Source organism: Ochlerotatus camptorhynchus, unplaced genomic scaffold (genome assembly GCF_037179485.1).
Source record: "Ochlerotatus camptorhynchus isolate MF236.1 unplaced genomic scaffold, CSIRO-AGI_Acam_v1.1 ptg000022l, whole genome shotgun sequence".
NCBI classification, from domain to species: domain Eukaryota; kingdom Metazoa; phylum Arthropoda; class Insecta; order Diptera; family Culicidae; genus Ochlerotatus; species Ochlerotatus camptorhynchus.
This window is the reverse complement of record NW_027040514.1, coordinates 5,152,233-5,224,321: the sequence shown is the minus strand read 5'-3', so window position 1 is coordinate 5,224,321 and position 72,089 is coordinate 5,152,233. Positions and strand designations below refer to the sequence as shown.

The following is a 72,089-nucleotide window of genomic DNA, read 5'->3' as shown; positions in this document are numbered from 1 at the left end:
TCGTGCTTGCGCCTGTGCTCGAACATTGGGGTTGCACTCGGAGGTTTTACGTGATGGTTGGTGTTGGCGAGATGATAATTGCCACTGGGAAGTGATATGCAAATCTCAAGTGAAAACCACGACGATTGTTTGTACCGTTTGTCAAATGGGGAAGCACACCCGTCTTGCATTCAGTAAGAGCGGATCAAGAGCGGAAGAACAAGACGATTGCAGAACGAGCACGCTGCATGCTGTTTGAAGCAAACCTTCCGAAGTTTTTCAGGCCGGAGGCAACGGCAGCGGGCAGGTAACCTGATATTTCCTATGTCAAGGTCTTTGGAACGAAGGCAATGGTGCAAGTACCAAAGCAGAAACGACAAAAGTGGGATTCGAAATCAAAAACCGTGCGTGTTAACTGCATTCGAGGAGGAGACAAAAGGATATAGTCAATCCTGTTTCGAAGAGCTTCTTGAAAAGCAGAGATGTTTGTTTCATCGAAGAGGGTGCTGGTGCATGCGTTCTTCCGGCAAAGCAGCAACAAACGATGGTTCTGGTGGATTTCGAGAATGTTCCAGCTCCAGAGGATCCCACAATTCCAGGAAACGATAGGTGACGAGACCGTGCTCCCTCCGCGACAATCTTCAAATCTACCTCGGTTACAGTTATTGAGGCGCAGCGGAAGGGAGTACGTACTTCCTGCTGAAGATGGTTCCGAGCAGTGTTTGGCAACGGAATCGAGCAACACAATCGCGGCTAGAGACACGATCGATGATGAACCAAAATCCTTCAAGGAGGCGATGAACTCATCGTACGCAGCGAACTCGAAGAAGGAAATAGAGTCAAATTCACGCAAACGAGACGTGAACGTTGGCTGATCTCCCTCCAGGACGGAAAGCTGTGGGCTGCAAGTGGGTATACAAAATCAAGCAAAGCCCCAACGAAGAAGATATCCGGTTCAAGGCTCGTCTAGTCGCACAAGGTTTCAGTCAACAGCACGGATCCGACTACGATGAGGTGTTTGCTCCAGTTGTACAGCAAACATCTTTCCGGACGTTGATGGCAGTTGCGGCAAAGAAAGGCATGACTATCCAGCAATACGATGTCAAGACCGCATTCTTGAATGGCGATCTCGAGGAGCATGAAAGCAGAGGAATGAAGAGATCGTACCGATCAGCGTACTTGGTGATATCCATTATTACCTGGGCATGGAAGGGGAAAAGGACGACAACGGTGACTATTTCTCGAGCCGGAGAAAGTACATCCGGAAGGTAATCGCAACAGACAGATGCCAAAGTTTCCAAAACACCACTAGACACTGGATACATCAAGAGCGATAACGAGGGAACCCCACTTCCAACCAATTGTGAGTACCAGAAGCTTATCGGAAAAGTATTGTACATAGCTATCAATACTCGTCCTGATATCTCGACTGCGGTTTCAATCTTGAGCAGGAAGACGAAACAACCCACCCAAGAGGATTGAAACGAGCCGAAACGTGTTGTGCGGTACCACAAGGGGACTACCGACTACAGGCTACGATCATAGAGGTAAGTAACTCTAAGACTAGAAGGTCCCGAAATAACGTGCTCAACATTTTGGCTCAGCTCTGGTACTCTCTTCGGTCCCAAGGTAATCGATTCACCCCTCGAAACATAAGAAAAACCAATAACCCCTCATTTTATCTGTCAAACTTTCATAGCGAATCAAAACAAACATTGCGTAGTACTAGAATTTTGACTAGAATGGGGTACGTTAATCATTTGCTTGGGACCAATAGGCTAGTCAAGTAATGAGCCAATTTAAAATAGTTAGTTTCGTATTGATTGTTGCTACGATTGAGCAATAAAGCTGGGCTTAGACTAGGCAAGTCAAATGATCATCTCAGTTGAATTCAATTGGCTTGAAAAGTTGAGCCTGATTCAACTTTTTTTTTCAATTCAAGTGAGTTTATCAAGTCAGTTGAATGGCATGGTTTACACGTTCAATTCGCGTTCAAGTCAGTTGAATTTAACTGACTTGATCAGTTGACTTGCCCTGTCTAGACTCAGGTTAAAGATGAGACTGGAACTATCACCGGTTACTCGGACACAGACTGGGCAGAAAATCGAAATGATAGAAAATCGAAAGGATAGAAAATCGAAATGATAGAAAATCGAAATGATAGAAAATCGAAATGATAGAAAATCGAATTGCAGCTTCGTATTCAAGGAGGCACAGTGAGCTGGGCTTGTCGTAAGCAAACCTGTGCATCACTTTCGACAGCAGAAGCACGCGGCGTCGTTGCGAATCGTTTATTGACATTAATAAAGTTCAAAAAGTATCGAAAACAAGGTAGCATTTAGTAGTGCGCGATCTCGCTCTAGAAACGGTGAATGATAGCCACCAACCAAGTCACGAATAAGGCACTGTTTAGTCTCGATGTGTTTAGACCTCTTACTAATTCTCTCTGACTGCATAAAGCTCAAACACCCTTCATTGTCTTCGTGCACCAAGGTACCCACATACAGCGGGCTAGTCGCCCACGGCTCGCCCCCGGACCGCTCGGCGGACGGGGCGGACTTGGGCGACTCGAACCTCGCGGCGCCGCTTGGTCCAATTTTGGTCGCCGGCGCGCCGGGGGCGACCATATTTGCAACATTTGGGCGCCTGAGGCGAAAACGATACCTGTCAAAAAACTGATCGTTTCGGCCATTTTGTCCGCCCCCAGGCGCCCCGGCGCGCTCCCGAATGTTCACCACCATTTTCTTTTTCAATGGGTTTTAAATTAATAAAAATGAAAACAGTTGAAGCATAAACATGACTTCATCAATAAATTTTATTTTTCATTTTCTTATAACTAACATATGTTTTTTTTATTAAATAGATCTTAACCTAACAATAATATCTTACAAGCTAAGTCAACCGCATCATGCGACACATCAAATTACATGAGAATTCAATTTATGGTTCAATGGCACTCAAATTTAGTTCCTAGAACCACTTTGGCCACATCTGGACATATTCCGGGTGTCCCGGGGGAAGAGGCCAACATCTGATTAGGGCCAAACCCATCATGCGACACATCAAATTACATGAGAATTCAACGACTGGTTCAATGGAACTCATATCTAGTTCCAAGAACCACTTTGGCCACATCCGGACACATTCCGGGTGTCCCGGAGGAAGAGGTAAACATCTGATTAGGGTCAAACATATCATGCGACACATCAAAATACATGAGAATTCAATTTCTGGTTTAATGGAACTCAAATCTAGTTCTAAGAACCACTTTGGCCACATCCGGACATATTCCGGGTGTCCCGGGGGATGAGGCCAACATCTGATTAGGGTCAAACAAATCATGCGACACATCAAAATACATGAGAATTCAATTTCTGGTTCAAAGGAACTCATATCTAGTTCCAAGAACCACTTTGGCCACATCCGGACACATTCCAGGTGTCCCGGGGGAAGAGGCCAACATCTGATTAGGGTGAAACCCATCATGCGACACATCAAAATACATGAGAATTCAATTTCTGGTTCAATGGAACTCAAATCTAGTTCCAAGAACCACTTTGGCCACATCCGGACACATTCCGGGTGTCCCGGAGGAAGAGGTAAACATCTGATTAGGGTCAAACATATCATGCGACACATCAAAATACATGAGAATTCAATTTCTGGTTTAATGGAACTCAAATCTAGTTCTAAGAACCACTTTGGCCACATCCGGACATATTCCGGGTGTCCCGGGGGATGAGGCCAACATCTGATTAGGGTCAAACAAATCATGCGACACATCAAAATACATGAGAATTCAATTTCTGGTTCAAAGGAACTCATATCTAGTTCCAAGAACCACTTTGGCCACATCCGGACACATTCCAGGTGTCCCGGGGGAAGAGGCCAACATCTGATTAGGGTGAAACCCATCATGCGACACATCAAAATACATGAGAATTCAATTTCTGGTTCAATGGAACTCAAATCTAGTTCCAAGAACCACTTTGGCCACATCCGGACATATTCCGGGTGTCCCGGGGGAAGAGGCCAACATCTGATTAGGGTGAAACCCATCATGCGACACATCAAAATACATGAGAATTCAATTTCTGGTTCAATGGAACTCAAATTTAGTTCCTAGAACCACTTTGGCCACATCTGGACATATTCCGGGTGTCCCGGGGGAAGAGGCCAACATCTGATTAGGGCCAAACCCATCATGCGACACATCAAATTACATGAGAATTCAACGACTGGTTTAATGGAACTCAAATCTAGTTCCTAGAACCACTTTGGCCACATCCGGACACATTCCGGGTGTCCCGGGGGAAGAGGCCAACATCTGATTATGGTCAAACCCATCATGCGACTCATCAAAATACATCAGAATTCAATTTCTGGTTCAATGGAACTCAAACCACTACAAGAACCAGAACAAGAACCACTTTGGCCACATCCGGACATATTCCGGGTGTCCCGGGGGAACCCGAATAAAAATTTACGTTTGCCTAACGTTTGATGTCTACATCAGCATCGAAATAAAATATATTCCTGGCGTCAAACATTAGAAAACATTGCTATTTAGATGTAACGTGAAATAAAATTTTGCTATTCAAATGTTGTTCTGACGTCGAGAATTTTAATCGAATTTTTATTTTTTAGATGATTTTAGACGTACAAAACGTTAAAATTTAACGTTCTTCGGGTGTTTTCAAATGTAGATGCTCCCTGATGTTGTCAAATGTACAAGACATTAAAACAAAATGATTTTCGGGTGTTTTCAATTGTACTAAGAACTTATTGTTTTCGGATGTTTTCAAATGTGCAAAACATTAAAATCTAACTTTTTCAAATGCTTTCAACCATACAACGCATTAGAATTACAAACATGATTTTGTAAACAGTACACACCATTGTTGTTAGATAACGTTATAGAAATGCATACATAATAGTCATAGCTAAAGCTCCCGTTCCCCACCAGTCAGTTAACTGACCTTAGCTAACCTAATATCATTGTAGCAACTCTCTATGCGGCATTGGAACCATGCCATCAGCGCGCTAAGAGTTATTAGACTACTGACATAGGCGCCAATTCGTGGATGACGAGGCACTAGGTGACGTTACAGCGAACTTGACGATTGTTGTATCATTTTTTAACGTACTACCAGACAATGATGCGTAGTGTTTACATGATCAAGTTTCCAACTCTACTACAATCTACAATCAACTGGAAATCGATATCCGACGCCATTTTTAAATCAAATATGGGATATATTGTCATATACCGTTGATACCATTGACATCGATATGGGTATTTTTGGAATCGGGGTGACGTGTAGATATAGGAAATCGATATCCGACGCTACTTTGAAATCCAAGGTGGAGGATTCCTGTTGCAGAAAAAGTGTCAAATATCCATAAATATGGGTATTTTTAGAATCGGGCTAATGACTAAAGGCCGCTAATCAATATCCGATAAGTTTTTGAAATTAAAGATGGCGGCTTCTGGTTTAAGAAAAATTGGGAATGCTGTCAATTATCTATAAAATGGGTATTTTGGGATCGGGTGACGTCTAGAGATTGGAAATAGGCATACGACGCCATTTTGAATTCCGAGATCCAAGAAGAGATTGGGAATTATGTACTATCAAATATCAATCAATATGGGATTTTTTTGAAGGTTTTTGGAGGTTGTCGTCTAGAGAAAATCGATATCCGATGCCATTTTGAAATCAAATGTGGCGGCTTCCAGTTTCATAAAAAGTGAAAAATAATTTCAAAAGTTCATAAATATGGGTATTTTTGGAATTTGGGTCACGAATAGAGGCCAAAAATCAATTTTAACATAACTTAACCTAACATTTACTTCCCAACAAACAATTGCCTATTGAAGAAACGACTTCTTGACTATTTTATATCACTTCATGCTTAATAATACTTGTACTATTTTAAATATTAACTTCTGTTCAGGCTTTGTTCACAAAAATCTGGAGGATTTATTCAACTACAACATCGAAGTATTTGGCGTTGAATAAGGTATGTCGAGAAGCTTCTCTTCGACTTACAAAAATTGTAACAGAGCTTATTCGATCAAATTTTTGATTATTCAGCGTTAATTAGACATCATTACTTCCTTAAACAGCGATGATATAAAGGTGTATATAGACGCTTGATTATTATGTGAAATAATGTTTCATTAGACACTATTCTACATTTATTAAACGATTATTAAATTACGAGATAATTTAACTTAAACATAACTTAAACTTAAGTTAAACTTAACTTAACTTCAACTAAATTTTAACTTAACATAACCTTTACTTAACTTTGACTTAATTTTAACATAACTTAAATTTTAACATAACTTTAACCTAACTTTATCTTAACTTTTAACGTTACTTTAAATTTTAACTTAAATTAAACATCACTTTAACATTAACATAACTTTAACTTAAACCGAACATTAACTTAACATATCTTTAACTTAACTTTAACTTAACGTAATTTTAACTTAAATTTAACATAACTTTATCCTAAAATTAACTGAACTTTAACTTACCTTAAGCATTAACTTTAACTTTAACATAACTTTAACTTTAACATAACGTTAACTTAACTTAACTTAAATTTAACTTAACTTTAACTTAACTTAACTTAAATTTAACTTAACTTTAACTTAACTTTAACTTAACTTTAACTTAACTTTAACTTAACTTAACTCAACTTTAACTCAACTTTAACTCAACTTTAACTTAACTTTAACTCAATTTTAACTTAACTTTAACTTAACTTCAACTTAACTTTAACTGAAATTTAACTTAACTTTAACTTAATTTTAACTTAACTTAACCTTAACTTTAACTTAACTTTAACTTAAATTTTAACATTACTTAATTTTTAACATAACTTTAAACTAAAATTAACTTTAAATATTAACTTAAATTTAACATAACTTTAACATTAACATAACTTTATCTTTAACCGAACATTAACTTAACATATCTTTAACTTAAACAAAACCTTAACGTAATTTTAACTTACATTTAACATAACTTTATCCTAACATTAACTTAAGCATTAACTTTAACTTTAACATAACGTTAAGATAACCTAAACTTAACTTAAACTTAACTTAAACTTAACTTAAACTTAACATAAACTTAACGTAAACTTAACTTAAATTTAACTTAAACTTAACTTAAACTTAACTTAACTTTAACTAAACTTTAACTTAACTTTAAATAAACTTTAACATAACCTTAACTTTATTTTGACTTAAATTTAACATAACTTAAATTTTAACATAACTTTAACCTAACATTAACTTAACCTTAAATTTTAACTTGAATTTAACATAACTTTAACATTAACATAACTTTAACTCAAACCGAACATTAACTTAACATAACTTTAACTTAACTTTAACTAAACGTAATTTTAACTTAAATTTAACATAAATTTATCCTTAAATTAACTGAACTTTAACTTAACTTAAGCATTAACTTTAACTTTAACATAACGTTAACTTAACTTAACTTAAATTTAACTTAACTTTAACTTAACTTTAACTTAACTTTAACTTAACTTAACTTAACTCAACTTTAACTCAACTTTAACTTAAATTTTAACTTAACTTTAACTTAACTTTAACTTAATTTAAACTAAACTTTAACTTAACTTTAACTTAACTTTAACTTAAATTTAAATTAACTTTAACTCAACTTAAACTTAACTTTAACTTAACTTTAACTTAACTTTATCTTAACTTTAACTTAACATTAACTGAACTTTAACTTAACTTTAACTTAACTTTAACTTAACTTTAACTTAACTTTAACTTAACTTTAACTTAACTTTAACTTAACTTTAACTTAACTTTAACTTAATTTTAACTTAATTTAATTCAACTTTAACTCAACTTTAACTTAAGTTTAACTTAACTTTAACTTAACTTTAACTTAACTTTAACTTAACTTTAACTTAACTTTAACTTAACTTTAACTTAACTTTAACTGAACTTTAACTTAACTTTAACTTAATTTTAACTTAATTTAATTCAACATTAACTCAACTTTAACTTAAGTTTAACTTAACTTTAACTTAACTTTACCTTCATTTTAACTTAACTTTAACGTAACTTTAACTTAATTTTAACTTAATTTAACTCAACTTTAACTCAACTTTAACTTAACTTAACTTAACTTTAACTTAACTTTAACTTAACTTTAACTTAACTTTAACTGAACTTTAACTTAACTTTAACTTAACTTTAACTTAACTTTAACTGAACTTTAGCTTAACTTTAACTGAACTTTAACTTAACTTTAACTTAACTTTAACTTAACTTTAACTGAACTTTAACTTAACTTTAACTTAATTTTAACTTAATTTAATTCAACTTTAACTCAACTTTAACTTAACTTTAACTTAACTTTAACTTAACTTTACCTTCATTTTAACTTAACTTTAACTTAACTTTAACTTAATTTTAACTTAATTTAACTCAACTTTAACTCAACTTTAACTTAACTTAAGTTTAACTTAACTTTAACTTAACTTTAACTTAACTTTAACTTAACTTTAACTCAATTTTAACTTAACTTTAACTTAACTTCAACTTAACTTTAACTGAAATTTAACTTAACTTTAACTTAATTTTAACTTAACTTAACCTTAACTTTAACTTAACTTTAACTTAAATTTTAACATTACTTAATTTTTAACATAACTTTAAACTAAAATTAACTTTAAATATTAACTTAAATTTAACATAACTTTAACATTAACATAACTTTATCTTTAACCGAACATTAACTTAACATATCTTTAACTTAAACAAAACCTTAACGTAATTTTAACTTACATTTAACATAACTTTATCCTAACATTAACTTAAGCATTAACTTTAACTTTAACATAACGTTAAGATAACCTAAACTTAACTTAAACTTAACTTAAACTTAACTTAAACTTAACATAAACTTAACGTAAACTTAACTTAAATTTAACTTAAACTTAACTTAAACTTAACTTAACTTTAACTAAACTTTAACTTAACTTTAAATAAACTTTAACATAACCTTAACTTTATTTTGACTTAAATTTAACATAACTTAAATTTTAACATAACTTTAACCTAACATTAACTTAACCTTAAATTTTAACTTGAATTTAACATAACTTTAACATTAACATAACTTTAACTCAAACCGAACATTAACTTAACATAACTTTAACTTAACTTTAACTAAACGTAATTTTAACTTAAATTTAACATAAATTTATCCTTAAATTAACTGAACTTTAACTTAACTTAAGCATTAACTTTAACTTTAACATAACGTTAACTTAACTTAACTTAAATTTAACTTAACTTTAACTTAACTTTAACTTAACTTTAACTTAACTTAACTTAACTCAACTTTAACTCAACTTTAACTTAAATTTTAACTTAACTTTAACTTAACTTTAACTTAATTTAAACTAAACTTTAACTTAACTTTAACTTAACTTTAACTTAAATTTAAATTAACTTTAACTCAACTTAAACTTAACTTTAACTTAACTTTAACTTAACTTTATCTTAACTTTAACTTAACATTAACTGAACTTTAACTTAACTTTAACTTAACTTTAACTTAACTTTAACTTAACTTTAACTTAACTTTAACTTAACTTTAACTTAACTTTAACTTAACTTTAACTTAATTTTAACTTAATTTAATTCAACTTTAACTCAACTTTAACTTAAGTTTAACTTAACTTTAACTTAACTTTAACTTAACTTTAACTTAACTTTAACTTAACTTTAACTTAACTTTAACTGAACTTTAACTTAACTTTAACTTAATTTTAACTTAATTTAATTCAACATTAACTCAACTTTAACTTAAGTTTAACTTAACTTTAACTTAACTTTACCTTCATTTTAACTTAACTTTAACGTAACTTTAACTTAATTTTAACTTAATTTAACTCAACTTTAACTCAACTTTAACTTAACTTAACTTAACTTTAACTTAACTTTAACTTAACTTTAACTTAACTTTAACTGAACTTTAACTTAACTTTAACTTAACTTTAACTTAACTTTAACTGAACTTTAGCTTAACTTTAACTGAACTTTAACTTAACTTTAACTTAACTTTAACTTAACTTTAACTGAACTTTAACTTAACTTTAACTTAATTTTAACTTAATTTAATTCAACTTTAACTCAACTTTAACTTAACTTTAACTTAACTTTAACTTAACTTTACCTTCATTTTAACTTAACTTTAACTTAACTTTAACTTAATTTTAACTTAATTTAACTCAACTTTAACTCAACTTTAACTTAACTTAAGTTTAACTTAACTTTAACTTAACTTTAACTTAACTTTAACTCAATTTTAACTTAACTTTAACTTAACTTCAACTTAACTTTATCTTAAACATAAATTAACTTAACTTTATCTTAACATAAACATAACTGTAACTTACCTTTAACTTAACTTTAACATAACCTTAACTTAACTCTAGCTTTATTTTAACGTAACATTAACTAAATTTTAACTTTTGTTTTAACAAATGTTTATCTTACCATTAACATAACTTTAACTTTAACATAACATGAACATAACTTTAACTTTACTTTAACATAATTGTAGCATAAAATTAACATAACTCTAACTTAATTAGCCGAACTTTAACTTAACTTCAACATAATTTTAACTTAAATTTAGTTGTAACTTACTTAATTTAACTGAACATTGAAATACCTTTAACTTTTACTTAATTTTAATAAAAATTTAACTTAAGTTTACCTTAAACATAAACATCGGGATCCGGCATCGGCATGCGTTGCATCGGTAAGGATTCCTCCAGCGGATCAGTGGAAGCAGCCGGCTGAAAAAAAGTTTTTTAAAAAATCATCAATTTTTTTCATCTGTCAATTTGTAATTAATTTCAATTTGTAATTAATTTCCAAAATTGATCCGCTGGAGGAATCCGGCTGAGTTATGCATCCTAACTGATGCAACGCATCAATAAGGATGCTCAACTCAGCCGGATTCCTCCAGCGGATCAATTTTGGAAAACAATAAATTACATCAAAATTGATCCGCCGGACGAATCCGGATGAATTAAACATCCTTATTGATGCGTTGCATCAGTAAGAATGTTTAACTCAGCCGGATTCCTCCAGCGAATCAATTTTTAATAATACCTAATTACACTTAATATCAAACTGTTCAGTACTTACCATCAACTTTGCCATCGGAGGCAAATTTCACGACGCGGATAAACGCGTCTATACACGCACGATATGAAAAAACGACTGACCACGTAATCAGTCGCCGCGAAAAAAATCACAAAAAAATTGCTAAGTTCCATCCGCCATTTGGTCGCCCGGCGGATGAAATTACTCTAGCGGGGCGAGTCGCCCTTCGTCCGCATCCCGGAGCGCCATTTGGTCGCCCGGCGGATGAAATTACTCTAGCGGGGCGAGTCGCCCTTCGTCCGCATCCCGGACAAAGGGCGAACGATCAGTCTTCAAGTCGCTCAATGTCAAATGACGTCACTTTTTCGCCGGCAATTCGTGTGGGTAGGGTCTGTCTGCTTTTCGCCTAAATCCTGGAGTAGCCGCCTTGTCTACACCACCTCTTGGCACGCCTCACCAAGGGCGACGTACTCAGCCTCCATCAATGATAGGCTAACACAGTCTTGTCGTCGGCTTGTCCATGGCACAGCTCCTCCTCCAAAGAACAACACGTATCCAGTCATGGACTTCCTGTTCCTAGGATCACCGGCGCAGTCTGAGTCGGAAAACACTTCAACTTGCAAGCCGTCTCTCCCCCAAGTCGTAAACGCCAGTCCGCTGTCCCTTTTAAGTAGCGGACAACGCGCTTGGCCGCAGTCCAGTCGCCATCCTTCGGGGTTTCGAAGCTTCGTCCCAAGATGGAAGTACTTGTCGCGATATCAGGTGTACATGAGAGCTCCTACAACGCTACGACGTTTCGTATTGTTGGTGAATTCTTCGCCTTTCTCCTCCAGCTTAAGGTAACCGGTATCCATTGGAGTCCGCGAAGATTTTGCATTTTTAAGTCCTAGAGTCCGAATCAACTTCTGAATGTACTGCTGTACTCCCAAGCTGAACACTCCATCTGCATCTCTGCGAATCTCCAATTCCAAAAAGAAGTTTGGATCACCTAGCCAGTTCACCTTGAAGTGATGCTTCAGCTCTTCGTACACCCGTGTAATCTCCTCCTCAACTTCGAACAAGTGGGCTTCCATGTTTCCGCCATCGAGAAGATTCAAATTACACAGCTTCCGGAGAAGACTCACTCGAGAGGTGACTGCCACCTTCTCATGATAATCACGAAGCGCTTTCTAAAAATCTTTCGCGTTATCCGCACCATTCACGAGGCTTTACTGACTGTCCTCTATACATAGCCCTTAAACCAGGCGTGTTTATCCCTGCTTTCAACAAGATAAATGTGTGAACGTTCTACAACGTGCTATGATGAAACTGTTTCCTTAGTCTTCCTCAACACTTCAGGTGTGATATCTCATCCGTAGAAGAAAATCCATCGATTTGGTTTCATACTTCCCATATATTTATTTGTAACGAATTGTATAGCAATAGCCTAGGACATGATTTGAAAAATTAGGATTTTCATTTTTGGCAGAATACTTTTCGACTCCAAAGAAGCTATTTCGATCAGTGTATTTGTTTTACATTTCTTCCTGTAACCTAAACGAAATGGACGTAAATTCATTGGAAATTATTATCACACACAGCACTGAAAATCATAGCTAAAATAACAATACTTAAAAGAAATCGATGGAAGAACCTGTTGTTTCGATTAAAATACAGAGAAATTTTCCAGCACGTAAATTTTACTTAACAATCACCATGCACCAGACGAAATCGATCTAGTAGACTGAGACTTACATTCTAAAATGTGTAGGTTGGAAACGAAAACAAATGACTACTTTGATTGGCTTCACATTACACCCTTATTCGTATGGACAATCTAATCTTGTTCTTGTATGCAATTTCTTAGAATTTGTAGCATCAAGGTACGGCGACTTGTTTTGGCATCCCGCAACGATTTAGATCACAGTCTAATCCTAAAAAAAATGTCTGTATTTTTGAATGGCTAAATACCCTTAATACCCCAGCTTGAGTGATCCCCGTGGTTGTAGTTTGGTTTCGTGACTTGTTTGTTTTCTACCTAGCAACAAAATGGCTGAGATTACGTAATATCTTGCTACTCTCAATACGGTTTGTGCTTTTAGTTGTTTTTTTTTTATCCGCTTTAATGGCACGAATGGATTTCGACCGAAGTCGATGGTGCCGTCCCGTCAACGTTGAGCTCGTTCGTTCGCAGAAGTTGGTGATGGTGATGTTCCAGACTGGACGAGGACGACGGGTTCACTGAATCTATAGGTGCGTTTTCGGAAGAAACGGAAAGTCGATAAACAAAAATTGCACGAGAAATCAAACGATACAAAAGGGTAACTGAAAGAAATCAAATAAACACTACACTACGAAGGGGGACGAATCTACACGATTCAGGAGCAGAGAGTTTGGTAATTGGTGCGATTCAGGTGGGGACGCTAGAAAATTATGGTGAACAAAATCATTAGTAAATGAATAGAAATGAAAATTAAAGAAACTCAAAAGCGATCATCACATACAGAGGAAGGACAGGATGCCAAGTGACTCATGGCACAGGTCTCGGCTAGAATGTACAGAGAAAAGGACGATCGAATGACAAATTTGGAACACATTAGTTGAAATGTTCACAAAACGGTTAATGATCTAGTGGGACAAACCGAAGACAACATATCAAGCAGACTGGCAACTCTTCCATACTCTCATACGAACGCTATGAGACAGGTACAATCGCGTCATCTGCCGCTCAAAGGTAAATGCTTCGAACGAATTTGATAGCAAAGATTACATCCTCAGAAGAAAGGTTTGTGTATTTGCTCATTTTTCTATACGTTGCTTCCACCTTCGCTCAAGCGCAGCGCTACTGTATCTGTCGCTTGTATTCTGGCAAAGTTGCCAGTCTTCTTGATATGATGTCTTTGGAAAAATTCAAGCTTACCTGTCTGCATGCAGCGGGCCGTGCAAATTACGTTCGTTTGCCGGGCCTGGAAGTTCTCCATGTTGACCTTCATCGAGAGGTGCCCGAAGAAGAAGTAGCCCAGTGCCATTCCGCCGACCACGGCCACGAACAGGTACCCGTTGTAGATCATCACCGTGAGCATCAGCGCGTAGCCGAGCATGTTGTGAAACAGGAAGATGGTGGCCTCGGCGAAGAAGGCACAGAAACGGCGCGACAGAGGACGGATAATGCCGGGGGCGGTTTCCAGCGAGAGGAGTGTGGCGCTTTCGCTCGGTGGACAGGATGCGGACCGCTGGCGCTCCCGAGCAGCTCGGGCACGTGCCTTGGCACCGTGGACCTGTTGAAATGTTGAGAACGATATGAATCATTATAATTTGTGATTTTCAGGAGCAGATTCTTCGTTCTATCAAGGGGAATTTACGTATTCTCGGCAACCTAAGCAACGACCATCTTTCTATAGCCTTTTTTTTTCTAAGAAACGCACGCATATGCAGTATTGGTTTGTTTCGAATCTTTTGCTGCCAGCTGCTCTAACAATTTCATGTTAGTTAGTTTGGAGTCTAAGATAATTTCTAAATCGCTAACGCAGTCTCATTTTTCTCGGTCTCTTTTTTACACCATATGTAGAATATGTTATTTCATTCCGGAATATATTGATGCCTTCTTCATTTCTTATTTCCAAAAAGAGCTTCATGTCATCGGCATAGATTAGCAATTTTAGGTTTTTGAGTGTGAAAAATGTCGTTTACGTATAGAATCAAAATAAGAGGTCCGAAATGAGAGCATTGGAAGATGCCTGAAATGACTTGAATTGGGCTCAGTTTCTGTCCGTTGAATTTAATTATTTGTTGGCGGTTAGTTAAATATGATTCAAGTCATTTCAGGAGCCCTCGATTCATTTTTTTTTAATTTAAAGAGTAGCATTGGAATGTCAATGCGGTTAAATGCCTTGCTTAAGTCTGTACAGAGGGCTTCTACGTGGTTTCCATTATCTGTGGCATTCAATGAATAGTCTATAAATTCAAGTGAATTTGTCGAGGCCGAAAGACCCTTGAAAAAGCCATGTCAGTTATTGTATTTTTGATTTGGAGAAATAATTTTTCGTTGATAATTGCCTCAAAAAGATTAGGAATGCAAGAGATGGATATCCCACGATAATGACTTACGTCAAATTTTCGGTCAGATTTAAAGATAGAACTAGGAATGAGATTTTCCTAATTTTCGGGAAGGTTGCGGATTCCAGTGACATATTAAATAGCCAAAACAATTCCATTGCTAGACTTTTCATAAATACTGGAGGAATCAGGGCCCCACAAAGTCACTTTCAATCGAAAATCGTCAAGTGACGATGAAGCTGTCAACCATCACTTTCAATTGAAAGTCATTCTGTCTTCTCTTATGCTGGGTTTAGACTAGGCAAGTCAAATGATCAACTCAGTTGAATTCAATTGGCTTGCAAAGTTGAGCCTGGTTCAACTTTTTTCAATTCAAGTGAGTTGATCAAGTCAGTTGAATGGCATGGTTTACACGTTCAATTCGCGTTCAAGTCAGTTGAATTCAACTGACTTGATCAATTGACTTTCCCTGTTTAAACCCAGCTTTAGAGCAGATCCCCGTCAACATCAACATAACCACTTTCAATCGGTTTTCATGCTGTTTGTTTTGGCTTGACTCGTGATCATTTCTTCTTTCATTGTCAAATGAACTTACTTTTGCATTGAAGCGAAGCTGTTCGAACCAAATTCGCTCAGTTTTTATGACTTTTGTTGATTGTTCACTCGGTTCTTTCAAGCGTGTGCGCATAGATCTGTGCACGTGACGTAAAATTTATCATTGTTGGGTGGTTTTTTCACCCATCAATATGAGTATGTTTTTAATCGGGGTGACGCCTAGCGATCGAAAATTTATATGCGACGTCATTTTAAAATCCAAGATGACGGCTTCCTGTTTAAGAAAAAGTGGGAAATGCTGTCAAATACGTATCAATAAAGGTATTGTTCGAATCGGGATGATGTCTAGAGGGTGAAAATCGTCCAACGCCATTTTGAAATCGAAGATGGCAGCTTCCGATTTACGAAAAAGTGGAAATACAGTCAAAACACATCAATATTGGTATTTTTGCAATCGGTATGAAGTCTACAGATTGAAAATTGATATTCGGCGCCAATTCTATATCCAAGATGGCGGCTTCCGATTTCAGAACAAGCGGGAAATATTGTCAAATACCCATCAATAAACGTAATTTTGGAATACGTTCCGACGCCATTTTGAAAATCATGATGGCGGCTTCCGGTTTGAGAAAAGTTGTAAATTCTATTAAATACCAATACAACCGGATTTTTTTAGAATCAGGGTAACATCTAGAAGCCGGAAATCGATATCCGACGCCGAAATTTGATGTTACGCCGTCTTTAAATGGCGGCTTTGGTTCAGAAAAACTGTGTAATACTGTCCAATATCGATCAATGTGGGTTTTCTCGAATCGAGCTGACATCTAGAAGCCAGAAATAGATGTGCGACGCCATCTTGAAATTCAAGATGGTAGCTTCCAATTTCAAAAGAAGTGTCAAATAGCCTACAAATGGGATCATATATCGATTTTTAGCATCTACGCGTGGTCTCCGTTCCGAAAATACCCAGATCTTAGGGTATTTGACACTTTTTGTGAAACCCGATGGCCGATTGGATTTAAAGCAGCGTAAAAGAAAGTTGTAAACCTTTGGTTAGGGATCCAGTGTGTGGAATAAGGTTGATTCCAAATACTTGGAGTTTTAAGATCATGGTATATTTCTTAGCATAATTTTAAAACATCAAATTTGTCAATCCCAAAACGCAATGTGGGCGGAAGCGGAACGGAAACGGAAAGTTTGACAGTTGTCACAAATGACATCAAGATACCTAACCGAAGTCGATTTGGTTATAACTAGTTTTCAATCCGACAAGTAGGCTTACTCAGATCGGGCTTTTCCGCTGCCGCTGCCGTTTCGCTTCCGCTGTCATTGCGCTTGGGCTTTAACTCTTGACCGAGAATCCATAACGGTGGATTCAAATGTGCAGCGATCCCATCTGTCAAAACCATAGAAATATGCTATCTAGATAAAAATAATTTGCCCGGAATAGATTAGACACGAACCAACTCATACATTTTGTATGCGTGTTCGTGGCTAGGATAAACAATTTTCGCGAACGCGGCAGCAGATGTCAGTTTTGTGCTTTGATCATAAATTTGATGATACTTTGTATGGTCATTCATTTCGGTTTGTCGGTGATCTAGCAGCATGTGCATCATTTTTGCTCAACACAATAAAAACAACCATTAACAAACAACAATATCCATCGCTTAAAACACGCAGTGCACTCAATTTATCAACTTTCATTTCGCAAATATAAACAATTAACAACGCCATTTACGTCAACATTGATTCCGGCATCACTACCACCCAGATTGATGCGATCCCTTTTTCCTTTTTATTCCACGATTGCTACTGTCAAATCGACCAATCAGAAACTAGCTCGGATTTGACAGAAAATTGGTTCGAAATCGCTACCCGATAGTCAAGTCCCGTCCCAGATTTGTTAAAAAATTATTATTATTGATGCGTGTATCGAAGAATTAACCACTTCATTCGAGCAGATAAAATGACGTTTACTACCACTCGAACTTTGAAATGTAGAAAAGTAGCCAACATTTGTGCGTTTCAAAAAAAATAGAAATAAGTTGGTCCAGTTTTGTGAAATCGCTGGTAGAAAGTCACGCCAAAACTGCTTGACAAAGTGGTCAATTGGCCGGACATTCTACACGCTAACATGAAAGTACATATTAATGAGTAAAGGCCCAAGCGCAATGACAGCGGAAGCGGAACGGCAGCGGCAGCGGAAAGCCCGATCTGAGTAAGCCTACTTGTCGGATTGAAAACTAGTTAGAATCAAATCGACTTCGGTTAGGCATCTTGATGTCATTTGTGACAACTTTCAAACTTTCCGTTTCCGTTCCGCTTCCGCCCACATTGCGTTTGGGCCTTAAAAATTCATCAATTCTGAAGAAAAGTGGCTTAACTAATTTATAGGTAATAAATTTACCCATTTCATGTGTAACTGTTACCCTTTGTTGATGCTTAATGGCGAGCTTAATGGGTAACTGATACTTAGTAAATGGGTAAGCCACTTTTCTTAAAAATGGGTGAAATTTTTCTAAAAATTGGGGACTTTCAGTTAGCGTGTACGATACAATGTTGTTACTTAAACGCTGTCCAGACTGTAGAGTTATAACATGTTATAACAGTTGTCAAAAAATTGCAACACAGAAACCACCATCAAGATAGCGCTATAACATGTTATAACTCTGTAGTCTGTACGTACTATTGAGTGCCAATATTATTTCAAAGGGGCATAATTGCATTTGTAAACAATGACTTTAGCCGTCGTTTCTAGTATTGTTAATTTGGAGGGGTGAGCTTTTATTTGCGATATATCGACGGCTAAAGCCATTGTTTACAAAAGGAATTACGCCCCTTCGAAATGTTGGCTCTGAGTCTTTATCATCGCCGCACTTCAACGAGATGTTAGCAGAGATGATGATTGGATTCAGTTGTTTACACTGGCATGCAGCATTTCATTGACCCTACTATCTTATCTCACAAAAATGTACTGTCAGAAATCGTCTGCTAAAATTTGAATGATTTGTCATATGTACAGGTTTTGAAACTGCAGCTTCCATTGACTAGGTTGAAATGAGCGTATGCCACATCTCTTTCGCCATCTCCATACATTCTAAAGATAATCATCCAATCAGCAGATGGTTTTCTTATGACATTTGAATTTTGTTTTAAGATTGTTAGACAATAACATATCATCATCTGAAAATTGGATGATTTGTATCTAAACTCATATCATTCGATTTTCTATCGCTGAATAATGGACTGGGCAATACCATATGCCTTGTTGCTTGTTGTTCATATATTTAAACAACAACTCACAACGCCAAAAACTCATTCCAGCCAGGGGGTAAGTCACTCTGCCAGCTTGTGCTAACACCCACAAAAACACACTTCAAACACCCTTCCACCATAGAGGTAACTAAGACCAGAAGGTCCCGAAGAAACGTGCTAACTTTTTTGCTCAGCTCTGGTACTATCTTCGATCCCAAGCTAATCGATGCACCCCTCGAAACATAGGAAAATCCATAAAATTTTCATAGCGAGTCAAAACAAACATAGTGTAGTACTAGAATTTCGACTACAATGGGGTACGTTCATTGATGTACTTGGGCCCGATAGGCTAGTCCAGTGTGAGCCAATTTAAAATCGTTAGTTTCCACCGGTTGCCTCCACCACATGAAAAGCTATTTTTATCATAAATTCTGGCACCACTGGTAATAATGTTTACGTTTGTTTTTCAATTTAGTTGTTTTTGTTTTCTTCCACGGCAGTCAGTTTGTTGGATTACACCAGACCTCGATGGAGAAAATCGCTCGGGATACGGAAGTGACACGTACACCGTATCCCACGATCTGGAATATCCATGACTGGATACGATCGGGCCTACGAGAGCGCATTCATCATGGCGAGGATGGATGATCCTTGGAAATGTCCGTAGTGAAAATGTGAACGCCTCCACCAGGATTACGTTTGACTAAATAAATTACAGTTTCAAAAAGTGGAAAAGCCCGGCTGGATCCTTCATGATGCTCCGGTGAATTCGACAATGAGCATTCAATAGGGCCTAACTGCGATGATCGATTTTCTCTTTAAAATGCTACAGGTAAGGGAAACAATTTTCTGAAATGTGTCCAATACAGTACTGTGACAGGTTGTAATGGCTATCAAAAACAACATGCGTTTACATAATTGTTACAAAATGTTAATCCAAACGAGTTATTAACGAAAAGAGAAAATTGTCGAAGAGAATTGATATTTGCAAATAGAGTTGTTGTTATTCACATTGTCGTGATTTTGCACTGCTAAATTCAAGAACCACATGTGAAAAGGGCATACAAGCTTTTTGTAAACAATCATTTGTAGGCCCTTTTCTCGCACACCGAGGGTCGCCCACGCAAACCAACAATATCATCGGGAAGGGGAATGCTTCTCCTACCCGCTAATGTTGATGGTTTGCGTTGGTGTCATATGGGTGGCGAGAAAAGGGCATAAGAAGGTTTGTTTACAAAAAGCTTGTATGCCCTTTTCACATGTTGTTCTTGAATTTGTCATTTTTTTTTATCACACGGGCTATTGTTGTTCGTTTTTTTCCGTTCGGTATACTTGTAATATTGCACTGGTTGTTAGTGGAAAGTGTAGTTCGTTACGATAATCGGCTAATTAGAGCATATTTTGTGTTGTGAAAACAGTGAAAAAATTATTCAATCGGACACAGAAAAACAAAACTACCCACCGCTTGGGTTTTTTAAACTCAAATTTGAGTTATTTGACCTCTGCCCGTTTCATTTCCTCTCGCTATTGTTGTCAAAAATAGAACGAAAGATTCGACTAAACCGTCTAGTTCCGTACGAGAAGCCAAAATTGAGTAATATGCGATATACCCAAATTTGAGTTAATTGAACTTAATTTTGGGTAGAAAAAATTGAAAATAACTTAGCGATGGGTAATTTTTTTTGCCGTCCTTAAATGCAAACTACTTTGAGCCGGTTTACCCAAATTTGGCTTATCGTACGGAACATGGGAGATGAGTGAAAAGAACTTAATTTTGGGTTGCTTTGAATTTCTGTGGACATATTGTACACGACTAGCATTGGGCGATCTCGAGAATCCAATTCCTCTTTGCGTATTAGAGCATCTCCACCGCTGTTTCTAAATCACTTTTGGAAACTGAGTCAGCATGACTTCCGCCTGTAACCAATGCGCTAAGCCAGTTAAAGGCGATGAAGAATCCGTCTCCTGCATGGCTTTTTGCGACAGGATGATTCACCTATAGTGTGGCGGCTCAAAGCTGAATAAGGCTTTTCTGAACATTGTCCACACTAGCCCGAACCTGTTTTGGATGTGTAACGAGTGCGCGAAGCTGATGAAATGTGCTCGATTCAAAACTGCCGTCTCGTCGTTTGGCAGTGTGCTTAATTCTGTCACCGAGAGACAGGAAATCGCACACGCTGAGCTTAGGAAGGAAATGGCTAAGCAAGAACAGCAGATCGCTCAGCAATCGAAAAGAATCGCATTGACAACTCCGACAAACTGTGATTTCATGCGTCAACCGCCATTAAAACGACGCCGCGATGCAAACCACTTGTTGGTGGTTCTAAAGCAGTAACAGGCGACAATGCCTTTACCGAGGTCCTTACTGTCCCTGAACCCACCGAGCTGTTTTGGCTGTACCTTTCTCGTATTCATCCTAGCGTGAAATCGGAATCAATCGAGAAGCTGGTGAAAGGTTGTGTACAGTGCGAAGATCCGATTAAGGTTGTGCCGCTAGTCAAAAAAAGGGTCCGACATCAGCCGTATGAGCTTCATCTCGTACAAAGTCGGAATGGATCCCAAACTACGCGAAACTGCTCTTAGATCGGATACATGGCCGAAAGGAATTTTGTTCCGTGAATTTGAAGACGGTTCAAAAAACATGTGGTTGCCTCGTTTGAACACGTCTACCATCACGATCTCTCCTATTACGGGACCTTCCGAGTTCTCAACTCCCATTTCCGGACTAGACCCAATCTGCTGATTCAGAATTGGATTTTGCGTTGTAAATTATGGGAGACCTCGAACCACTCGATCCAGTCGCGCTAGCTGTTTCCCGCCATCAAAGTCGTTCTATTTCCTGCCATCAGAGTCGTTCTGGCCCTGCGGTCGAGTTCGGTGGTGGGGTCTCCCAAGCATCGTCTTCAGGCAAGTATGCATACATTAGTTACAGTCATTTGCCTGATCAGTTTCCGTGTTCCAGTGCAACGCTTCAAGCACCTGCCGGCTGTTTCCAGTTGAGAAGCACTTCTGGTACTGCTCATTCACAACATCTGCTTTACTGTTCGAACAATCCTAATTCATCTCCGGGACGCACAATAGACCGCTCTTTGGAAGCTCCTGGTTACTCCAGCCCAGTCGTGCCGATTCCCGCCAGCGTTCAGCATAGTGGTCCTGGACCTGTGGCTGGATATGAATCAGGAGTCTTCCACCTTGCCTCTACAAGCAAGTACAATCAATATATCAACTATTCACTGTCTGATGCCGATCAAATTTTCAGCAATTCTAACTATGTTAGTCATTGTGATGGTGCCTCTGTAACTCCTAATCCTGGAAACCCGGAACGCGCCGTAGAAAGCTTCATGGAAGCCCCCAATCCCTCCGTCTCAGTAGCCTTCGTTCATCATAGTCGTTCCGGACCTGCTGTCGGATGCGGAGAGGGGGTCTTCCAACCCACTCACTATGGCGAGTATCCAATGAGACTTGATGATGGTCAGTTATTGCCTGATGTATCTGTGATTTCCAGAGAGAGCAGTCGTTCGATTCCTTGCCGCAAGCAGGACGTCGTGATCTTCTACCAAAACGCCGGTGGAATTAATTCTGATGTTGAAGAGTACCGCCCAGCTGTATCGGATCGTTGCTACGATATTATTGTCCTGTGCGAAACGTGGCTCGATTATCGAACGCTTTCCAGTCAAGTCTTCGGTCCTGACTACGAGCAAGGTTGCAAAGACTCATTTCAGCTAAAACAATGTTTTTCTAAATTATGAAATAATTAGATGCCATGATCAAATTTTGAATTGGTAGGATACAAGAAGAGGTTGCAAAGAATGTGTTTGACATATTAAACCTGTTTATTTCACTTCATGAGAGTCACAATCAGCGATTTTTCACAAACTCACTCACTCACTCACTCACTCACTCAGCGATCAGCAAATCGCTGATTGTGACTCATAGAAAGCAAAATTTACAGGTTTTATGTTTCCAACGCATACTTTGTAACCTCTTCTTATAAGTTACAAGTAAAACATGCCATCATACCATCTTTTAATTTTATTATTCCGAAAAACATTATTTTAGCTGAAATGAGTCTTTGCAACCTTGACTACGAGGTCTTTTGTTGCGATCGGAATCCTAACAACAGCCGTAAATCTACTGGTGCAGGTGTCCTTGTAGCTGTCCGTAGCGGGTTGGAGGCAAAGGCCATCGAGAACGATTCATGGAACAATGTGGAGCAGGTTTGGACAGCCATCAATCTGGGTGATCGCACACTATTTCTATGCGCATTCCACCTGATCGAGTCCGCGACAATGAACTCATCGATACTCACTGTCGGTCAGTTTTCACAGTTGTCGAAAGTTCCACTCCAGTTGATGAGGTATTCATTTTTGGTGACTTCAATCTGCCAGGCGTTTCGTGGAGTCCATCTCATAGCGGATTCCTGTATCCAGATCATGATAGCTCTACATTTCACGCAGGAGCTATTAGCCTTCTCGACAACTACAGCGCAGCGACGCTTTCTCAAATTAACCATGTAGTTAACGAAAATGGTCGTAGTTTGGACCTCTGCTTCGTGAGCACACAGGACAGGGCTCCATCAATTTCCTCGGCTCATTGTGCACTAACTAAGCTAGTTCCACATAAGCCTCCTCTAATTGTCACTGTTGAGGACAAACTCGTGCGTGATTTCGGCGACTATACTGCTACCGTTTCTTACGACTTCCGTAAAGCTGACCACCGTAGCATTATAGATGTATTGTCTAGCATGGTATGGGAGAACATACTTGATCCAGATGACGTTGAAGCAGCAGCGCAAGCCTTTTCACATGTCTTGGCATATGTCATTGACAGACATGTCCCGAAAGAACTCACCACAAAGTGTCTCACTCTCCCTGGCAGACGAGAGAGCTACGTAGGTTGAAGTCAATCAAGAGAACAGCATTGAGAAGATTTACGCACGCTTCCTTTGAAAATACATTATGGGAGCCTGAATCACATGTACCAGCGAGTCAGTAGTGAATGCTTTTCAAGTTTCCAACGAGGCGTCCAGCGCAAACTTAAGCTACACCCGAAATCCTTTTGGAACTACGTGAACGAGCAACGCAGGGAATCCGGCCTCCCATCGTCTATGGAATTCAACGGAGAAGTTGCTGCCACTGTTTTTCCGAAAAGTTTGCCAGTGTATTCACTAATTAGACACTAACTGACGACTATATTAACCTGGCTGCCAGGAACGTTCCAGTAAACGATCAAACGTTGGGTGCAATTGATGTTAATGCAGAAATGATTTCTAAGGCCGCGACTCTGCTCAAGCCATCCTTCAATCCTGGACCTGATGGAGTTCCATCTGTATTTTTGAAGAGACATATTGCTAGCTTGTTAATGCCGCTTCTTCGCCTGTACCGAATATCTCTCTCAGGTGGCATATTTCCATCTTGCTGGAAATTTGCGCACATGTTTCCCGTCCACAAAAAAGGAAGGAAGCGAGCTGTGGATAACTATCGAGGAATTACATCGTTAAGTGCCGTTTCGAAGCTATTCGAGCTAGTGATTATGGAACCGTTGCTGTCCCATTGCAAGCAGTATTTGAGTGCTGAACAACATGGGTTTACTGTCGGCTGCTCTATAACTACCAGTCTGCTGTGTCTCACATCGTATATAACCGAAAGCATGTCGGATCGGGTTCAAACGGACGTTATTTATTCAGACCTATCCGCAGCATTCGACAAGTTGAACCATGCTATTGCGATTGCTAAACTTGGCAGGCTCGGTGTATGCGGTAATCTTCTGAGTTGGTTTCGATCATATCTTACCGGCCGCCAACTAAAGGTTGCCATAGGCGATTGCAGATCAGCTAGCTTCTTCGCCACATCAGGTATACCTCAGGGAAGCCACATGGGACCGTTAATTTTTATACTGTACTTCAACGACGTGCATCTGGTCATCGAAGCTCCTCGGTTATCATATGCAGATGACCTCAAAATCTTCCTACGAATCTGCTCCATTGCTGACTGTCACTTTCTTCAACGTCAACTGAATGTATTCGCTAGTTGGTGCAGGTTAAACAGAATGGTAGTGAACCCAGCCAAATGCTCCGCTATTTCGTTCTCACGAAAACAACAACCGATAATATTTAGCTATGACCTGCTTGGCTCGACAATCGAACGCGTGAATCAGGTGAAAGACTTGGGTGTGATATACTGTCTAAAATCTCTCTATTGTTCGCTTGTTCGATCGACGCTTGAGTATTGTTCAGCGGTTTGGAACCCAAACTATAACAACGGTGCCGAGAGAATGGAATCTGTTCAACGTCGCTTTCTTAGTTTTGCGTTGCGTAGATTGCCATGGAATGATCCGTTTCGATTACCAAGATACGAAAGCCGTTGTCAACTTATCGACCTAGAACTTCTCCGGACTAGAAGAGACACAAACAGAGCCCTAACCGTGGACGATATCCTACAAGGAAGAACAGATTGTGAGGCTATCCTGAGGCAAATTGACCTGAATTTTCAACCCCGACCGGTTCGTAATAACCTTATGCTAAGACTGCCTCTACGTCGCACTAATTATGGAGCGTACGGTGCGATTTGCGGACTGCAGAGAACATTCAACAGAGTTGCATCTGTTTTCGACTTTCATCTCTCCCGTGATGCGCTTCGTCGAAAGTTTTCTTCTATTTTTCGCCGGCAGAAGTTGAGATATTGACTATAAGATATACGTTTTTTAATGTTTGTTTATGTTATGACCATGCTTGAATGTATTTTTTTTACCATAGTTGATAAGGTTAAAATCATTGGGGCCTGTTGATGTAAAACAACAATAAACAATAAAACAACAATTGCAGTTAGGCCCTTATGTATGTTCACCGTCGAATTCATTTTGGTAGCTAGTTGCATTTGGGGATGTCACAACAACAGAATGTGTTAGAATTCTAGATCACTAACGACTTCAGTTCACCTCGTCTCTGTAGCTGTTAATGGTAGTGTCCTGTTTATGCTATGTTGCCTTTTAGAGCTGAATTTTGCACATCTTGATGAATTTAACTAGTTGTTTTAGTTCGCTTCCCACATTTTCCTCGACCATCTTCGGTAAAGAATCAGATGTACTTTTTTGTATTATGCAAACAACAGGGAATGCGTTGCTGGTGTCGTTTCAGTGTTTTGTCATGGTCGAGGATATGGTTGCCAGTTAGCATATTTTTTTCGGTTGAAGTTTGATAGCTCGGTCGACACGAAGAAACACCTTCCAACACCCAAAAACACACATGAACCACAATAAGCACCAGGCACAAGGTGGAAGAGACTTACCCCCTGGTCCGAACACTGTCATACAAATCATACAACAACGAAATTGCAGCTCCACATTTGTTGCAGTGCAGCACACATGGAGTAGCAATTTCATGTGCGATATCGCAACGGTATTCGAGATTTGTGTTCTATTAGGAATTTGATGATTGTGCAAGTCAGCCATCATGTCGGTCATTTTTGCAAGGATTTACCTTAAAACAGTCCCATTTTAAAACGTGATCGATTCATTGGCATATTCCGCATTACCATATTATAACTTCACTGTTAAAAATTCGGCACTAATTTCGAGGTGTAACTTGTAAAGCCATTACATACCTTCAGTCCTTCGTACACGATCGACAGCACCGTGAGGGTTAGGCAGAGGGCCACCATCGTTTCGGTCGTGCTCACCGTGAGCCCCTTGAAGAACACATCTCCCACATCGGCGCCCCACCAGAATGACATGTGCATGTGCATCTTCCTGTGGATTTCAGTTAATCTGAGCACCTGTGCAGAAACGATGACCAGCCTACTACTACGGTGATAAGAGCCGCCGTCTCAGTACAGAAGCCCCGTAGCGTGCTGAATTGATCAGCTGGAACTGGAACTGAAAGAAAGAGAGAATCAACAGTAAGCGACGATAAAAGGCACAACAACAACAAATACAGTTAACAATAACAATTAGGAAATCAAGTGTGACAAGTTTTGCTAAGGAAGCGGGTCGAAGTCGAACCAACTGGATCTGGAGCATTGCACTCGCCTCGCTCGAAGAGGAAAATTGATAAGTGTTCTCGGTCGTTCATGTCACATAATGTATGCCATTGTAGCCCTCGATGCTTCTAAGTGGCCAATCATCAGTCAACCGAGCGGTCTATTGTTGATCGGGAAGCGATGTGTTTGAGTTTCCTCTGTGCGTATCAAATTTTGATAACGACGGCACACTGAATCTTATCGTCGGAAAACACAGAGGAATTAATGCGGTATGATAAAGAGACAGTACCCTGGGAAGCATTTCGGTTGCTTATTTAGACAGATTATTTTTTGGAAAAGTAGGCGTATGATATCGATTGCCATTTCTGCGCGGAAGTCACTGAACCACGGTATCGGGCGACCTTCACACACTGCGCTTTCCTCTTCGCGGCAATTGCAAGTGGCGATCAAAATTGCTCAACTAAATGAGCGAGCAAAAGAAGTAACCCAATGACACAGATATCGCGTCGGTATGCACACCTTTCTGCACGATGAGAGGCGCGCGAGGCGAGTAAACATTCAAGTTCCAGCTCGGCAGCTAACTAATCGGCGCTAAGCGCCACGATTTATGTAATATCTGCAACGGGTTTACCAACAAAAGTGAAAACATTGCTTATTCTCTGCTTGGCCAACTGCGATGCAGAGAATAATAACAAAAATCGATTAAACAAAAAAAAAAAGCGAAGGAATGCTCACCTGATTTCAGTTTTCTTTGGCAAATCTAGCAAACTCCTGAAACTTCGTCGCCAATTATTATCATTTACAGATGCGCACACGTAGTGGCCCGTTCGTGACTGGATTGTCGAGAGAAAAAACACTATTAAACCGCACAAAACACACTCGGGATATACAAACAGCTTCTCAGGCGGGCACTTTTCAGATCAATTCTGTAGCAGCTGTGCCATTGCCATTGTTGTGTACGTTGTAGAGCTATGTGCGATGGAATGGATTATCGCAACCCGTCCCACTGACTGCTGAGACTGTCGACCGTACTGCGACGTCGACAGGCAAGTTCTATACTGAACCATTCACTTGACTCAGTACTCGTTCCACCCATCGAAGGGGGGTTTCTTTTCTATACATATTTAAAGCGTCTTGATCTGACGGGTGAAGGGTATCCGCTGAGACGAAGAACAAGTTTACCTTGAGAGTTTGACAGGTTTTAGTTGGATAGTAGTATTTGTGTTCATACTTCTTCTGGAAGTCATACAGGCGATTGATGAGAAATATTTCATGGCGGCTTGAGAAAATTACGACGGCTTTCCAGTTCAAACGCACCGTTATTTATAGTTCAATTGAACGCAACTGTAAGACATCAACTGAAAGCTGAAAGTCTGTTATATTATTGGTTACATTCCATTTTGATTTGCACAGAATCCAATCACGTGCACATATCACTCAATCGACGGCGTTTGAAAGTTCACATATGGCGGCGGTTGATGTGTTGTAGTTCTACTTGCATGCACACTTCACAGTGGCGGCGCTGCTGGTACCAGCTGTTACCGTGCAACCGGCTGTCAAACCACACACTCGCTTCCTCCAAATAAATTTGTTGTTGTTTACATCGCAGCTTCGGACTGCGTGAATCGCATCTCATTTAATCGGCTGTTTTGTTATCTTTAATTATTTGAGCAATTATGACCACAACGGCCACACCGGTGAATGCCGTCGATTTGCTGAACCAGGCGCTGCAGTCCAATATCATTCCAAACCAGGAGTTTCTGCTACAGGGTTCAATTCTTGATTCGGCTGCCGAACACCTGCTGCATCGGTGAGTGTACTGAGAGAACTGCATGGTTTTTGAGTGATTGTTGTTGCTTAGCGTGAATATCAATAAAGTTTCGATTTATTTTAGATTGCGAGGACTTTGTGACAATGTGGACACCGGACCGGAAGCGTTTGCCGACTACGAGATGTGTCTCAGCTTGAAGGTGCCAGAGAAGGTGAGTTATTTGCATTTTGATATGGTCGTCTTCAAAAGCCTCTTTCTCTCCTCATGGGTGTACCCGGAGTGCGAGGGAGTATTTCTAGACCAACAATTGAAATAGGCAGAGCAACCAAACGTAAATAATGGCTCGCAAATTCCTCAAGAATCATAGCACATCGAAGCAATCTAACACCGTCATCTGATAGAGCAAACTTCCTTTATCGAATGTCATTGTTAGTTTGCGTGGGAGTGTTTTGATTCTCGAGAATTTTGTGTTTAAAGCCATTGTTTACGTTTGGTTGTTCCGCCTATTTCAATTGTTGGTCTAGATTTCCTCCTCATTTCTCGGTACTCGGATGAATTTGTTTTTAAATAATTCAGCTGACAATGTCTAAATGAATAAAATATAAACAAATTAGTTACGGTCAGCTGATAAATTAAAGTCGAACACACCAAAGAAGTTGTTGAGCTGCCGGCTGATTGATCGAATTGGCTCATGTAGTGTATAATTTCTTCTCCGTGGTTCCAAAAACACGTTGACGAAGAGGTCTCTCGGGGTCGTACAAATTTAGCTATGCCAGCAATGTTGGACAGTCGATTTCACCCGTAAGCAGCTTTCCAGCTATCATAGCTTGAGCAACCGTCCATCTCACCTCTAGTGGTTCGATGCTCAGCAGACGGCAACGCTCCTCGTACGGTGGCCAGTTCATTGGGTCACACCAACTAAAACGAAGAGCGTATCTTACAGAGAATGGATTCAATTCTAGCGATCCAGTTAGTATGGAAGGGACACCACACTTTACAACAAAATATGACTCCAATAAAGACCGCACAAGTGAGCAGTAAAGTGACCTAAGGTATCATGGAACTCGTCGGCAATTTCGAAAGTTAAGCCCAATTGATGATTAGCTCGGAAATAATATCATTGTACAATACAGTGATGTTAACTTTTCATGGAGTATACAATCCGTAGATAAGTAAATTTTTCATTGCACTGTGGTCCACTAAACTACCATTTTTTATCATTTAAACACTTTGCTCATTTAATTTCTACAGCCTCAAACGATATGAGGCAACGTAAAACCAAAAGCAAGTCTGGCGAACTTAGTCAGCTACTTTTGGCTGTTTGGACAAGCCCTTATTGTATATAGATTTACGCTTCTATATAGCTTTTTAAATGTATGCGATACATCGAGTTAGACCGTTTATTACGCTTGCAAGCGGAACTTCGTGGAACATAAACATAAGTTACAAGTATGTTTTTTTTTTTCTGGGAAGCATATAGATTCATTGTTTTCCCACTAATCTGCTTCCCTCGTGCTCGCAGTTCTTCAATTTAAATGGAGCAGTAGTGTGCGCTGACTAACTGACAAGCATCTCTATACTACTTATCATCTTATATCAATCCCATATGGCAAAAGTAGGCATTGAGAAAATAGCAGTTGAGAAGAAGTGCAATTTCCATGTAAATATTTTGAAAATCATATTAAATTAGTCCAATTTTTTTTTTCAAGTTAAAAAGAAAAATATGGTTGAATTACCATAAAAGCAGAACTGTAACTTGTCCTCTGGACGATTGAATTTTAGGATGGGACTAATATGCGATTACTCTGCTTGATGGGACAAACTGACTTGATGTTGTTTTCACATTTTTCATGATGAATATCCATAGTTTTATCACGTAACATGAAAGTAGATTCCAATTGATAGTGGATAATGGACAGACAAACAGGCATAACACATTGAATATCTTCCAATAGAAAACATCGTCGCTAAAACACTACTGCCATCTGTTGAGTATACTGTGATGGGTAGTACGCAGAACAGATGGCGGTAGTGTGTAAACATTTAAATTGACCGTCAAATCCGTGTTCGATGAACAACTTGCCAGTGTTATGTCTGTTTGTCTGTGGTGTTATTATCTTAATATAGACGAAAATGCAACCGGGACTGATATGCGATTATCATCCAAAGCCAATCCAAATCCAACCCAAACGCAACCCAAATCCTAACCAATTCGAACCCAAATCCAACATTTAAAACAAATCCAATCCAATTCAAATCCAATCCAATTCAAATCCAATCCAAATTCAATTCCAATCCAATCCAAATCCAATTCAAATCCGATCAAAATTCAATCTAATTATCATCCAAATCCATTCCAAATCCAACCCAGTTCCAAATCCTGTCCAATTTCCAACCAAATCTAATTCAACTTCATCCCAAATCCATCCAAATCCTTTCCAATTCAAACCAAAATCCAATCCAAATCCACCCCAAATCCAATTTAAATCTAATCCCAATCCAACCAAAATCCAATCCAAATCCAATCCAAATCCACCCCAAATCCAATTTAAATCCAATCCCAATCCAACCCAAGTCCACTTCAAATACAATCCAACCCCAATCTAATTCAAATTCAAACCCAATTCAAATTCAAACTCAATTCAAATTCAAACCCAATTCAAATTCAAACCCAATTCAAATTCAAACCCAATTCAAATTCAAACCCAATTCAAATTCAAATCCAATCCAAATACTATCCAATTTCAAACCAAATCCAATTCATATCAAATCCAATCCAAATTCAATCTAATTCTCATCCAAATCCAATCCAAATCCAACCCAATTCCAAATCGTATCAAATTTCAACCCAAATCCAATTCTAATTCGACCTAAATCCATCTCAATCCAATCAAATCTAAATCATTTCCAATTCAAACCCAAATTCAATCCAAGTTCAATGTAAATCCAATCCAAATCCAACCCAACTCCACTCCAAATACAATCCAACCCAAATCCAATCCACATCCAATCTAAATCCAACCCAAATCCAATCCAAATTAAACTCAAATCCATCCCAATCCAATCCAACCCAAATCCTTTCCAAAAAAAAACCCAAATCCAATCCAAATCCACATAAAATTCAATGTAAATCCAATCAAAATCCAACCCTATTTCACTCCAAATACAATCCATCCCAAATCTAATCCGAATCCAACTCAATTCCAATCCAACCCTAATCAAATCCAAATAATATCCAATTCCAACTCAAATCCAATCCAAATCCATCCCAAATCTAATCCGAATCCAACTCAATTCCAATCTAAATCCAATTCAAATCCAATCCAAATTCAGTCTAATTCTCATCCAAATCCAATCCAAATCCAACCCAATTCCAAATCGTATAAAATTTCAACCCAAATCCATTTCAAATTCGACCCAAGTCCATCTCAATCCAATCAAATCCAAATAATTTCAAATTCAAACCCAATTCAATCCAAATCCACCCAAATTCAATGTAAATCCAATAAAAATCCAACCTAAGTCCCCTTTAAAAAGAATTCAACCCAAATTCAATCCAAATCCAATCCAAATTTAACGCAAATCCAATCATAGTGTTATCCACTCCAAGTCCAATCAATTAAGAGATGAACTAGCCTATGGCTAAAAATCTCTCAAATAAAGAAAAAAAAATCCAAGTCCAATCGATATCCTATCTAAATCCAATCCAAACCAAATCAAAACTCAATCAAAATCCAATATAAATCCAATTCAAATCTAATGCAAATAAAACCCAAATCCAATCCAAATCTATCTCAATTTCAATCCAAATCCAATTCAAATTAAATCCAAATCAAATCCGAACTCAATCTAAATTCAATCTAAATTAATTCCAAATCCAATTTAAATAAATTTTAAATGAAATCTACATCCAATCCAAATCTATTCCAAATCCAGTCCAATTCCAACCCAAATCCAATCGAAATACAATCAAAATTCATTCCAAATCCTAAATCCAACCCAATTCCATCTCAAATCAAATCCAAATACAATCCAAATCCTGTATAAATCCAATATAAATAAACTCCAAATCCAATTCGGATCCGATATAAATCCAACCAAAATCAAATATAAATTCAACCCCAATCCAATCCAAACCCAACATAAATTCAACGCAAATTCTATCAAAGTACTATTCACTCCAAATCCAATCCAAATCCAATCAATATCTAATCAAAATCCAATCCAAACCAAATCCAAATCCAATCTTAATCCAATCCAAATACAACCCTAATCCAATCCAAATCCATTTCAATCTAAATTAAATCCAAATCCTATTTAAATAAATTCTAAATGAAATCCACATCCAGTCCAAATCCAACCCAAATCCAATCCAAATCCAATCAAAATCCATTCCAAATCCAGTCCAATTTCAATCCAAATCCAATCAATATCCAATCTTAATCCAATCCAAATCAAAATCTAATCCAAATCAAAACCCAATCCAAATCAAAACCCAATCCAAATCCAATCTAAATTCAATTTAAATCCAATCCAAATCCAATCAATATCCAATCAAAATCCAATCCAAACCAAATTCAAATCCAATCTAAATCCAATCCAAATACAACCCTAATCCAATTCAAATCCATCTCAATCTAAATTAAATCCAAATCCAATTTAAATAAATTTTAAATGAAATCTACATCCAATCCAAATCTATTCCAAATCCAGTCCAATTCCAACCCAAATCCAATCGAAATACAATCTAAATCCAATCAAAATTCATTCCATATCCTAAATCCAACCCAATTCCATCTCAAATCGAATCCAAATACAATCCAAATCCTGTATAAATCCAATATAAATAAACTCCAAATCCAATTCGGATCCGATATAAATCCAACCAAAATCAAATATAAATTCAACCCCAATCCAATCCAAACCCAATCCAAATTCAACGCAAATTCAATCAAAGTACTATTCACTCCAAATCCAATCCAAATCCAATCAATATCTAATCAAAATCCAATCCAAAACAAATCCAAATCCAATCTAAATCCACTCCAAATACAACCCTAATCCAATCCAAATCCATTTCAATCTAAATTAAATCCAAATTCAATTTAAATAAATTCTAAATGAAATCCACATCCAGTCCAAATCCAACCCAAATCCAATCCAAATCCAATCAAAATCCATTCCAAATCCAGTCCAATTTCAACCCAAATCCAATCAATATCCAATCTAAATCCAATCCAAATCAAAACCCAATCCAAATCAAAACCCAATCCAAATCGAAACCCAATCCAAATCCAATCTAAATTCAATTTAAATCCAAACCAAATCCAATCAAAATCCAATCCAAACCAAATTCAAATCCAATCTAAATCCAATCCAAATACAACCCTAATCCAATCCAAATCCATCTAAATCTAAATTAAATCCAAATCCAATTTAAATAAATTTTAAATGAAATCTACATCCAATCCAAATCTATTCCAAATCCAGTCCAATTCCAACCCAAATCCAATCGAAATACAATCTAAATCCAATCAAAATTCATTCCATATCCTAAATCCAACCCAATTCCATCTCAAATCGAATCCAAATACAATCCAAATCCTGTATAAATCCAATATAAATAAACTCCAAATCCAATTCGGATCCGATATAAATCCAACCAAAATCAAATATAAATTCAACCCCAATCCAATCCAAACCCAATCCAAATTCAACGCAAATTCAATCAAAGTACTATTCACTCCAAATCCAATCCAAATCCAATCAATATCTAATCAAAATCCAGTCCAAACCAAATCCAAATCCAATCCAAATACAACCCTAATCCAATCCAAATCCATTTCAATCTCAATTAAATCCAAATACAATTTAAATAAATTCTAAATGAAATCCACATCCAGTCCAAATCCAACCCAAATCCAATCCAAATCCAATCAAAATCCATTCCAAATCCAGTCCAATTTCAATCCAAATCCAATCAATATCCAATCTAAATCCAATCCAAATTAAAACCCAATCCAAATCCAATCTAAATTCAATTCAAATTCAATCCAAATACAACCCAAATCCAATCCAAATCCATCTCAAATTCAATCCAAATCCAATTCAAATTAAATCCAAATCAAACAAAACTCAATCTTAATTAAATCCAAATCCAATTTTAATAAATTCTAAATGAAATCCACATCCAATCCAAATCCAATCAAAATCCATTCCAAATCCAGTCCAATTCCAACCAAAATCCAATCAAAATCCATTCCAAGTCCTAAATCCAATCCAATTCCATCTAAAATCGAATCCAAATTAAATTCAAATTCTTCATAAATCCAATATAAATAAACTCCAAATCCAATTCGGATCCAATATAAATCCAAGCAAAATCAAATATAAATCCAACCCAAATCCAATCCAAACCCAATCCAAATTCAACGCAAATCTAATCAAAAGTACTATCCACTCCAAATCCAATCCAAATCCAATCGATATCCAATCAAAATCCAATCAAAATCCAATCCAAACCAAATCAAAATTCAATCCAAATACAATCTAAATCCAATTCAAATCCAATCCAAATACAACCCAAATCTAATCCAAATCCATCTCAATCTAAATTAAATCCAAATCCAATTTAAATAAATTCTAAATGAAATCAACATCCAATCCAAATCCAATCAAAATCCATTCCAAATCCAGTCCAATTCCAACCCAAATCCAATCAAAATCCATTCCAAGCCCTAAATCCAACCCAATTCCATCTAAAATCGAATCCAAATTAAATTCAAATTCTGTATAAATTTCAATATAAATAAACTCCAAATCCAATTCGGATCCAATATAAATCCAACCAAAATCAAATATAAATCCAGGCTCTTTGTTCGTTGCTAGCAGTTCGGTGCCTTTTATTGCTACGGTGCAAGATGTGTGAAGTAAAAAATACCATCAAGTTTAGCTTCAGCCATTGTGATGCTAAACCAAACATCGGAGAGATAGTAAATTTCGCCAAAGCACTCGACGCGGATCCGGCTGAAATGGAAGCTGTTTATCGCATTGGTGAGGAAAGGGGAGTCTTCATGAAGTTCAAATCAGAGGAAGCGATGCTCCATGCTCTGACATTCAATTCGGAGGATTTAATCTTCCACTATGCGAATGGAACGACGGCAAAGGTACGCATGTCGCATGCTGGTGAATTCATTCAATATGTGCGTGTGTATGACTTGCCACCAGAGGTACCCGACAACGAGCTGGATAAAGTGCTGGGGAAATATGGGAAAATTAAACGCATCATCCGGGAGAAATTTCCAACTGATCTGTGTTTTGAGGTATATACAGGGATACGCGGTATATATATGGATGTGAAGAAGGAAATCCCCACGTCATTACATTTCTTCAATCGCAAAGGAAATATTTTTTATGATGGCAACAAAGATAAATGTTTTCTGTGCAAAGCGGACGGACACCGGAAGCTTTCCTGTCCCAAGCGGAAGGCTCGGAAGGAACCGGAGAAGCAACTGAAGGAAAAAGGAAAGCAAAGTGAAAGAAAACAAAACAGCAGCAGTACGTATGCTGGTGTAGTGGTGGAAGGTGCGTCGTTTGTCATTAGCGATCAGGAAACGGACACGGGGTTGGAGATGTTGAATGAAGAAAACGAAATGGACGTGACGACCCCGACGACCGACGAGAGTAGCGGAGAGCATGCAACGGGAAACGATGTTCAGAAGCAGCAGCAGCGATCACGATTCGGGTTCAATGAAAATGAAGAACAAATTCGGGAAAGAAAGAAGTTGCGTGCACGGGAGAAGACCGCTTTGTCACCGCTTCGATCGCCACCAAGAAAAATCATATGATAAAATATGTTTGTATATATAAATATATTTTTTTTGTATTTTGAGTACCAAAATTGGTATTCTATGTTACTCGGCTCCGCTAAGTTATTTTTATAACATTTGAGCCTGCCAAATAAACGAACTGAAAAAAAAAAAAAATATAAATCCAACCCAAATCCAATCCAAACCCAATCCAAATTTAACGCAAATCCAATCAAAAGTACTATCCACTCCAAATCCAATCAATATCCAATCAAAATCCAATCCAAACCAAATCAAAACCCAATCCAAATCCAATCTAAATCCAATCAAAATCCAATCCAAACCAAATCTAATCCCAACCCATCTCAATCTAAATTAAATCCAATTCCAAATTAAATAAATTCTAAAAGAAATCCACATCCAATCCAAATCCAGCCCAAATCCAATCCAAATCCAATCCAAATCCAATCAAAATCCATTCCAAATCCAGTCCAATTCCAACCCAAATCCAATCGAAATACAATCTAAATCCAATCAAAATGCATTTCAAATCCTAAATCCAACCCAATTTCATCTCAAATCGAATCCAAATTAAATCCAAATCCTGTCTTAATCCAATATAAATAAACTCCAAATCCAATCCAAATTCAATCCAAATCCAACATAAATCCAATCCAAATTCTGAGCATAACTAAAAAGGCATTTCATGGGAATATCAGGAAAATACTAAGTGAATGCTGAGGAGAACTCTGGAACTGTGAACTGAGGAGAAGGAGTGATTTTCAGGGAATCGCTACACTATGAAAATTTCAAAGATTGTTTTTATGTGTCCAACACACAATTTGATCAACAATTGAAATCTATGTGTCGGACACGTACTTGATTTGTGCACACATGAAAACCATGTGTGACCACACATACTATTCATTTGACACATAAATTTCATGTGTATTTCTGAGTGGATTATGGTTATGTGCGGTCACATGAAAATCATGTGCAATATCACATGGGAATTCGTCAATAAAAATGTGTGGAATTTTTTGAGCGTTGGTAGTATCATAGAGGTAACTCTAAGACTAGTAGGTCCCGAAGAAACGTGCTCAACTTTTTGGCTCAGCTCTGGTACTATCTTCGGTCCCAAGCTAATCGATGCACCCCTCGAAACATTGGAAAATCCACGAACCCCTAATTTTATCTGTCAAACTTTCATAGCGAATCAAAACAAACATTGTGTAGTACTGGAATTTATACTAGAATGGGGTACGTTAATCGATTTGCTTGGGATCAATAGGCTAGTCAAGTAGTGAGCCAATTTAAAATCGTTAGTTTCGTATTGATTGTTGGTAATACGCTGCAAGAATTATTAATAATATGAAGTGCTTTGCAAAGTGAATTCAGAGAGTGTTATGTAGTAGATTTTTAAGAGTATTATCAATCTTTAGGGTAATTCGTTATAACTGTAACCTTTAAAAATGGTCATAACGATTGAGCGCTTGCATGAATTTTTGATATCATTATATTCCTAGTATAACCACAGACAAACAGACATAACACATTGAATATTTCTCACTGTAAAACATCGTCGCTAAAACATATCCGCCATCTGTTGAGTATACTGTAGTGGGCACTACACTGAACAGATGGCGGTAGTGTGTAAACGTCAAACGCAAGGGAATTGACTATGCGCGCCACCGGTGGCGGTACTACCAACTACGATACTTTTAAATTGTCCGTTAAATGCTTGTTCGATGAACAACTTGCGAGAGTTATGTCTGTTTGTCTGTGGTATAACGTTCAACGTAGCATACTTAAATTCAAATCTCTCTCCCTTGGTGATGCGTCTAATCTCTGATATTGAACTCATTTTCCACGCATGGTTGCTTTTTACTTTCATAATAATGCGAATAATAAATGTTTCATTCTTTCGTAGATTTCAGTTTCTAAAAGATAACACACGATTTTATACAGATTTATGACATGCTTTATTTTCACGTCCATACCTGCTCGAAATCGGAAACGAATGAAATTTCAAATTCTACTATCAATACAAGCTGATATGTGTACACACTTTTAAACAAAAATACTTGAAAATTTACTTATTTTACACATTGAGAATTACAAATTTGTGAAATCGGTGACAGTTATTCTGAACCACCCTGTAAATTGATCCTGATGAGCGAAGTCTATGACTAGATACCGAAGAAGTTTGAAAGTAGTAAATGAAATACGTAGGGGAAAAGTTCTCTTCGGCAATACCTTAACCTATAATCGTCAGGGGGGTAAACAACGTCCTTGAGAGCTCAATTTTGACATGTGGATACATTGTGTTTCAGAGCAACTATTGGCCAACTTTGAGTGCTCTAGTACTTTGTTTACCTCCTGACGATAATAGGTTAAGGTATTGCCGAAGCCAACTTTTCCCCTATCTGTTATAATTTTTTTATGTGATAGTGAAAGTGGAAGTGATACAACCTCTTCTCATATCATGGAGTTAATCGAGCAATCTTGCTGCAAACTTTAAGCGATTTAGCAAGCCTTGTTTGTAGATTGCTATCGAGATGGTTGCAGTTTCCTTCACACATCACATCGCTAATAATCATGAATTGAGCTGATTATCTGGCGCTTACCCCGATTACGATTTGTGAATTTAGAAAAATGCGGTGCCTTCCCGTTTTTGACAACACCCGATTTTTGTCTTTTTTGCATTTTATAAAATGTATCGAATGCTTTATTCAATTTGAGATTGTAATGGGTTAGGTATTTCTTAAAAAAATGTCTATCCAACTACCCAACTAACAATGTTGGCTGCTGACTAGCTTATACAGCAAAAAATTGCTATATGCTGCTAATTTGTGCCTGTATAGGCTGGTCTGCAGCTTGATTTTTTGTTGGGTAGTACATATCTGAGGAAAGTCATAGCTGATGAGGTTGTGTTGACAAAACTATGCTTATCCTCCCACAGGCCCCCGTAACCGTTCGAGTTCGCAAAGCCCAGGACGCGGACGCTCCCTACCAGCTGCGATACATCGGCCAACCGGAGCTGGGCGATCGCACCCGACTGACGCTGGTCCGTAGCAGTCTGGACATTGCTTGCACTCCCCACGTGGTGGACTTCCTCACCGAAATGGGCTTCCGCGTAGATTTCGAGTACATCACAAAAGGTTTGTCCATTTCCATCGAGCGTTCAATGGCTTTAGTTCATGACTTATTTCATATGCAGGCTACATGTTCCGCAAGGGCCGGATGAAGGTAACTGTGTCGAAAATCTTCAAGGTCAACAGTTCCGAGCCCATCTCGCAGAGCTACCTGGTCGAGCTGTCCGTCCTGGCCCCGACCGGTCAGGATGTCATCGCCGAGGATATGCGAATCTTTGCCGAACAGCTGAAACCGCTGGTGCAGCTGGAGAAGATCGACTACAAACGATTCGCTCAGATGCCCTGAATCACGCCTAAGAACCCGAAGAAAGACATTAAGAAATAATTACCGAACTCTATCACTTCGTTTGACTTTCCCCGAAAAACCCCGCAGACTAATCGGAAGCGCATGAATGAGAGCACAATTCCGACGAGATGAAAGAAACCCATCGCTGACGGACAGCGAGCGGACGGGTGACGTTCAAACGGAAAATTTACGAGGAATGTGACTCATGCTGAGGTGCTGTAATATCTCGGCAGAATGTTTGTTACGCTCACTTTGTGCGCAAAAATGTGATTTGGTTGTTTTTGTTGCTCACGTTTGTTCGGCTTCAAAGGCGTGCGCACACTCTCTTTTAGCGAACACTTTCACGTCTAATTAAAAATGGTGTAAAAAATGTACTCATGCTTCTCGCCTGATATTGTTGGTCCCACCCGACGGTCCAACCTCCCCCGGAACATCCTTTTTGGTCTCCCACTCTCGCGGCAATGCACAATGGGCGAAGCCGGTCGTAATTGATTTTTGTTTTTGATGAATTATTATTCTTATGATATGTTTTTTTTTTCAAATCCTCAGATGGATTTTGGCCCCAAATTGCAAAATATCAGGATAATCCGACAATAATTTGATTTTGTGCATATCGGCAAAGATAAAAATTTGTTCGTCATAATGTAACACACCATAATAGTGACATAACTGGTACACCTACCCTATATGTATAGTAAATTTCAATGGCATCTTTTTTTCTCATCCTTAACGACAAAAACACACTCAATAAAATCACACAAAATTCGTTATAACCTTTGTTTCCCGGAAAAAAAAATTGAACGTCAAAGCCCATGAATGATTTCTATAGATTGTCGTCAACATTTTTTGACCTGAATATTCATCAAAAGCGAATTATTTCCACTTTTCCAATTTTCTGTATGGGGATTTTTATTACTTACTACCAATGGAGCAGCACCATCTGTATGCAAAATAGCCTTGACTAAATGGTTAATTGATTAGTATCAAGAAGATAATTTTTTCGGTTATATTTAGGAGTCACCCTAGGGTTTCGATTTTGTCTTCATCTGGAGTATTAAAAATGTTTAATGGTGTTAAAACCACATAGAACAGAAATGCAAGCTTAAACAAATTGTTCGAAAAATTATGTTTAAGAATTCAAATTAAAATACGTTAGACACACTAGCGCCGCTATACGGAATGTTGTGACTCGAGTTATCACTTTTTGCGATTAATGAGTAAACTGAACTAAAATTTGGGTTGATCTTATTGATCGTGTATCCAAATGAACTGTCAAATCATTTCAAAACAAATAAGACTAATCAACGGAAATCAATCGAGTTTCTGCGGGAACCATTATTATCGAATAAAAAACTAAGCTCTTTTACAGTTTCCTGTAGATTTACTTCCGTTTTTCGTTCCAATTTTAACTGGACATAGTAGTCAGGAGCAAAACTGACTTTTCTTCAGTTCACTGGCGGCGTATCTTCAAATTAAAGAGCCTGAATTTATAAAGAGACGACATGTCAAAATTGGAATAATCGATTATCTGTCAAATTCATAGGAAAAGTTATTCCAATCGAGCAGAAGACCTGTCAAATGTATAAGGTGTCGCCTCTTTACCCAATTCAGTCTCTTTACTTCAAATGATTCTGTGAGGGTGTGAACTCCAACTAGCCCTCATTTAAATTAAGGTAAATGTGGTAAGATTTGAACACTGCTTACACTGCATCCGTTCTTTCAGGAATTCGAAAAGTCTCTGGGGGAAGTGTACGGAACATAACTTTTTCGTTGCAAGAGTTTGGACGCCACGTTAGAAGAAAATCTCCTGTAGTTTGGGCAATTCAGCATCCTTAGGAAAATTGTGAAAAGATTTTCGCTTGGTAACGCCTTGTTTATTTGCGCACTAATAAAGCTTGCACTTGCGGCCCATGTTTTGGTCGGTTTTTAACAAACAATGTTTTGCTCACAACAATTTTCACATTCATGTTAAGATGACGTCTGCCGGTCATCGACGTCGATGGGCAGTGACACTAGCGCTAGTTTCAAACGTCTATTCAAAATAGCAGTTAAATTTCTTACACACTTTAGGAATTTGACTTAGATGTCTGTTCTCTGTGTTACAACATAGCCAGACAACGTTCAAAACAGATGTCATTAATTTTTAACTATTCATAACATTTGCAATAAAAATATCATAATGAAGTTTTTAGAACCACCCTAAAATACTAGATTTTTTAAATTTAATTATTAGAATTCAGGAGCATCATACTACTAAAAAAAGTATGTTGATTACGATTTTAAACAACAAAATCATAATGACCGATTTTTGTATGTGATTGGCCCACTGTGGAATGTGATTGGCTTGTTTCAATTTAAATGCTCTAATGTTGGTATATAGGGGAAATGGATGTAATGTCGACATAAATGCCCCTAATATGGGCCGATAAAAATCTATTAGTACCGTCCCAATGACGCGTGCATCTAGATAAAATTGATAAATAGCAGATTTTTAGCGATGGGCCCAATCTTAGATCCATAGGCCAACATTAGAGCCATTTCCCCTAAATCTAAAAATTGGGCCCATGGATACACACATATCATATTCTTTCATTGGTTCGTTTTGGACAATTTACATGGATATTTTTGGATGCTTGTGCAAAATTGTCCAAAAAATGCGTTCTTTTGAAACTTATATGTTGGTCCAATATTAGGGCACTTAGACCGACAATAGGGCCATTAACCCTATATACTATCCGCTCAGCTGGGAAGAATTTCTTAGGAATTTCACCCGCGAGGAATTGAGGCTTTCGTTCTTGAGATTTGTGTTTGTTTATGGTCGATCTTCAAAAGACGTTTGCGGATCGGACCTATAGAGGAGGACTCTACCCCCGAGAGATAACAAGTCAACAATAAGTATTTTTACTATTGCTTCTGTGTTTGCTTTCTGGCAAATCGTGTTGGGTAATTTTCAGCTTTTTGAAATTTTCATAAAAGCTACTGAATTATTGATGATTGAACAAAAGTGAGATAATACACACAGTGGTGTAGTGAGGGTTTGCTACGCCCTTGGCACATCATGACAATGACACTCCTTTACTAATCTATTAAAACTAGCTCCAGGTTTCTAAACAAAGGGTGGAACAGAACTTCTTTGTTATACCTTGTACAGACATACAAAGTACATTGTTGTACCATGGAGGTAACTCTAAGACCACTGGGTCCCGAAGAAAATCATTATTATTTTTGGCTCACTCAATACCAGAACAACGGTCCCAAGCAGTCCCAAGCTATTTCACTCACCCCTGCATGTTGTGCATGAATCCACACACCCCTGATGTTATCTGTCAAACTTTCATAGCGAATCAAAACAAACATAGTGTAGTAATAGAATTTCAACTAGAATAGGGTACGTTAATCGTTTGCTTGGGACCAATAGGCTACTAAAGTGGTGAGACAATTTAAAATCGTTAGTTTCGTATTGATTGTTGGTTGTACCACAAACGAAGTGACAGACGACTAACTGGCGAAGAAATCCATTAAAATAATGTGGTTCACTGTAATAGAATTTTCTTGGAAGCTTGTGCCATCATCCACCAGATGGGTTAGTTTTTTTGTTTTGATTTGAACAAAGTTGATTTTGTGTACAATGATTCTTTGACAGTGTGCAAAGAGTGCGTATCATTTTGTCATTTTTTTATGCATTTCAGTTTTGAGTAGAGTGAAAGAGATAGTTCCAAAACATTCTAGTACATTTGGTGAAAATGCTAGTTCAATCTAGTAGTAGTGTTGCCATGTTGTACAATCCAGTAGTAGTGGTGTTGCCATGTGGTACACTGAAAAATTGCAATAGCAGGTTAGTCACCAAAGTTTTCGAGCCGCTCCGTCTGTCACTTCGTTTGTGGTGGTACTGTTTATGTGGACTGTCGATTTTTTCTTGGACAGATTTTCTCGATAATTTTTCAGACTACAGTGAGATGTAAAACACACTTCTGTAATGTCCACAAGCAACATCTGTTCACCAACCGGTAGAAACTATTGATTTTAAATTGGCTCACTACTTGACTAGCTCGCGGAAATTGCAATTAGTGTGGTTTACATCTCACTGCAGTCTGAAAAATTATCAAGAAAATCTACCCACGAAAAAATCGACTAAGTCCACGTAAACAGGGGTACACGACGTTAGGCATACGGACGTTAGGCATAATGTACAATACACACAAAAAATAATCGTTAATAAATTTAAAAAAAACCATTGGTAAAATTAAAAGTTAGCGTTGGTTCTTTTTGGTAGAAAGTATTAAGCATTCAAAACTAAAGTCCCCTAACTGTCAATTCAAAAGTAGCTCTCTTTCTACTTTTAAAAGTTGAAACTTTCAAATCGAATTGTAGAACTGTCAAACTGAAAACCTATAGTTTTTAAATTGACGTATAACAAATTTTAATTCAAATGATAAGCATTTTAATCGCAATTACATACGTTTTTATCTTAAATTTGAATAAAACTTAAATCAATTACTTTTATTTTTTAAAAGAAATAACCAGGGAAATTCCTTTTATTCTAATTTATTTTTTATAATAATTATATTGTCCATTACAAAGCAGCAGAAGTGACGCTCCCGATGCTTTTACAGTATGAATTGTATTATTTTAAAGATTGTTGATCAAAGCTGGAATAATTTACTCCTGACGGACTCGGTGTGGGGGTACTTGAATGAAAGTGGCATCTTGATGGGGGTGGGAGTCGAGGTGGGAGTAAGGCCGTGGCCAGGGTAGACGCAACACGCGACGCGATGCGATGCGACTCACGCAAGGAATAATAATAAATAATAAGGTTCTTTTGAATTGGTCGCGTCTACCCTGGCCGTACCCTAACCTTCCTTTCCGGCAAGACTGAGGCTGCTGAAAATTAAAACATCTCAATTAGAACAATCGGAAATTCATTGAAAATTATACCAAATTAACGTCAATTGAAGCACGCCATCATTGTCTCCATGTTATGATAGAGTTTATGTTTCATCTAACATTGCTTCCCTCCGTTGGCTGCTTTGACGATCACCTGCAATCCGATGAAAATGAATTAGCGGTGGCGTACCACTTTTTGGGAACCGATTCCAGTTCGAAAGAGATACCGACGGGAGAGTAATGTGGAAACGTAGAAAACACAGCAATATGGTTTATTTTTCACGCTTTCAAATTAGGCGGCAAACGAAGGTCAAGTGATGCCAAAATCTTCGCAATGACGAGGAAGTTTTGAAAGATCTGCGACTTTTATTTAAAAAAATTAACTTTTGAAATTACAAGTTGAAATTGAAAGAAACACTTTTAATCCGGAAAAAATGTTTTGATTTTGAATATTTTCGTTGTTAAAACTACGAAATTGGAGAAACTTTTAAATTGAAATTTCATTATTTTTATAGGAACAATTTTTGTTCTTTGTGTGTAGGCATAATGGACGTTGGGCATAAAGGACGTTAGGCATAATGGACGTTAGGCATAATCTACCCGATGTATTCCAGAAGGATGATAAAGGGGACCGTCTATTGATTGCTGACTTCGGTGACAATAATGAAAGAGCCTTAATTTTTGGAACTCATGAAAACTTGCGACGTCTTGGACAGGCAAAGTATTGCGTTACAGATGGTACGTTTACCACAGATCCTTGTTTGTTTCGGCAACTCGTGACTGTTCATGGAAATATCGCTCCCTCACATCAGCAGACGGTTCCGCTAGTTTTCATTCTGATGACAACAAAAACAGAATCGTTGTATCGAAAAGTATGGCAGGAAATCCTGGAAGCAGCAGGTATGTTTTTTTTTTTTTGTTATTGAATGAAAAATCACAGAATTCACCATTCTTGATTTCATGAGCTGTTCTTTGAGGAAAACCTTTTCTTCTTTGACAATTGTAATATGTGTGTAAGAATATATTACAACAAATGTGTGATATTTTTTTATTTCTAGATGCTATTGATTTCAAGCTATAGTTCAAAACTTTGCTGAGTTTTCATTGCCAGATTACTTAACCGCTATCGCTACTAATCTTGGATCTAAGTAAATATGTAGCTATGTCACTTATGATATGATAAATCAAGACCAACAATTGAAATGGCCTTAACTCAATTTTGTAAACAAACTTTAACTTGTATCATTTTTTATTCAACGCTTAGTCTAATTTAAGCATTGTTTACCATGCTCGAAACAGGTTTCTAGAGTTGCACAGCTGCAAGGTATTTTATGCCTAACGTCCATTATGCCTAAAGTCCGTATGCCTAACGTATTTATGCCTAATGGGGTACACTCACGTAAACAGTACCACCATAGAGGTAACTCTAAGACTAGTAGCAACAATCAATACGAAACTAACGATTTTAAATTGGCTCACTACTTGACTAGCCTATTGATCTCAAGCAAACGATTAACGTACCCCATTCTAGTCAAAATTCTAGTACTACACAATGTTTGTTTTGATTCGTTATGAAAGTTTGACAGATAAAATGAGGGGTTAGTGGATTTTCGAGGGGTGAATCGATTAGCTTGGGACGGAAGATAGTACCAGGGCTGAGCTAAAAAGTAGAGCACGTTATTTCGGGACCTTCTAGTCTTAGAGTTACCTCTATGCTAGTAGGTCCCGAAGAAACGTGCTCAACTTTTTGGCTCAGCTCTGGTACTATCTTCGTTCTCAAGCTAATCGATGCTCCCCTCGAAACATAGGAAAATCCACGAAACCCTCATTTTATCTGTCAAACTTTCATATCGAATCAAAACAAACATAGTGTAGTACTAGAATTTCAACTAGAATAGGGTACGTTAATCAATTTACTTGGGACCAATAGGCTAGTTAAATATTTTAGTTTGTACTGATTAGTTTAGGTTTATTTATTGAATTGAAATTGAAATCAAAAACACAGAATTGAATAACTTTACATCCACCTCCATTTATGAACATCCCTATTCCCCTATTCCCACCCCACATAAACCTTCCACTTCCATCATGCGTTACCACCAGCAGTCACAGTTGACCACAACAAGAAACGTCATTGAGCGTGTGGTAGAGACGATCGGCAGCAAAGCGCAAAGCCGATAAAACTGCTTCAGGGTGTCTACTACCTGGGAAAACCTGGAAAACCGGGAATTTACAGGGAATTTTATTTTTTCTGGGAAAACCTGGAATATTCAGGGAATTTTGGTTCCACTCAGAGAATTTTCCAATTATCACTTCAATCGTAATTCAAAAGAAGTTTTTCGTTCAGTTTCTTGAAACGTTTCTTAAGGACACTGAACTTGACAAGCATCTGACAGCTAAGACAACGTGTACGAACGAGACTAGTTCATTCAGAGAGTCTTGTCACGCTCGCTCTTCGCTGATTTGTATGTGGATGATCAAAATCGTCGGAAATAGGAAACAGCCGAAAAAGAGAGACTGGCAACCGTCAAAAGGAAGCATACGAAGCATGTACTGTATAAGAATAAGCATGCCAGACAGCAGGCCTACATAGATTTTTTTTGAGCTTCAGAGAGGGTTGGAGATCTACTGAGAAATTTGTTGAGCTTCAGGGTAGTTCGTAGATCTTGAGAACAGAACCATAAACAAATTAAAAGTAATTAATAGAAATTCATAAAAACAAAACAAGAGAGGTCGTAGATCTTCAGATAAATGTTCAAAGAAATTTTCAAAACTTCAAGCATGCAAAAATAATTACTATAAGCGAAATTTTGCAAATCTTCAGGGAAATTCGCATAACTTCAGACAAGTCCAAGAGTCTACAGTGAAATATAAAGTATTTCACAGAAGTTTGGAGATCCTCGAAACATTATTCAACATCAGAAAAGTTCATAGATCTTCAGAACAAAGCTACAGAACTTTGAAAAAAATTACAGGACTTCTGAAAAAATCACAAGAATCTCAGAAATCTTAATGGATCTTCAGTAAAAATTGCAGAACTTCAGGGAAGCTCGGCGAATTAAAAAAAATATTTACACGATTTCAGGAAAATTTGTAGATCTTGAAAGAGACATTTAAAACTTCTAAGAAGCTCAAATATTTTCAGATAAATTTTGACAACTTTAGGTGATCTTCAATTTTCAAATCTTCAGGGTAACCCGAGAGGAATTTACAAAACATCCGAGAAGTTTGCAGATCTACTGAGAAATTTATTGAGCCTCAAGTTTTTTTTTGTAGATCTTGGGAATAGAGCTACGGAGCTTAAGACAACTTTGCATAACTTTAAAGATATTTGCAGGAATTTGACAGAAATTTTCACAGTTTCACACAAATGTGAGATCTTCAGAAAAATTCGTTAAATGTCAGAAAAGCACCTAAATTCCAAAAACAAATCGCAGCGAAGTACAAAAGTACAATATTTTGCAGAACTCCATGGAAGTCGGAAATAGATAGATCTAAAGAACTTCAGAGAAGTCCGTAGACCTTAAGAGAAGTCTGTAGAACGTCAGAAAGTTCGTACGTTTTTAGAAAAATTTGCAAAACTTCAGCAAAACTCACAGATCTTCGGGAAAGTTCGTCGATCTTTAAATAAATAGTCCACAAAGAAATTTAAAGAACTTTAGAAAAGTTCGGAGATCTACAGAAATTTTCAAAACTCAAGGAATTATGTATATCTAGTGAGAACTTTTCCCACTAGCTTGTCTAAAGTTGGTATCGACATCCTGGCAAAGTTTTGAAATCCATTTTCATCTTCATATCGCAGCTCTTGAAGGACAAGATGAGCCAGATCCCTGTGTTCCTCCTGAGCAACCATTTCCTACTCCACAAAATTCACCTTCTTTTTCTCATTTTATTTAAAATAATAAAAGCAAATACGTCTGCCGAAACTAGAGCAATTTTCCGGTAATTCATGATGGAAGTATTTACTTTTGATTACTGATACAGTTTTGTTTTGAAATCTAAGGCCGTTCGCAATGCTGTTGTATTTTATAAGGACTGTTTCAATTTGAAACTAGAACAGAAACGCACCTCTCGCAATGCTGAGTTGCAGTTTCATTATTCGAGCACTATTTTGCACCAGATTTGCAACTGCTCGACTTTTCTATTTTATTTCTGAGCGAGTTTGAAACTCGAATGGAACTCTGTTTCAAATTTCTTTGGATGTGTTGAAGATGTTTCAAAGAGCTCCACAAATAAAAAACGGAGAGCTTCATAGAGAACAGTAAAGTTTATGGAACTTGATGATTACAAACATGTTTTAGAACTGTGCGTTGCGCTGATTGTGTTGCAGTTTTATTTTTGACAGTTTCAAATTATAGAATTGACGAGTAGTTTAAAACAATTTTGAAACTCAGCATTGCGAACGGCCTAAATTGACAGTTCTTTCGACATATGCAAGCAGTGTGAACACCAGCAAACAGGGGGTTCGACAAAGTGTGTCGAAAGAAAATTCGAGCAGATTTTTCATTATGGCGGTGGTCAAAATCAGACCAAGAAATCAGATAGTCTAAACGGACCTTAAGAGATTTTAGACATGTGAAACCATGATTTATTCTGTCTTGATCTTCCAAACAGTGTGGACTCAAACATATTATCAAAATGATATTTTATTTTTGAAAGCATATTGTTATCAAATTTTGATATATCGTTTTATCGAAATAGTATAGTCAGGTTTCTAACTTGTATTTATATTCTTGAATTAACACAAATACCAAAAAAGAATGTAATATTGATTGACGTAATGCATGTTACTGTATGAATAACTAATGTGATTGCAAAAACCAAATACAGTATTACACACATGGATATAATTTCTTTCCGCAAATTATGTGTAGGATAAATGCACCAATAGTGGAGGTACTTTAGTGTAATGTGTTCCTATGGTGGCTTATAGAGTCTCTCTAAGCCGCTATAGAAGTACATTGTACTAACGTACCTCCACTATTGGTGCATTTACTAAACATAAATTGTACAAATTAATATTAAACAACCTATGTGCATCTGTTCTGCTGTAATATTCTATAACTTTTTTGCTGTGCCGACTTATAAGTACCAACGCCCAAGTTTAAACAATCGAAAATAACATAAATCAATAAGTACATAACAGGGATTCCAGATGGATAAATAGATAAAATAATAATGTGTATAATTTGTATGCACCTGGAATTTTTTTCATCCGACCTGGAAAAACATGGAAAACTCAGGGAATTTGATTGCTTGGATTGCGTAGACACCCTGTGCTTGCCACCGGGGAATCAATCTCTATTAGGCGAATTTCACGAGTATAAGTTCAAGTTTTAAAAAATACATATTATCCGCCAGTGAACGGACAGTTTTGTGAGTCTAGTACGCCGCTAGAAGAGGCTAATCCAGCCATCGGTGAAGTACTAGCCATCGGTGACTGTGTACCGCAAGGAGCCTGAAGCCAACCTATGTCTTCGGTGAAGTGCCGGTAAGACTGCGTGTCCGGTGTACTGCAAGGAGCCTGAAGCCTTCCAGAGGCTAATCGATGCCATCGGCGAAGTGAAGTGAGCCGCTAAAAAACCCAGCGCGCCAATGAGGACACGTCGGACGAATCCACCGATGGCTGCCAGCCGTTTAATACATCACCCACAAATGGGTACTGTGCCAGGTGACGATTAATCCCCTCCCTAACCCTAGATTCCTTCCTTCCCAAATTAAAATTTAAAAAATCATGAACTTAAAAAAAAATAATAAGTACCTACACTAAATTAAATTAAGCTAACTCAGTTTTCAGTCCATTATTTAAACCACGCATTCCCTATTTCCTTTATCACTCTTGTTCTTCACCTTGAATAGTTTTTGGGAAGTATTTCCGCCCAATTCCTCTCTGGAGCAGGTTAAACGACCCTGAATCCCAGGATAAAGCCTGGAGAGGGACAAAAAGAAGTCCCCAGACAAAAGACATTCTAACAAGCGGAGAAAACGATGCTTGAATGTATTACGTGTTGGAAGTTATTTCCAAAGTAAATGGAAATATTTTTTCACAGTCAACTTTCGCTCGTTGGGCTAAACTCATAGCCCACTTAGTGAATTGCTTTCGTTAGTTGGGCTGAGCTGTCAAGCTGAAAATTGATTGAGGGATACACCGATTGCTTATTATCATCACAATCCTTTAGCAACTATCCAAATTGTTTGCCGTTTGACTTAGATTTAGGCGGGCTGCAGCCCAACTAACGGGAGCCCAACTTAAACGTAGCCCGCTTAAAGATAGCCCAACAAGCGAAATTCGACTGTAGTCGACACTTTATTTCCGGTAACCATACACGCAATTATTTCATACATCATCATAGCATTCGTTGTTCTTTTATGGAAACCTGCTCGACTAAGCGACATTCACAATGTGGAATGGGTGCCTACACACTTAGAAATACCTAATCTTACACGTGACGGAATCCATCTTTGACGTAAAGAATGAGACGTAAACAAACATGTCATGTAAAATTAAGTGCTCCTAGACTGAAAAGTTCGGAAGTACGTTTGATTGAAATGAATTTCGCTTCTATTATGACTTAATTTTATGTCAAAATTGACGCTCGTATATGTCAGTCTCAGAGCACCTAAATTTACATTAATTTTTCTAAGTGTGTACGAAAGAACTTCTCGAGATGGGAATCGAACCTAAATACCTCAATGGTATCGAACGCCGATAATGCGATAGATACGAACGCTGGTCTTCCTATATGGAATCGGCCTCAGAAAGTTCGATGAAATCGACGGCCACTGTTTCTATGGAATCGCCTGCTAAGCAATAGTTCAATGGAATGCAGAATGCAGAAAATTCATTGAAATCGAACTCCAATGGTTCGACGAAATCGAACACCGATGCCGCTGTTTCTTTAGAATCGCCTGCTAAAAGATCGATGGAATCAATCGCCGAAAGTTCGAAGGATTCGCCCGTAGATAATTCATTGAAATTGATCTCCGATAGTTCGACGCTACTTGGCGTTCACGGCGACTCTGTAGCTCTTTACTCCTATGAGAAAATCCATAAGCAAATGTCAGACTGTGCGTGAAACATGGCGGACTTTGTATTATCCTTTCACTCCACTGAAAATTCCCATAAGAAACTGTTGGCTGGAAGAAGCTCGAAGGATGATATGATTATCTCTATAGCAAACTGGAGGAGACGATCATTCTACGACAATGTGATCATCCCGAGGGGGACGACTCTATCTACGATGCAGAAAAGATTGTGTTTTGCTGTTGGTAGCTGCGCGCACGCTGAGTAGATAGAAAGAAGATTGATGACGATTCTGAAGATTTCCTGCAAAAAGATGATGCTCGATGCAAGTAGATGCGACAAATGAAAGAAGATTTTTCGAAAATTTCTTCGCTAGTGTGAGATTGTTGAGCATCTAAACTTGAGATTTAGATGTGTCGCCCCCCTCGGATCATCCATCAAATAATGATAGTGTCATGTTTCACAATCTTTGTAAAGTTTTTTTTTGCTTTAAATGAATTCTTATAAGGTTTATGAAGGCTTCGACAAGACCTTAACCTATTAAGTCCTTGAGTGCTCAAATTTTGCCAATCAATACTCTGACACATGGTCTATCTTCATGCAAAAATGAGCGCTCAAAGGCTTGGTTTACCCCCTGATGATAATAGGTTAAGGTGATTCGCTGTGACATCCTTATTCCCGGAACCACTTTGAAACATTAAGTGCACAAATATAAGCTTCTACGATACGTGCAACATTCGAATTGTTCTCCATGTATGCTGCACTGCAATTTAAGGTGAAAATGAGCTTTGATTTCCAAGATACATGGTTAATGAGAATAACTCAGAGCGAGAGTGACTTCTGCTCTGTTGTATGAGAAATAATTTCAATTAACCACTTCATTCGAGCAGATAAAACGACGTTTACTACCACTCGAACTTTGAAATAAAACATTATTTTGAGATTTTTTCTTCTAGAACCACGAGAAAAGTAGCCAACATTTGTGCGTTTCATAAAAAAATAGAAATTAGTTGGTCCAGTTTTGTGAAATTGCTGGTAGAAAGTCACGCCAAAACTGCTTGACAAAGTGGTCAACTGAAGGTACTCAGCACTGAATTCCTGCAGTTTGTTTTTTTTTTATAAATTTTTTAACACCTCTGAGTAGAAGTGACTCTCCCTCTAAGTTATTCTCATTGGCCATGTGAACTATCAATTTTACCTGTCAAGTTTTTGTGAATTTCTTCACGAGAACTCGTGCATTTGTGTTCAGCACCTCGTTATCGCGCGTGGCCTACTGAACACCTACATCCTCTGCATAGTGAAGTACAGACGAGTGGTTAGAAACAGCTTTGTGAGAAGGCAAAAAAAAGAAACCACATGACATGTTGTTGACCTGATCTTATTATATTGGATCCTGGGCATTTCAGTAATTTCATTCGTACGCGTGTGAGGATATCGTGAATAATTTTTCCCATGTGATACCAAACAAGAGGAAGGCATTCCAATCTCGTGTGAGCACCCGTTTATAAATAAGAGCAATCCTAGTAAACATGACGTGAGATTGTGCTTTTCACAAGCGAATGTGACCCTGGTACTAAAAACAACCCCGCGCGTGTGTGTGTGTGTGGGTGTCTTGTTGTGTAAACAGGCACAAACTAAACTGTCGGCCCTAAATTAAATTTTGGGCCCTACTAATAATGCAATAAATGATGGATCTGGGTGCGCTTGAGGTGACATCGCACGGGGTGACCGATTTGCAGCGAAGCGAGGCCAACTAAATGCCTGACTCCTTCGTGATTTTGATAGATCACTCCACGTCTTATCATCATCAGTTCGGCCGACTAGTAGGCACTGGTACCTCGGTGTCTAGCAAAACAAACACCCGCGTGTCATTTCGCTTGTTGAAGCAATAGTTCTAAATCACACATGCAGGTTCGCAATCGAACGGAGGGCAACCGATGATATGCTAACGATGATAACGGCTTGACTGACAATAGCTGATAATAATGGTGTGTTGCCTGCCAGCTAGAAGAGGCAGATTCTCATCGTGATGATTTCATAAGCTCCTTTATAGAACGGCGGTCGTTGCTTCGCTTATCTTATCAATTGCCGCAACGCAACCCATCGATAAGCTTTGCACTTCCCACAGATCATAAAACAAACTAATCATTCATCATGGATTCCCACCGTGGTGGCTGAATCCAAATAAAAAACCACAATCCAAGGACGACGGCGAAATGACAGCAATGTCCAAACTCTAATTAAATTTAAAGAAAACTGTTTTCGGCAGAAGTCAGATCGTTTCCGGAAGGCTGAACTTGCTGAAACTCGAAACCGGCCCGCTTCCTTGCATAACCTACTTACCGATTCCGCGTGACATTTAAAATTTTAAGTCTGACAGACTGACTGCGGTTGTTCGGCCGTGCGTTTCTTGTTGCTTTTTGGACAATTTCTTCCCCGGTCTCTGGCCGGGCACGTTGTAACCCAATCTTAGTAACCTTAGAATTGAAAGCCAATGTCAAGAGTAATTATCCAACCCTTTCCCGTAGCCAGGTAGCCAAGTAGCCAAGTAGCCGGGTAGGTAAGTAGGTACTGGTTGGTTGCGTTCGGCGTTGTTGCACTACGGTGAAGTGAATTTGCGTTGCGGTTTTTGTTTTCGGGTTCCGAACCACTTGCCACTTGCAATGGCTGGCTGTTGTTGGGAGTCGGTAATGGCAAGTTGTACGTATCATTAATTGAATTATGCGGTTAGTAGGGACTGGTCCGAGGAAGAGTGCGTAGTTGAAGAGACAGGAAGAATTTATGGTTAAATTTAAAACTGGGAAGCGCATGGTGAACCTAACTAGCAGCGGCAAGGCTAATTGACTTTGTGGCCAGCCAAAAATGACAGTTATTACCTTTCGACGACTGCGGTGCGATGGATAGCAGGAGTAGGCTCTGGAGCGCACGTTGCCAATGGTTTAGCCACCTGTAAGTATTTTTTTGGCAAGGCTTATTTGAAGGTCTTCCCAATCCTGTTTTCGGTTAAGGCTGTTGACTTATCTAACATGATGAGTTGTAGCAGGAATTCAGTTTACATTCGAATTAAATTAAAGCATCTCAACACACAGTTAAGCTGACTTAAAACTATTTTTTGGCTGAATAGGATAGCATTTAGCTTGCTGTTGATTTTGTTGGGCAATTACTTGATACAAAGCTTTTCAATTTTAAGATATTAAATCAAACCTCGTAACAAAATCCTTCTTCCCTTTATAGCATTGAATATTTTGCGTTTCAATCCCATTTAGGAAGATAAATGTCATTTTTGCGATTCATGGGCTTTTATAGTAATTTCAAGGTTGTTTTTAGCGTTTTAAAGCTGTTTTATCGTTTAATTGCAGTGCCATTTTGACGATTCCTTGTTTTATTTGGATGGACCACTTTTCCGGATTTCCCGTATCTTCCGGCGGATGGTCCCATGGCCATCCAGGTCCATGTTTATATCACGAGCAGTGTTCGGAAAAATCTCAAAAACTCAAATCTCATGCATGAGTTTATGCGCCTATGAGTTTTCCTTGCAAAATTCAACGTCGCAAAAATCACCGATGAGTTTTCAGGTTCAAAAATTCATTGCTTTATATTTTGGCGTTATTCATTGTTATTACTATTTTTTGTGCATCAGGGGTTGGAAAACTAACACAACATGCGTAGGCATGATATCAATTGACGTTTGAGTGGTTTTTATGAGTTTAAAGCTGGAATGATTTTTCGGCGTTGTGAGTGAGAGTGCGTGAATATGCATGAGAATCTCAAGCGTGAATTGTGTTTGCCGCATTCGCACGCGAGTTTATTCTCGCAGGGAGGCTCAATGAATGAGATTTGAGAATGATTTTCCGAACACTGAGACCCTAAATTCTTTCTTATATCACAGTTCCTAATGTTTAAAAAAAAAAACGCGGAGCTCTTGGATGAGTTTCTTGGATTGACAACTTTTACGGATATTCCGGATCTTCCGAATGACCGTTCCGTTGTCTCCAGGATCCACATATAGGAACCATGACAGTATTGTGGCTAGTTATGAACATTTGTGCCCATTAATCTAAATTATAGAACTCTTTTCGCTTTAAAAGGTAGACAACCCCATTCTCAACCTTTTTACAATCAAAATAATGTAGGAATTCTAGAGGTACCACAATCATTCATCAAGAAATCGCTAAGCTATGTCATCGCAAACTTGCCGTTACACGTTTTTCGGAGGCTTCGTAGTCGGCATAAAGATTTTACCCACCGTATTCGGAGTGTTAATCAAATATAAACATTCCATTTCAGCGCATTCATTTGTCTGAATAATCTTCTAAACATATTTTTGCTGGGCAATATGCGCCGCCTACAAGGAGAGACGAAACAACTCAAAAACGTGCCGGCGCCGGTGGTGTAGTGGTAAGCGTGACAGCTTTCTAACACCCCAATGGGTCTGAGTTCAATCCCAGCCGAGGTCGGTGGGATTTTTCTGAGGCATAAAAATCTCTGGTCACGTCTTCCTTCGGAAGGGAAGTAAAGCCGTTGGTCCCGGCCCATGTGTGTTGAATAGGTGCGATATCCTACGCAGGTGTGGAAGCTGCCTTCCTGCACATTCGATTGGATGGTAATCGATGTCCGTCGGTGATTGGCACTCGTTAAATAAAGGAAAGAAGAAGAACTCAAAAACGAGATAGAAAGAACTTAAAAATAAGTACTTCTCGATCACTACTGTTTTGAATACATTTATGTTCTCAATTATGTGTAATTTTAACTTAATCTTAAAGTATAAACAAAACTCTTGCTTTTACGTAAATCGAACTTATAACTGTAGTTCTTATTTTTGAGGGCTTTCTGTCTCGTTTTTGAGTTGTTTCATTTCTCGTGATTTGGAAGTATCCAAAATCAAGTGGTGTGATTGCACTTGATTTTGGATGAAAAATCATAACGTCGTCTGCCGAAAGCAACAGAACCTGCACATCGAAAGAAAGGGATTAAATGGTTAGACCAGAAACTGTACGGAAGAAGGTAAGTGGTAAATTAAAGAAGGTATTAGGCGAAAATATATTTATTAAACGTCATTTCTTTCTAGACCCCGATGCAAAAATGTCTGGAATCTGCCGAGAGGAATTCCTCGTACTTCCAGCATTTGAGGGCAGTGGATCCTCGAGTGGATGAGTGAGAAATAACATTTTAAGGTGTATTCAGATCTTAGCGATATTTCACGCGCGGAGAGAGATTTTGCGAAGGTACGAGAGGGAGAAAAGTACTAGTTGTCTCTCTCATTCCAACGCAAATTTTGCTCCGCTCCGCTAATGTACGCTCAGATCTGAATACATCTTTAGTTTTTTGACTCTGATTTGCGGGTTCATTGTTTCATTGATTATTTTCTTCTTACCACATAATTGCAGTTTTTACCGGCTGATAAACGAATTGGTATCTGAGGATCCGAAAGTGGGTTTAATATAAAAGCAGTCTGTATGGGACTTGCCTTCACCGATGGCCACCTGGTCGATGCTAATTTCTATGCGATGGATCTTTCAAAGGAACCAATGACCCGGAAATTGTCTAGTAGCATTAAGTGTTATTTTTTACCACTGATTTTTTTATATTAAGACATCCCCGGTACCCCTATAAGAATAAATCATTATAACGTGCTTAGTTTTAATAATCAAGTAAAATATTTAGTTTGAAAGAACAGCAATAATAATAATAAAAATAATAAATTAATCAAATCTCAGTTTTAAGTAATTTTTACCCAATGCTCACTCTTCACAAAACAGTTACATTTGACTCAAAATGAAGTCTTTGCAAATTACTCAAAATTGGATACTTCGCAAATAACTTAATTTTGACTGGTTGCACTTAGGTGTCAAGATGAGTACAAAAGACTTAATTTTGAGTTGTTTCGATTCTCCGTGTAGTAAGTTTTATGCTTTTTGCAAGATGTTGTGTAGGTTGCATATATTTATGCACTACGTACGATACATTGCGGGAAGTATAAATTTAGTTTGCATTTAGAACACTTTTATAAGGTTCCCACTGGGGTAATTTGCCATGTTATTTCGCGTTTTTACGATGTTGAAAACGATTTTGAAGAAGACATTTCTGAAGAAACCTTTCAATGCTATTAATGAAACATTTCCAGAGCTATTGTGTCTTTCACGAATATTTAGACTATAGAGACGAAATTGAGGGAGCTCGTAGATGGTTCAAATGTCAAAAGCTACACGCAAACCAAAAATCTATTACAATAAATGTTAGTTCCGTTTCCTATCATCCTCTGTTCATGAACATCGCAACGAATGTTAGGAATTGACCATGCAAGCGATGTAATGGTTTTTTGTCTTTTTTTATTTCATGTTAGCGTGGATTTTTCGACTATACCAGTAAGATTGTAGAACGACGCACGTTGTAGAACATTGTAGAACGACGCACACACTTGCCTCGAATGCCTCTATTACAATGAATGTTAGTTCCGTAATGGTTTTTTGTCTTTTTCATTTCGTGTTCTATCTACGCTTTCGACTATACCAGTAAGCTTGTAGAACGACGCACATTGTAGAACATTGTAGAACGACGCACACACTTGTCTCGAATCTCTCCAGCAGAAAAAGCATACGAAGTCAAGCATTTTTATTTCGTGTACCATCTACACGGAGATGAAAAACTACCCAAAATTAAGTACTTTTCCCTCAATTCCGGGGTTCAGCCCAATAACCCAAATTTGAGTAAATCGCATATAGTAGTTTCCATTTAACACCAGCAAAAAAAATTACCTACTCTTAAGTATATTCTACCCAAAATTAAGTTTAATTCACGTAAATTTGAGAATATGCATTTTACTCAAAAGTAGCTTATTGGGCTGAACTATATCGTTGGGTCGAATCTCTTGTTCCTTTTTTGACAACAATAACGAGTGCAAGTGAGAGGCTGAAGTCAATATTAAGTAAAAAGAACTCAAATTTTGGGTAGTATTTTTTCTCCGTGTACGCTTTCGACTATACCAGTAAGCTTGTAGAACGACGCACACACTTGTCTCGAATCTCTCCAGCAGAAAAAGCATACGAAGTCGAGCATGCGAGAAAATGAGCGCTTCATATTTGCTTTTAGGCTATCCATATTCAGGAGAATGGAGAGAGCAGTGGAGAAAGCACAGGTCTGAGAATCGCAACGTTCGTGGTTCGAGTCCAGTCGGTAACCAAATTCCTATTTTTTTTTTCGACACAATAAATTTACCTCACTAATACACTCTACATTTTTCGGTCTCCAATTTTCTTGCATTGGACCGCAGCTAGGTATATCGCATCCTCGGTTCATGCGGTCTCCACTTACATCCTCTGATGATGAATCCCACATAATTGTAAGCGAATCTTACATCCACCGGTTGGGTGTACCACCTTTCCCTATTTACGTCATGTGTCTTGATCATTAAAATTTTGTAAATAAAAGAAACGTCAGTTAACATCGATGTTCAACTAAAAACGTAACTATTTCATAAATACTATTGCGTAAAATGGCATCTATTATTTCCGTTGTGAAAGATCAGAGAGCGTCAGTGAATACCATATATCATGTTTTATATGGATATTATTTCCTTGGATTGTCCAAATCGAGGCTAGCAACAATTTATCACAAACACAAGTCCACAATCACAAATTAGGATGCTGTGAAATTCTCTCCCGAAAAACGACAATGGTTGATAAACCTGTATCTACAAAATCCTACGCTTTATCTACATGAATCTAGAAAGCGGTTCCAGCAGGAGTTCAAGACGACAATATCTATTTCATCCATTTGGCGCATCATACATAACGCTGGTTTGACCTGGAAATGTTTGGAACGTCGTGCAATTCAAATCAAGGAAAGTGATGTAATCCGTTTTTTCAACGAAATTTCGTGCATTCAGTGGGACTACCACAAGCTCGTCTTTTTAGACGAGGTTAGTTTCGATAACAGATCCATGTTACGCTCCAGGGGCTACGGAGCTCGAGGCCACCGCTTAGTGTTTCGAGGAGAATTTGTGCGGAAGCCTAGGGAATCCTTGCTTTGTTTCATTGGGCAAAACGGAATGCTTGAAGCCTTCTCTACCAACGGAACATTCAACCGACTAAACTTTTTTGAATGCTGCCGACGATTTGCTCTGGAAACGGGCCATGTTCAGTGCTATCCGGGTAGACATTCCATATGGATATTGGATGGAGCGAAAATTCACTGCAGTGCGAAAATCATAGAATATCTTCGATCAATTGGAATATTCCCTATCTTTCTACCTGCGTATTGCCCCTTCTATAACCCTATTGAAGTCGTTTTCGGATTATGCAAGCGACAAACTCAAGCTATCAATCAGGAATGTGTAAAGAAAGGAATTAAACCAGTAGTATCTGAAGTGATGGCTACCTTTAGAAATTATAACATGTCTAACTTATTCAGGAAGTGTGGTTACCTGAGAGGAGGAAAATTTGATCCTTCGGTTGCAGATGTGTCTGATTTCAAGAATATTGAAACAGACGAATGAAACATAATCAATGCAGAAAAGTTCTAATTTCTTTGATCTTTCGTATTTGAAAACCAATAAAATAGAAAATATAGTAAAACAATGTATTTGTCTTTATTCATTAAAACAAGTTATCTCAACTCATTTGCAAGTTGGCTTATTCGTGGTCTACATCCTCCATGTCAACTACCTGTCCAGCAATATGTCGACTGAACTCTCCTTCGGAAACTTCCATTGAAGTTTCCATCGCACTTATGAATGAATCACTCATGCGTCCACGCTGCTCCAATGCTTCGATGCGATGCTTCACGAATGAAAGTTGTAGCTGCATATTCTTGGCTACCACCTCAAGTGAGGAAAACGCTTCCTTCAGTGCTGTGATCTCTTCACAAAACGACGCATTTACATTGTGAGCTACAGCCAACCCACGCTTCACACTTTCAATTTTCGGACCGTCCTGTGTTCTGAAAAGATGTTGCAGATGCTTTGGAGGAACTGAATTAATCATGTTCTCACGCGTATGAGCTGGCGAAGCAAGTATGGCTGATGCCCACATTGTCCATGCCATTTCGTGTCCATCCCAAAGATGACCATGTCGTTGACGCAAATCCTTAGATAAATCGACGACCACTTGGGTTGAGGCTGCTCCTGCCTTATCGCGCTCAGATGGGTCAATCAAATGTTGCTTCACTGAATTGAAAATCTTACGGGAACTTACGGACAGTGAATAAACATGCAACAACAGCTGAATTTCTTTTCCTTTCCAGTTCTGAAGCAACGTGGTGGTCAGTTTGTCCAGCGAAGTGTACTTACGATTTTGCTTCTCGTAAAAAATGGCAAACCTCACCAAATCTTCTTCTTCCGGAGAATCCTTATCCATCCATACTGGCACCGTGCTTCCATCGTCTTGCTGATTAAAAATTACTTCTCGAAGTAGATGTGGTCTGCATAGCTCCCATAATTTCGTCTTAAAGTCATTGAGCGACTTTCCATCTACATTCCAGTGCGCAATATGAGCTCCGGAGGACTGACCTTTAAATTCACGCAGAAACACCAGCAGTCGACAGTTGAACAACGCTGGAGATTTGTTTCCTTTCGGCTGAGTTACGTGCTCAGGTGCATCAGGCTGCTCATGGCTTGGATCACTGTCGGGGTCGCTCCAGTCATAGTCGAGAACCTGAACGTCTTCGAATAACGGGTCATCGAGTTGATCTGCCATCGAGTCTTCGTTCTCATTGCCATCCTCTTTGTCTACATCCTCACCATCATCGTTACGGGATGCCCTTCTGGAAGCCATTCGTTCCTTTTGCAGAAGGTTCCTACAAAGATGATATTATTACATCGGTTGAATTTTAGTTTGCAAATCACCAATCTTACCATTTTTTTTATAAAACAGTTAAAACAGTTTAAAATAAATCAGCTTTTAACTTTTCGAGCGGCTTCAAAATTTCACGAAAAACAAACAACAACAAACTTTTTTTCATTTTTTTTTTCACTCGATTTCCATTCTGTCAACAATGTTCAAGATGTACGTAGAAAGGTGAAAGAAGTGAGAGCGAAATCGATAGCGAAATATCGTAATGACGAAATTGATATCGGTCGAGTCTAAATGAAGAAAAATTTCGCAATAATAAGCAGTTTATATTCATAAAAGCTTTCCTTGTAAAATTTTTTTTAACGCGCCCTAGGGCCCAATTGTTGCACGCATCATTTGCATTGAAATTATATTATTGTATCTTTAAAATTAATGTTTTCAGCAAGAAGAATCATTCAGTGATTCTCTTAGATAGTTAAACGTAACTATTCGTTATAGTGTACTTACGATATTAATTATATTATATATTATATATTATTTTAATGAACCATTCAATAATAGAAGTTAAATATACGCAGCAGCTGTTTTCTATGAAACATTGCATACCTTTAGGCATTATCCCTATAGACAATAATCCATGACCAAAAGCTCAAATGTGATGCAATTATTGAACATTATTACTTTTTCTGTAAATTTTAGCATGGTTGATAGATGTATTTGCATTTCAACGATGCTGCCGATGCCAGAGAGGCAGCTCCCACACCTGGACATTACCTATCGACTCATCAACTCATGAATCGGGGACCAACGGCTGTGTACTTCCCTTCCGAAGTAAGGCGTGATCAGAGATGTTATGCCTCAGAACATCCCGGCGGCGCCGACTGGAATTAAACCCAGGCCTGCTGGGATGAGAGATTATCAAGCTTACCACTACACCACTGGCGCCGCTGATATTTGTGTACTTGAAGTTTCGAAGTGATTACTAGAATAAGGATCTCACAGCGAAACACCTTAATGCCGCACAGTAAACAATGCACAGTGGTCCAGAATGCAGATTTAGTTGGAAGGATATGTTCTGAGCCTGTAATTTAAACTTTAGACTAAAAGTCTTTTCTACAAAGTTGTTCCGTATAGTTAGGTCCTCATTTTTAAGACTAAGAATTTTAGGGTGGAATCATTAAAATCAAAAACCTAACTTTTATGTTTGAATAAATTAAGGCATACATTCTTTGGCAAAGTTATAGCTGCGCTAATTTCAAGCAACTTTGTACAAATCTCTCTCCCTCTCTCTTTCGCCGATCAAGAGTTATTGTCGATTTTCTACTAAAAATATGCCCTTTACAAATGTTAACATCTCTGGTTGGGACAAACAAAAAAAAATCTTTTTTACGGCATTTAAAAGGGGGTATATTATTCTCAATAATATGAAAAAATAGAGATATTTTATATTTTAAACTAGTATAAAATCAATTTTTACTTTTATTGGGTATATCTTTTTTATCACAAGAGCTACAGACAACAACTATTGCTATAAAACTTTTAAAAGTCTTTAGAAGCTGACTTTTATGATTAATTTTATATAAGAAACTTAAATTTGCATTCTGAAAATTACCCTAGTTGGAATAATCTTCTTCAAAAACATCATATTCAGTCATCACCGAGAAAATGATTTTACAAAAAATCTTCTCCACATCGAAAGATCTTCTCAATGGTTTTATATTTCGCTGGGTAAAATGCGCCACTGGCAGGGGTAATATTCGCCGCCTCGTAAGTGTTATGCAAGAAGTTATGAAGGTTGCATACATGTATGCGCTATCAGTACGATATTATTGCGGGAAGAATAAATTTAGTTTGCATTTCGAACAGTTATAGAAGGTTGCCACTATCTGTAACTCGTTTTACGTAACTCATAACAGCAATTTAAATTTCAACGACTGTTTAGGAGTTTCCAACACACACGGTGCATATTGCCCACCCCACCTCGTCCTCCTCGGCTTAGAACTACATTAAACTCACTAACTAATGATGGAAACACATTCTGTTTTCACACAGATCACGAAGTCATACATACATCAAATGTTAGAAATGCTCTTATATACATCGAAAAACACTCAAATAAACTTTTATATTTTTATAATTTTTTTGTGAGCAGAACTAGTAAATTTTTAGATTAAAATAGCATTCAATCCCAAAATACTACCTGTTGGTGCAATAAAAAGTTGATCAAAGTGTCTATTTAGAGAAATATCGTGGTGGGGAGGAAATAAAAACTAAACCAAAAATAAATAAAACATTTAAAATTCGTTTTACATCACATCTAAACCGTATATTTCAAGCGTTTACATTACTTCTTAGCCTTTGCTTTAATCTTATACTTCTTTGGAGTCGTGAGTTTTGACAATAATGCATAACAGAAGCCACAAATGTCGACTTTATTATGTGTAACACTCGGGTTGCAAGACATTTCCCGCATAAGTTTTTGTATCTTTTTAAGTAAGGACATTGGTAATAATGTAGATGAGTAGGATCAATGCAACTGATTTTTAAACTCTGATAAATTCCTGGTAAAGCATCATGCGGAATACTACAAACGTAATAGTTCTTTAAAAAACGTTCTATTTTCGATAGTTCCTCCTTGTTCAAATATAACATGGCAGAACCGGAAAACCTACTTTGTGAATTTAAACTCAGTTTTTTCAACAATTGCGCGTGCTGCAAATCTAACTTAACTGTATTCCCCTACATCGAAGAAAAAGCTAGAAAAACCAACGGCGTTTCTTCTTCTTCTTCTTCTTTTCCTTTATTTAACGTCGGTCTCTGTTCCGCAATCTAGTGCCAATCACCGACGGACATCGATTGCCATCCATTGACGGCAACCGAATGTGCAGGAAGGCAGCTTCCACACCTGCGTGCGATATCGCACCCATTCACAACACACATGGGCCGGGACCAACGGCTTTACTTCCCATCCGAAGGAAGACGTGACCAGAGATTTTTATGCCTCAGAAAAATCCCACCGACCTCGGCTGGGATTGAACCCAGACCCATTGGGGTGTTCGAAAGCAGTCACGCTTACCACTACACCACCGGCGCTGGTCAACGGCGTTTCAATGCGTTAGGACCAGAGCTGGTAAATATCACGGCCGTCATGTGACAATGAGAAAACAGCTTTCTTGTCATTTTCCAACGATCATGAGAATAATTCTTATGCGGTTTTTACATCTACATTACTAACTGATTTAGATTAATTCAAGCAAGTAACCGTATGTAATCCGTAGAGTAAATATATTTTTAAGATTTTCTGGGTGCAAGTAACGTTAAAAACAACAAATGATCTAGTAATTACGATGATCACAACACTGTCACGTTTTGTCATGACGAAAAATTCGATAAGATTTTGAAGAAAATCTCTATCATCGTTTTCTCATCCGATGATAGTGATAGAAGTATCTCTGTAAATATCGCGTGAGATCTTTCATTGAAAATTACATTTGCCAGCCCTGGTTAGGACGGAGTTGAAACTCCGTAAAACGAATTTGGAATCGAGTAGCAGATTTAGATTTATGAATAAGAAGCCAAAGCAGAATGAAAAACAAGCCGCATCCGTCAACATGGACGATGAATCATACACTGAGGAAACTATCCCTTCTATTTTCATAAGCTGCATTGTATGAACACATACAAATATGTGCTCTATCCAATTTCATAGCATTATAGCATTTATAGATGGATACAATAAAACGTGCACGAAAAATATTTGAATTCCATAAACCCTTCTTATGAATTGTTTTGACGCAACTTATGTCAAAAAGTCACAAGACGATCGTATGAAAGGTTGTTCAAATCACAACAACAACAAAGATGGCGGATGCAGTTCCGTGACATTGTATAAGGCTTCGTAAACCTGTAAGATTAATAAAATTTAAGTTATTTATGATTTTAATTCTATAGGTTTTGCATTTGCAGATTAGCTTCTGGTACTTCCGCATCCATCGCACATAGCTGCACCGACTGACCGAATAGCTTCCCCAATTACATCAAAGTCGAACGCATCAACGCATTACATCAAAGTCGAACGCCGGAACGAAAAGTTTGTTGGATCCTTCGAACTTTTTTCCAGTTTTCGCACCAGCATAGTCAATTCTACACCGATTGCATCAGGATAGAAAACTCGTGAAATTTTCTAAAAAAACTAGTTAATCCAATAAATTAAAAATGCACGACGTACGAAATCAATAGTTAAATTCCATGATATGCATCATTTGTTTGTATTAAAATTCATAGTTGTATCCGTGAAAATCATACGATGGGTGGTTGAAAACATCTGACAGTTTTTCATAGTCCGATCGTATGAAATCCAACATAAAACCATACGATATTTCTATTTAATCTGATAGAATAATTATCTCAGTGTCCGTTAAATTTGATTTCAAAACTCTTCCTGGTGATAAGCACTACACCGTTCGTAATGGCCGAAGTGTTGACGACGCGGATAAGTCGATTTTTACCGAAGAATTCGATAAACAGGTTGTGGTTTGGCAAGCCATTTGTGAGTGTGGTATGTTTTCCAAACCGTTTGTGACAACGGAGACAATGACAACCGATGTTTACGTGTGTCTGTTACCCATGATCCGCAAACACGACGCCTCATTACTGTTTTGGCCGGATTTGGCGTCGGTTCATTACTCCAAGGACACGGTAGCCTGGTATAAAGCCAACAAGTTCCAATTCGGGCCCAAGGAGATGAATCCACCAAACTGTCCCCAGGCCAGGCTAGGCCAATCGAACACGGTGAATGAGAACGACTCAAATTTGAGTTTAGTTCACTCATAATCGCCAAAAGTGCAGGAACTCAGCGATGAGTAAAATTTGTCCCATGGTTTCCTGTGGAAAACCTAAAAAATCTGCCGGAAAATGAGGAAATTGACGAAATTTTTTTTTCAGTCTCGGAGTAGTACCAATAGACTGAGTGAATCCAATCTTTACTTTTCTCAATTTTTCCCTGGAAAATCCTGGAAAACCCTGGGAAAACATGAGGCAAATTAACTCATCGCTGAGTTCCTGCGCCTGGGGCCTCCCTTAGCTCAGTCGGTAAAGGCGCAGCTACAAAGCAAGACCATGCTGGAGGTGGCTGGGTTCGATTCCCGGTCCGGTCTAGGAATTTTTCGGGTTGGAAAATTTCTCGACTTCCCTGGGCATAGAAGTATGATTGGACTTGCCACACAATTATACCAATGCAAAAATGGCATCGAAAGCTCTCAATTAATAACTGTGGAAGTGCATCTAGAACACTAAGTTGAGAGCACGCAATAAGCTAATATGCGATATGCAATAAGCTTGAAATGCGAAGAAGAAGAAGATGAGTTCCTGCGCTTTTGGCGATTATGAGTGAACTAAACTCAAATTTGAGTCGTTCTCATTCGTCGTGAAACTTTTGGGGCCCTGACCGAAGCATATTTGCGGAAACATGTAAAGGCAGCGAATTTCGTTACAAAGTTTGCGAAAGACTGTGAAAAAGGGTCCAAAATTGTTGGAAAGGCATCTGTGCTGGAGCTAATGAGTAGCGTGAGATCAAAAATCCGCTCCTTGATTTTCTACGTTAAACTGTAAGAGAATACTATAGAGAACATGAATACGAAATAAAAATCGAATTTGCTGTAAACACACGGAGAGAAATGATTTTTAAATTCAAATGGATAAATTTGTGGCTCAGGGCCCAATATATTTTTGTTATTGATTCAAATTTATTAGGCCGGAACAAATCACAAGTTTTTCTTTTGTCACTCGATAAACCAAAAACAAAATAAATCATTTAAAATTCGTTTTACATTATATCTAAACCGTATATTTCAAACGCTAACATTTTTTCTTAGCCTCCGTTTTAGCCTTATACTTCTTTGAAGCCGTGATTTTTGACACTAATGCCACAAATGTTGACTTTATCCTGTCTAACACTCGATTTATCAACAAGACATTTCGCGCATAAATTTTTGTATCCATTCAAGGAAGAACATTGGTAATAATGTAGATGAATAGGATCAAAGCAATTGATTTTCGGACATTGATACATTCCGGATAAACCATCAAGCGGAATACCACAAACGTAACAGTTCTTATGAAAAAAACGTTCTGTTTTCGATACTTCCTCCCTATCCAAATATAACTCAGTTTTCTCAACAATTGTTCGTGCTTCAAAAAATCTAACTAGACGTATGGATTCAGGAATGTCTATTAAACAAAATCCAAGCGTAATATTCAAAGAAAGGAGCCAAAATCCATCTTGGCTGAACATAAAAACCAAATTTTAACAAAAATACGTAGTTTTGTCAATTTAAACCTTGCTTTGGGTGTGCTTAAGGTGATACTCTAAGGAAGCCTTAGCGTGAAACTTCAAAGGCACAAATGTCAGTTTCCACAAAACATACAAATTTGAAATTGCTAATTTTTGTAGTAGCACAGCAAACAAGGAGTAGCAATTTCAAATTTGTATGTTTTGTTGAAGCTGACATTTGTGCCTTTAAAGTTTCACGCTAAGGCTTCCTTAGAGTATCACCTTAAAAAAATAATCATAACATATGAATTCAGCAAGGTCCATTCTGAAAAATACAAGCCTATTTTTCAAAGATCTGAGCCAAAATGCAATTTGGTAGAACCGAAAAACCAAATTTCTATGAAAATACGGAAGGATTAAGTAAGAGATGAACTAGCCTATGACTAAAAATCTCTATAATAAAGGAAAAAAAAAAAAAAAAGGAAGGATTAAGCAATTCGGTAAAATCCACTCCTATTTTTCAAAGGAAGGAGCCGAAAATCAACTTGGCTGAACAAGAAACCCAAATTTCTATAAAAATGCGTACTTTTGAGAATTCAAACCCAGTTTTGTAAAAAATTGGGCATGCTTCAAAAAATTTACCATCACGTATGAATTCAGCAAAGTCGATTCAACTTGGCAGAACAGAAAATCACAGTTTTTTTTTAATGAAAATACGTACTTTTGTGAATTTAAACTCGGTATTCTCAAAAATTGAATAAACTCAACCCTCACGTATGGATTCAGCAACTTCTATTAAAATACAAGCCTATTTTTCAAAGATAGAAGCCAAAATTCAGTTCGGATAAACAGAGAAATTAATTTGCCATGAAAATACCTTCTTTTGTGAATATAATACACGTATGAACTCACAAAGGTCTATTCCATAACATCCAAGCCTGTTTTCCAAAGGACGGAGCCAAAATCCAACTTGGCTGATCAAGACACCCAAATTTCTATAAAAATACGTGCTTTTGTGGATGTAAACCCGTTCCATTCTTTAAAATCTCAGCCTAATTTTCAAAGAATGTGAATCTCACAAGAATGAGAAAGGGATCTAAGGGAGCGGAATCTACGTTAAAAGTTAGGTAAATCACTTCAGGAAAGCTCAGACTAACATTCAATGTAATTCAATCACTCAACAGAAAAGTTTGGACTCCCTAAGGAAGGTTTTGAACCACTTCAGTAAAGGTTGGACACCATTTGGAAAATTTAAGCTCAAAAAATTGTCGGTTCACTTCGGAAAAATTTCTTCACTTTCACTAAGCAAGATTGTGTCCTTGCCAAATGCCAAAGCAGTTAACAAAAATCTGCAGCTCACTTAGGAAAATATCAAACCCGTTCTGACTAGTTTGGTTTCAGTTCGGAAAAAGTTGAATCAATGCAGGAAACCTTGGATTCATTTAGGAAAAGGATTAATCAGCTAATGTTGCCTCACTTCAGAAAATGCGAAACCATTTCTTTAAAGATTGGATTTGGAATATGTTGAATCACTTCAGGAAAGTTTTGACAACTTTAAAAAGGATTGAATAACATAACAGAAAAGTTTAGACTCAGTTAGAAAAATATTGATGACTTATTCGAAAGTTTGAACTCACTTAAAAAAGGTCAGACTCAGTTTTGAATCTTCTTTGAAAAGTGTCACCTCAGTTAGGAAATTCCTGAATCGTTTCTAATTTGGTCTCACTTCTAAAAATTTTAAACCAATTTTGAAAAGATTGGATTTAGCTCGGAAATTGTTGAATCACTGTAGAAAAGAAGTGAATCATTAAGTATCATTGCAGAAGGTTTGTAAGTTATGAAATGTAGATCGAATGCAAAAATCTGGCGACTACGGTGGGCTGGGCACATCGTAATAATGTCGGATAACGACCCACTGAAAATGGTTCTTTGTAGTGATCCGACTGGGACAAGACGAAGATGTGCGCAACAAACAAGAGGGATCGATCAGATTGAAGGTGGCTTGCCTAATGAGTTGCCAAACAAGATTAGGAATGACGTTCGATAAAATCCATTTTCAACAACTGAAACCGGCTGATCCGATTCCAAGGACCTGTCATGCCGTACTGGTCAAATACCAATTTATGTGAAAATTCTTTAAAAGAACAAGGTGATACAACAACAACAACATAATAAAATCTAGCAAAGCGAGTATCCATACCCAAATGAATTTGCGAAAAATAAATATACACTGAAAGTTTTACAGTACACCCCCCTTGGTGATATTCCAAAATTTTGAAGGGTGGGGGCCGGGGTTCGGTTGATAAAAGAAAAACTTGATACTTGTTCCGGCCTTATTTGGTTAATTCAAAGAAAAATATTTTTGAATCGACAAACCGGTTGTAGAGTCAATAATCTGTTTGTTGATTCTAAAAACCATTTTGTTGATTCAAAAATATGTTTTGTTGAAATAGTGATGGAATATGTTTGAATCAATAACAAAATACATTAGGCCCTGAAACTGAGTTACGTTATCGTTAGTTTTTAAAATCGTGATTAGACATTCTGGGACACCCTATATAGTAAACTATGATCCTAATCTATCAATTACTTTAAAGAAAAACAAATTTCAACATATGAGCAGTTGGTGTGTACAACTGTGCATGCCAAGCATGGCCATAATGATGACTAGCTGGCCCATCATACTGGGGAGACTGGATTATTGATCTAAGTTCCGTCCTACTAAGCACAACCCGCACTTAACCTCTCTTTTTCGAACGGTTATGAACCCAAAAATGGACACACTTAGATTTTTTTTTTCAGTTCGCAGTGATGCTGAATCTCGACTTAAACTGTGATCGCGCACGGTCAGGACCCTTTCCTACGTTGTGATTTGATGAATAAAAGACGATAATGATTTCTACCGTCCTGCCATGGCAGAGGCAGATGATACTGTGTTACAGGGTTGCCAAAAGCAAATCTGTATTTTTGCTTATAAAAATCTTTTCATCTGTATTTCCTCTTCGAAAAATCTGTATCAATATCTGTATAGTTTTTCCAAAATGAACAAAGAAGTGTTGAAAGTGCAGTATCGGTCATAAAAGTGCGCTTTTGTATCAAATCGTGTTAGTACATTTTGCGCCGAATACACTAATAGCGGTAAGCTTCAACTTGGATTTACTTTTAATACCGTTCCTGTTTGGAAAATCTTCTATATGGTTGCTTAAGATTGAATTGGCTAATAGCACCGTCGATACCAAATCAACTAAACATTCGTTATCGGGATTTAAACCGAGGATAATATCAGTTGGTGCTTACCGCCATAAGATCATTCTAGATTAGTAATCCAAAAAAAAACAACGTACATATATGCAATTTGTAACGTAGGTAATTGCATGTACGTACAGTGCTGTCATGCAGTTGTGTGTGCCCGATTACTTCACCCCGGTAATCCAGTTCATTGAGTTCTACACTCTCGAGGCAAGGTTACGGTAAAATGAAAGTAAGACTAACGCAAAAAATTAGCTGAATTAAAGACATACCTCAAAATATACATATATACAGATTCTTGGTTTAAAAACTGCTAAAAAATCTGTATAAATACAGATTATTCTGTATGTTTGGCATCCCTGCTGTGTTGTATTTATTGTATTCGTATTTCAGAGACAGCACATTATAGAGAAACAGTAAGAACAAGTGGTGGTATCTATCGTTAACAATCGATATAATTTGATATAATCTACTGAGGGTCAAGACGGAAAATATCGCTTGCACGAACAAACTGTTTTTTGTTGTTGTTGCTGAATTCTCAGTTAATTATGATGATGCCAAGTTGGCTCGGTAATATGTATTGCCGAGCACGAGAATATTTTTAAAGTGTGTACTATTGTAGATGACTTTCATATTTATTTACCTTTACGTACCGTTGGATTTGATAAAGAGTCACAACTTATTGAGAATACCCTTTATTCTGCGCCACGATGGAGGTGCCCAGGTAACAATTTGATGCTTAACAAGTGTTGTTCAATCCATTTTAATTAAGCCTTAGTTTGAATAATTGTTGTACATATACCACGTTAACCCTTGTTCAGCTTTTAAACATCTAAATCTGGTGATTTTGATCGGCCAAAAGCTT

General features: G+C 37.8%; 3 protein-coding genes across 5 annotated transcripts; 1 reads left to right on the top strand and 2 right to left on the bottom strand.

Annotated features, from left to right (window-relative positions):
• Positions 1-13,214: 13,214 nt before the first annotated feature.
• On the bottom strand, positions 13,215-28,094 carry LOC135706047 (uncharacterized). 3 transcript variants are annotated; one of them, XM_065227763.1, is made up of 6 exons: positions 27,724-28,094; positions 26,614-26,884; positions 14,064-14,421; positions 13,648-13,691; positions 13,489-13,566; positions 13,215-13,390 (listed from the first exon to the last, which is right to left on the bottom strand). In XM_065227763.1, exons 2-5 carry the CDS (start codon positions 26,752-26,754, stop codon positions 13,522-13,524), a joined length of 588 nt encoding a protein of 195 aa, XP_065083835.1. In that variant the 5' UTR covers positions 26,755-26,884; positions 27,724-28,094; the 3' UTR covers positions 13,215-13,390; positions 13,489-13,521. The 3 variants fall into 3 exon arrangements, with proteins under 3 accessions (XP_065083835.1, XP_065083834.1, XP_065083833.1); XM_065227762.1 differs by lacking the exons at positions 13,489-13,566; positions 13,648-13,691 and having other exon boundaries at positions 27,724-27,821; positions 27,883-28,092; XM_065227761.1 differs by lacking the exons at positions 13,489-13,566; positions 13,648-13,691 and having other exon boundaries at positions 27,724-28,092.
• A 545-nt stretch (positions 28,095-28,639) lies between these two features.
• On the top strand, positions 28,640-40,063 carry MED18 (mediator complex subunit 18). The gene is made up of 4 exons (XM_065225781.1): positions 28,640-28,798; positions 28,883-28,970; positions 39,530-39,728; positions 39,788-40,063. Exons 1-4 carry the CDS (start codon positions 28,665-28,667, stop codon positions 40,006-40,008), a joined length of 642 nt encoding a protein of 213 aa, XP_065081853.1. The 5' UTR covers positions 28,640-28,664; the 3' UTR covers positions 40,009-40,063.
• Positions 40,064-60,546: 20,483 nt separating this feature from the next.
• Positions 60,547-61,686, bottom strand: LOC135704524 (uncharacterized). The gene has a single exon (XM_065226007.1). It carries the CDS (start codon positions 61,684-61,686, stop codon positions 60,547-60,549), a length of 1,140 nt encoding a protein of 379 aa, XP_065082079.1.
• Positions 61,687-72,089: the final 10,403 nt, after the last annotated feature.

Bases quoted from the DNA above. Each gene is read 5' to 3' on its own strand.
- MED18 (XM_065225781.1), top strand. From the start codon at position 28,665: ATGACCACAACGGCCACACCGGTGAATGCCGTCGATTTGCTGAACCAG. The intron at 28,799-28,882 runs GTGAGTGTACTG...GATTTATTTTAG, and splicing joins GCCGAACACCTGCTGCATCG to ATTGCGAGGACTTTGTGACA. The intron at 28,971-39,529 runs GTGAGTTATTTG...ATCCTCCCACAG, and splicing joins GCTTGAAGGTGCCAGAGAAG to GCCCCCGTAACCGTTCGAGT.
- LOC135706047 (XM_065227761.1), bottom strand. From the start codon at position 26,754: ATGCACATGCACATGTCATTCTGGTGGGGCGCCGATGTGGGAGATGTG. The intron at 14,422-26,613 runs GTATGTAATGGC...ACATTTCAACAG, and splicing joins TCGTGTACGAAGGACTGAAG to GTCCACGGTGCCAAGGCACG. The intron at 13,391-14,063 runs GTAAGCTTGAAT...ACGCACCTATAG, and splicing joins GGCCCGCTGCATGCAGACAG to ATTCAGTGAACCCGTCGTCC.
- LOC135704524 (XM_065226007.1), bottom strand. From the start codon at position 61,686: ATGGCTTCCAGAAGGGCATCCCGTAACGATGATGGTGAGGATGTAGAC.